This window comes from Eleutherodactylus coqui, chromosome 4 (genome assembly GCF_035609145.1).
Source record: "Eleutherodactylus coqui strain aEleCoq1 chromosome 4, aEleCoq1.hap1, whole genome shotgun sequence".
NCBI classification, from domain to species: Eukaryota; Metazoa; Chordata; class Amphibia; order Anura; family Eleutherodactylidae; genus Eleutherodactylus; species Eleutherodactylus coqui.
The window spans coordinates 216,973,264-217,040,189 of NC_089840.1; the positions used below are offsets into that span (position 1 = coordinate 216,973,264).

At 47.9% G+C, this 66,926-nt stretch overlaps 1 protein-coding gene across 3 annotated transcripts; it reads right to left on the reverse strand.

Moving 5' to 3' along the window:
* Positions 1–18,389: 18,389 nt before the first annotated feature.
* LOC136626043 (anaphase-promoting complex subunit 16-like) lies at positions 18,390–37,276 on the reverse strand. Of its 3 annotated transcripts, none has more exons than XR_010792614.1 (3): positions 34,849–35,194; positions 21,802–21,879; positions 18,390–18,811 (listed from the first exon to the last, which is right to left on the reverse strand). XR_010792614.1 is itself a non-coding variant. In XM_066600751.1 (3 exons), the coding sequence occupies exons 1-3, from the start codon at positions 36,918–36,920 to the stop codon at positions 18,744–18,746; spliced, it is 258 nt and encodes an 85-aa protein (XP_066456848.1). In that variant the 5' UTR covers positions 36,921–37,276; the 3' UTR covers positions 18,390–18,743. The 3 variants fall into 3 exon arrangements, 2 of the variants coding, with proteins under 2 accessions (XP_066456848.1, XP_066456849.1); XM_066600751.1 differs by lacking the exon at positions 34,849–35,194 and adding an exon at positions 36,824–37,276 and having other exon boundaries at positions 18,390–18,826; XM_066600752.1 differs by lacking the exon at positions 34,849–35,194 and adding an exon at positions 36,824–37,272.
* Positions 37,277–66,926: the final 29,650 nt, after the last annotated feature.

The following is a 66,926-nucleotide window of genomic DNA, read 5'->3' on the forward strand; positions in this document are numbered from 1 at the left end:
TCGTCCAAACTCATAGCAAACTAATTGTTCTGGGCTTCGCCTATACTCACAGCAAACCAATTTTTTAGGCCTTCGCCTATACCCTTAGTAAATAAATGTTTGAGGCGTTTGCCTATACTCTTGGTACATCAATTTTAGAGGGGTTCACCTATACTCTTGCTACACCAATTTTTCCGGGAGTCAGCTATACTCTTTGTACAGAAATGTTTCAGGGGCTCGCCTATACTCTTGGTACAGAAAGGTTTCAGGGGTTTGCCTTTAATCTTGCTACTGAAAGGTTTCAGGGGTTCACCTATACTCTTGGTACAGAAATGTTTCAGAGGGTCACCTATACTCTTGCTATGGAAATGTTTCAAGGGTTCGCCTATCCTCTTGCAACAGAAAGGTTGCAGTGGTACGCCTACACTCTTTCTACAGAAATGTTTCAGGGGTTCGCCTATACTCTTGCTTCAGAAGGGTTTCAGGGGTTTGCCAATACTCTTGCTACAGAAAAGTTTCAGGGGTTTGCCTATACTCTTGCTACAGAAAGGTTTCAGGGGTTCGCCTATGCTCTTGCTACAGAAAGGTTTCAGGGGTTTGCCTATACTCTTGCTACAGAAAGGTTTCAGGGGTTCGCCTATACTCTTGCTACAGAAATATTTCAGGGGTTTGCCTATACTCTTGCTACAGAAATATTTCAGGGGTTTGCCTATACTCTTGCTTCAGAAAGGTTCAGGGGTTCGCCTATACTCTTGCTACAGAAAGGTTTCAGGAGTTCGTCTATACTCTTGCTACAGAAATGTTTTAGGGGTTTGCCTATACTCTTGCTACAGAAAGGTTTCAGGGGTTCACCTATACTCTTGCTACAGAAAGGTTTCAGGGGTTCGCCTATACTCTTGCTACAGAAAGGTTTCAGGGGTTCGTCTATACTGTGGGTACACAAGGGTTTCCCATAGCAGTGTTCAACTATCTGACACATACACAGAATAAATTGTGTGGGTACACAAGGGTTTCCCATTGCTGTGTTCAGCTATCTGACACATACACAGAATGAATTGTGTGGGTGCACAAGGGTTTTCCACTGCAGTGTTCAGCTATCTGATGCACACACAGAGCGAATTGTGTGGGTACACAAGGGTTTCCCAGCGCGGTGTTCAGCTATCTGACACATACACAGAATTAATTGTGTGGGTACAGAAGGGTTTCCCATTGAGGTGTTCAGCTATCGGACACATACACAGAATGAATTGTGTGGGTACACACGGGTTTTCCATTACAGTGTTCAGCTATCTGACACATACACAGAATGAATTGTGTGCGTACACAAGGGTTTTCCATAGTGGTGTTCAGCTATCTGACACATACACAGAATGAATTGTGTGGGTACACAAGGGTTTCCTAGCGCGGTGTTCAGCTATCTGACACATACACAGAATTGTGTGGGTACACAAGGGTTTCCCATTGCGGTGTTCAGCTATCTGACACATACACAGAAGGAATTGTGTGGGTACACCAGAGTTTCACATTGCGGTGTTCAGCTATCTGACACATACACAGAATGAATTGTGTGGGTACACAAGGATTTCCCATAGCGGTGTTCAGCTATCTGACACATACACAGAATGAATTGCCCTGCTTTGTCCACGCCAACTTCTTCACGGTTCATACAGTCTTTGGAGCGATCAAAGGAACCCTAATTGATTTAATGAGACTTTTACAGGGTCACTGTATTGCTGTGGTGACAACTTTGGAATACCTCCTGCCTAAAAGAAATCTTCCATTTTCGAAAGGATTGCTGAATTTTGCTGATGCTTGGAAGTACTAGCATTCGAGTCAGCTTTATGCCCACGATTGTTGGAGATGTGGGCAGAGGCCGAGGTCCTGGGTGAGGTACAACTGTGCCAGGTGTGGCCAGTGGAATTTCTTTGTGGTTGATCCAGTCTTTGGAGCAATGAAAGGAACCGTAACTGATTTAATGAGACATTCACAGCAGTACTAGCATCCGAGTCTGCTTTATGCCCACGATTGTTGAGTATGTGGGCAGAGGCCGAGGTCCTGGGGCGGTGGGGGTGCAACTGTGCCAGGTTTGGCCAGTGGAATTTCTTGGTGGTTTATCCAGTCTTTGGAGCGATGAAAGGAACCGTAACTGACGGCACATTGGGTCAACCAGGTGGAGGCTGGGACCAAGTCTGACCCTGGGCCTGCTCACATGCTTCTCACACTGAGGATTGCGGGTCCTACCTCGGTCACAGTTTCTCGGGCTTATTATGCAACCTCCTCCTCCAGCTTGGGGTCTGGGGATTAGCGCTGGTCGACATGTATTTGCCCTCGTGTTACCACAGTTATCCGAGACACTGGTTTGGACCAATCAAAAGAAGCGTATCTGAATTAATGAGATGTTCACAGCAGTACTATCATCCGAGTTTGCTTCATGCCCACGCTTGTTGTGTCTAGTAGTGCGCACTAGGCTTTTGCAAGCATTCCGGCTGTTTAACAGGTCAACTCATTGTACATTGCCTGTCCCTGACAAGCCTGTTTTTGGGTGTCCGCTGACGTATAATGCCATGAGTTGTAAACTGCCGGATTGGTTTAGGTGTGATAAACGCACGCATCCCTAGGAGTCAGCATTGGTCGGCATGTATTATCTCTCGTGTTACAACTTACCACAGTTATCTGAGATACTGGATTGGAGCGTTCACAGGAAGCGTAACTGATTTAACCCTTTGCAATCCAATTTTGGATTCAGGGTTTCCTAGGGGGCTTTCTCTTTTTGCCATTATACAATGGCACCATCTGCTGGCTAAAGCCAGTACTGCGGTATGGGACATGCTGGAGAGGCCCCCGACAACAGAGTGGCCAGTAATATACAGTAAGAATACACTGCCGGATGTCTTTTGACATCGGAGCTGTACAGCCTTCAATCAGAATGTCTTCAGACATCAGACATTGGATTGGAAAGGGGTAATGAGACTTTCACAGGGTCACAGTATACCTGTGGTGGCTATTTTTGTGACACCTCCTGCTTCAAACCAATCTTTGGTCTTAGTATGCGCTGCTGCAGTGTGATGTGTAGAAGTACTGGCATCTGAGTCCCCTTTATGCCCACGTTTGCGGCTCCTGACAATTTTGTGATGGAGGTGGCACGGGATTGAAATTATGATTGTACGTTAATTTATTATCAGTTCTCATCAGCATTGTGGGCTATCGCCCACAATTTCAAAGAGGGTCGCTGCCAGGCACTGCCAACCCTCTGCAGTGTGTGTCTCTGGTTCCTCCTCATCCAAGACGCACTTATAAATAGACATGAGGGTAGTGTGGCTATCAAGCGAGCATGTGGCATGAGGCTGAGCCCTGGCTGTTGAAGGCAGGTGAGTATCATTTTTTTATTTTTTAAACTGTTCTTCATGGTTTTTCAGGGAAGGGCTTATATTTAAAACCCTTCACTGAAAAACCATCAACTGCCGGGGCTCAGCCACGTCTTAGCCGCGTTGACCCCGGCTCTGTAGCGCCGTTGATCTTTCAGCAGGTGGGGATTCAAAATCCCCGCCTGCTGATAGATCAGGACTACAGAGCTGGGGACAGGGTGGAGAAGATGTGGCTGAGCCCCAGCAGCTGAAGGGAGGTGAGTATCATTTAAAGCCCTTCCCTGAAATCCAATAACGGATGCAGGCAGCAGAATCCTCTACCGCAGCTGTCATGTGTGACAGCTGTGGTAGGGAATTGAAGAATTCATCTGCTGCATCTGTCACAGATGTGGCAGATATAGCAGCAGGGAATTGTTCTTACTAGCGGGGATGAAGGAAACATCTGATGCATGCGATAGATGTGTTCTTCATCCCAGCGGGGGAATCGGCGGCGGGTTAGTTTTTTAATTTTTTTTTCTCTTTTTACACTAAAACTATTGCTTTTCAGGGAAGGGCTTATATGAAAATCCCTTCCGTGAAAAACAATTTAGGGGTGCCAGCAGAGCATTGTTTTCAATGGAGCCACTGGCAGCAGCCGCGGCTCCATTGAAAACAATGCACGCTCCGCCCGGATCATCAGTCACCCTGAAAAGTGCTTGACTCTCTCATTGACTTCAATGGGGTTCGTTACTCGAAACGAGCTCTCGAGCATTACAAAAAGCTTGTCTCGAGTAACAAGCACCCGAGCATTTTGGTGCTCACTCATCTCTACGCAGGTGTAATAGCATCCAACACAGTAACTCAGTAGTAATAGTGACCCCCACAGTTTCCCCAGTAGTAATATTATCCCCCACAGTTGTCGCAGTACTAACAATGACCCCCTCATTAGACTCAATAGTAATAGTGTTCCTTCACAGTAGTATCAGTTGCAATAGTGACACCCACAGTGGCCCCAGTAGTAATAGTATCCCCTACAGTTGCATCAGTTGTAAGAATGACCCGCACATTGGCCTCAAAAGCAAAAGTGTCCCCCACAGTAGCCTCAGTAGCAATAATGACACCCACAGTGGCCCCAGTAGTAATAGTATCCCCCACAGTTGCATCCCTTGTAAGAATGACCCGCACAGTGGCCTCAAAAGCAAAAGTGTCCCCCACAGTAGCCTCAGTAGCAATAATGACACCCACAGTGGCCCCAGTAGTAATAGTATCCCCAACAGTTCCCTTAGTAGTAATAGTGACCCCCACAGTGGCCTCAAAAGCAATAGTAACTCCCACAGTGGCCCCAGTAGCAATAGTGACCCGAAAGTAGACACAGTAGCGAGTGTTGCCCACAGTGGCCCCAGTAGCAATCGTGTCCCCCACAGTAGCCTCAGTAGCAATAATGACACCCACAGTGGCCCCAGTAGTAATAGTATCCCCAACAGTTCCCTTAGTAGTAATAGTGACCCCCACAGTGGCCTCAAAAGCAATAGTAACTCCCACAGTGGCCTCAGTAGCAATAGTGACCCCAAAGTAGACACAGTAGCAAGTGTCCCCCACAGTGGCCCCAGTAGCAATTGTGACCCACACAGTAGACCCAGTAGTAATAGTATCCCCCAGAGTTGCCTCAATAGTAATAGTGACCCCCACAATAGCCTCAGTAGTAATAGTGACACCACATTTCAGCCCCAGTAGTAATAGTATCCCCTATATCAACCCCAGAAGTAATAGTGCCCATACAGTGGCCTCATTAGCAATAGTGTCCCCCACAGTGGCCTCAGTAGTAATAGTGACCCCCACAGTAGCCTAAATAGTAGTAGTGACCTCCTATAATGGCTCTAGTAATAATAGTGTCCCTTATATCGACTGCAGTAGTAATAGTGACTCCCCACAGTTGCCTCAGCAATAGTGACTCCCACAGTGGCCTCAGTAATATTAGTGACTCCATATATCGACCCCAGTAGTAACAGTGACCCCCAAAGTGGCCATAGTAGCAATAGTGTCCCCCACAGTTGCATCAGTAGTAATCGTGACCCCCCCATAGTAGCCTCAGCAATAGTGACTCCCACAGTGGCCCTCAGTAGTAATAGTGACCTCCACAGTGGCCTCAGTAGTAATAGTTACCTCCACAGTACCCTCAGTAGTAATAATGACCCCCTATACCGATCCCAGTAGTAATAGTGAGCCTCACAGTGGCTACAGAAGCAATAGTGGCTCCCACAGTGGCCCCAGTAGTATTAGGGACCCCCACAGTGGCCTCAGTAGAAATAGTGACACCCACAGTAGCCTCAGTAGTAATAGTGACCCCCTATATTGACCATAGTAGTAATAGTGCCCTCTATATTGACCATAGTAGTAATAGTGACCTCCATAGTGGCCTTAGTAAAAATAGTGAGTCTCACGGTGGCCCTAATAGTGACTCCAACAGTGGCTCCAGTAGTAATAGTGTCCTGCAGTAGCCCCAGTAGCAATAGTGACCCCCGCAGTGGACCTAGTAATAATAGTGTCCCCTACAGTGGCCTCAGTAGTAATAGTGACCCCAACAGTTGCCTCAGTGGTAATAGTGACCCCCCACACTGGCCTCAGATGTAAAAGGGACTCACACAGTGGCCCCAGTAGCAATAGTGAGCCTCACAGTAGACCCAGTAGTCATAGTGCCCCCACAGTGGCCCCAGTAGTAATAGCAACCCACACAGTAGCGTTTCAGTAATAATATCTGCCACAGTGGTCTCATTAGCAATTGTGACCCTCACAGTTGCCACAGTAGTAATATTATCCCCCACAGTTGTTGCAGTAGTAATAATGACCCTCATGATAGACCCCCCACAGTACACTCAGTAGCAAGTGTCCCCAACAGTGGCCCCAGTACTAATGGTGACCCCCACAGTAGACACAGTAGTAATAGTGACCCCCACAGTGGCCTCAAAAGCAATAGTGACTCTTACAGTGGACCCAGTAGTAATAGTGTCCCCCGAAGTGACCCTAGAAGCAATAGTGATGCCCACAGTAGACCAAGGTGTAGTAGAGTCCACTACAGTGGCCTCAGCAGCAATAGTGATCCCCACATTGGCCCCAGTAATAATAATATGCCCACAGTTGCCTCAGCCTTAATAGTGACCCCATATATTGGCCTCAGTAGTAATAGTGTCCACTATATCGATCCCAGAAGTAATCGTGACCCCCACAGTGGCGTCAGTAGCAATAGTGTCCCCCACAGTGGCCTCAGTAGTAATAGTGACCCCCACAGTAGCCACGGTAGTAATAGTGACCTCCTATATCAGCCCCAGTAGTAATAGTGTCCCCTATATCAACCTCAGTAATAATAGTGACCCCCACAGTGGCCTCAGCAATAGTGACTCCTACAGTGATCCCAGTAGTAATAGTGTCTCTTACAGTGGCTTAGTAGTAATAGTGATCCACACATTAGCCCTAGTAATAACCTCCTCAGTAGCAATATTAACCCGAAAGTAGCCACAGTTATAAAAATAACCCCCTAAGTAGTATTAACTCCACGTTAGCATCAGTAGTAATATGAACCCCTCGCAGTAGCCCCAGTCAGAGGCGTAACTTGAAGCTCCCGGGCCCCAATGCAAAACCTGTAACAGGGCCCCAACTATAATGGTTTAATAATAGTACTGGGCTCCCTATATAGAGAAGAGAGGCCCTTTGGGCCCCCTAAGGCTCCTGAGCCCGGGTGCAACCGCATCCCCTGCACCCCCTATAGTTACACCCCTGGCCCCAGTAATAGTAGTAACACCACAGTACATTGTTACGCCTGTCAGCTCATAGTTTATTTTGCCAGCACACCTCGTTCTGTCCAGACAAGCCAGGGTTAACATCTCCCGTGCCTCCCAGTCAGGTTAATTATCCTGCTATGTGTCTGAGGAGTGTGCTGGTGATTGACAGGTCTATTTACCTATCGGCTCCTCCCGCCTTCCTATAAGATCCAGCTCATGCTGCCTGGAAGTTGCCAATTATTGTTCTGTTGTTCTAATTTTCTTGTCTGTTGGACCTTGCTATTGTCTGCTTTACTTTCTGTTATCTGCCAGGCCTGTCTGCTAGACCTTGCTTTTATTTTCAGTTTTCAGTGTCTGCTGTGTAGTTCAGCTACTCTGACCTGCTGGTAATCTGGCCCTGGTACTTTGTGTCCTTCCCTCAGTCTGCTTGCTAGTCTGTCTCGTTTTGGTATCCTGCTTCCGTCACCTTGTCCGCTAGACCTCACTGTTATCAGCCACTGTTTTCCAGTCCACCTCTGTTTGTATCTTGCTTCTGTCAGTTTGTCTGCTAAGCCTCGCTGTTATCAGCCACACCTTACCATCTGCCTTTCCTGTCGGTGCTAGTGGGTAGTAGTCTCTTGCATAGGTACTGCGGTCCCTGTCTGTCCCCCCTAGTAAGCGTAGGGTTAGAGTTGGCGGCCTGGACGAGTTCACCATAAGGACTATCTCCAGGAAGGGACAGTGGCGTGGGTGTAGGTCAGGGAGCCCCGCGCCTTGCGTACCTAAGCACCCCACTAGTACCGTAACATACATTGAGTAATAGTAACCCCCTCAGCAACCCAAGTAATAATATTACCCCTTCCAGTAGCCCCAGTAATTAACTCCCTCAGTAGTAATATTATTTCCCACTGTAGCCCCAGTATTAATAGTACTCACCTAACCCATATACTTACCTCCTCCTTACAGTCAGCGCCGCTTCTTCTCTTCGAGAAGTAACAGCCGGCTCCCACTGTGGGATAGTGTTGGCTCAGCTTCTGAACCACGCCATGCACAGGACTTAATTTATGTCCTGTTCCGTTAAGTATATGACAGCTAGGACATAAACTTACGTACTCTAGAGTTAAGAGGTTAAAGGGCCATTCCAGTGATTTTTTTCCCATTCATTATATAGCTAACCCCCCAGTATATAAAAGTGAGCTAGTGTAAGTTGATCAGATTTTTCCAAGGGTCAAACCAGGACAAAGGGGTGTGGTCAGGGGGTGGGGCTTATCCGATGTATGATTCTCATCACAATTGTTACAAAACGTACAGGGCCCCCACAGTAGCCCCAGTAGTAATAGCGACCCCCACAGTGGCCTCAAAATCAATAGTGACTCCCAAAGTGGCCCCAGTAGATAAAGTGTCCCCCACTGGCCCCAGTAGTAATAGTGACCCCCACAGCAGACCCAGTAGTAATAGTGACGCCAAAATCAATAGTAACTCCCACAGTGGCCCCAGTGGATAAAGTGTCCCCCACTGGCCCCAGTAATAATAGTGACCCCACAGTAGACCCAGTAGTAATAGCGACTCCCACAATGGCCCCAGTAGTAATGGGGTCCCCTATATCGGCCCCAGTAGTAATAGCGACCCACACAGTAGCCGTAGCAGTAATAGTGTCCCCCACAGTGGCCTCAGTAGTAATAGTGACCCCCACAGTTGCCCCAGTAGTAATATTATCCCCACAGTTGTCATAGTAGTAATCGTGACCCCCACAGTATCCTCAGTAGCAATAGTGACACCCATAGTGGCCCCAATAGTAATAGTATCCCCCACAGTGGCCTCAAATGCAATAGTGTCCCCACAGTAGCCTCAGTAGTAACAGTGACACCCATAGTGGTGCCAATAGTAATAGTATCCCCACAGTTGCCTAAGTAGTAATAATGTGCCCCACAGTGGCCTCCAAAGCAGTAGTGACTCCCACAGTGGCCATAGTAGTAGTAGTGTCCCCCACAGTGGCCCTAGTAGCAAGTGACCCCCACAGTGGCCCAAGTAGTAATAGTGACCCCCACAGTAGAACCAGTGGTAATAGTGACCCCCACACTTGCCTCAGTAGTAATAGTGACCCCCTATACCGATCCCAGTAGTAATAGTGAGCCTCACAGTGGCCTCAGTAGCAATAGTGGCTCCCACGGTGGCCCCAGTAGTATTAGGGACCCCCACAGTGGCCCCAGTGGTAATAGCATCCCCCACACTTGCCTCAGTAGTAATAGTTACCTCCACGGTAGCCTCAGTAGTAATAATGACCCCCTATACCGATCCCAGTAGTAATAATGACCCCCACAGTGGCCTCAGTAGCAATAGTGGCTCTCACGGTCGCCCCAGTAGTATTAGGGACCCCCACAGTGGCCCCAGTGGTAATAGTGTCCCCCACAGTTGCCTCAGTAGAAATAGTGACACCCACAGTAGCCTCAGTAGTAATAGTGACCCCCTATATTGACCATAGTAGTAATAGTGCCCCCTATATTGACCATAGTAGTAATAGTGACCTCCACAGTGGCCTTAGTAAAAATAGTGAGTCTCACAGTGGCCTTAGTAGAAATAGTGTCCACCTTAGTATCATCAGTAGTAATAGTGTCCCCTATATCGGCCCCGGTAGTAATGTCTCTGATATTGGCCCTAATAGTAATAATGTCTCCCACAGTGGCCCTTATAGCAATAGTGATCCCCACAGTATACCCAGTAGTAATAATGACCCCCCCACAGTGGCCTCAAAAGCAATAGTGACTCCCACAGTGGCCCCACTAGTAATAGTGTCCCCCACAGTGACCTGAGTAGCAATAGTGATTCCCAGAGTAGACCCATGTGTAATAGAGTCCACCACAGTGACCTCAGAAGCAATATTAACCCCCACAGTGGCCCAAGTAGTAATAGTATCGCGCACAGTTGCCTAAGTAGTAATAGTTACCTCTACAGTAGCCTCAGTAGTAATAGCGAACCCCTATATCGGTCCCAGTAGTTATAGTCCCCCCAACGCATATACTTACCTCCTCCTTGCAGTCAGCGCAGCTCCTCCTCTTCTTGGCGCTGATCCCGGGTACACACTGACAGCAGTGCAAGTGCCCGGAACATTTTTTCCCTTGTCCTCTCCTGCGGAATGAAGGAGAGGACTTAGGGGAGGAGGATCCCGGATGCACACGTTTACATCAGAACATGCGCCATGATCAGTGCTGCCAGCGGCACAACTATGAAGGGCTCTGCATGCCACCTCTAGCACGCGTGACCTACCCACTGACCTAGGTGTGTGTGAAGACTTATAAGACGATCGATACTCTTTTGGAAATATGCAAAAAGGGAACATGGAACAATACCTCTGCAGCACCACCTATTGGAAGACAACATTCATGCAAGTCATTGTTATAAAGACTTACATAAAGAGTCAGACAATGCCTTGCAGGAATGCTGGTCTCCTCACTGACCTTCTAGGTTATAACTTATAACCTTAAGGAGAAACGATACACTCTCTGAGGGTGCCTTCCCACTTGCAAACGCGATATTGCTGCATTTTTTTAATGCGAATGTCAATGGGACTTTGTAATGTTAAAAATGCATCGCACAAAAATCCCAAGTTTATGCTTTGTGATTTTTGTGCAATGCCTTAACATTAGAAAGTCCCGTTGACATGCACGTTAAGAAAGCGCAGCGATATCGCGATCGCAAGTGTGAAGGCACCCTGACCGCCATTCCTATATAAAACACTGAGTGGGGAGTGTTTAAATCCACCGAGAAGTGAGCGAGCCAACGATGATTATTGTGCTGGCTGAAACTGAACAATGAACGATAGGTTAGTCGTTGGCTCGCATTTAAACTGAGCGATTTGTTCACTTTCATTAGGCTTAACAATTGTTTGAAGGATAATCGTTGCGTCTTAACGCACCTTTAAGCGTACAAGGAGAGCGGTGTGCAATGCATATTCTAACATTTCCTCCATTATGAAACAAAACTGCTAATATTCCTTGTTAATAGATTTTATTACTCTTTTGTATAGTTATAAAACACCTAGAAAAAAATTAAAGAAAGAAACCCCAATACATTTAGGTCAGTTTCACGCGACCAAGAAACTCACATGAGATTTGTGCGTTGCACACAAATCCCGCATGAATATGATCCCTATTCTTTGGAGTCATACGCATAAGCAATGTAAAACGCGCTGCATGTTCTATCTTTTCACGTTCCTTGGAACGCATTGCCATTGTTTCCAGTTGGACAGTAAACCACAGTGCACTTGTCGATCCTCCGACACGGCTGAAAGCTGCGCCGGAGGATCGCTTCTTTACTGAAGTGATTTGAGGCATTTTTGCCGTGGATATCGCGTTCGCCCCTGTGTATAGGTAGCCTCACTGATTAGCTATAAAATTAATTAAAATGAAAAGTCCACTGGAGCTCTGTTTAATAAATCTATCTATTTCACCACAGAGGGCTCTGTTACTTCCTAGTACATCCTACGGACCTCACCAGTCCACACACCTACACATGTCCATCCCTAGGCAGTCACATTTGGCACTATACGGGTCACCCTGAGCGCAGGAGTCATCCTCTTTTTCTCTTTACTTAACCCCTTAGTGACCAAGCCTGTTTGCGTCTTAATGACCAGGCCAAATTTTGCAAATCTGACATGTGTCACTTTAACATGGAAAAACACCAGAAAGGTTTTGCATATCCAAGCGATTCTGACATTGCTTTTTCGCCACATGTTGTACTTCATTTAGGCGGAAAAAAAAGACCCCCTTAGTGACCAAGCCTGTTTGCGTCTTAATGACCAGGCCAAATTTTGCAAATCTGACATGTGTCACTTTAACATGGAAAAACACCAGAAAGGTTTTGCATATCCAAGCGATTCTGACATTGCTTTTTCGCCACATGTTGTACTTCATTTAGGCGGAAAAAAAAGACCGATAGAATTTGTGTTTATTTATTAAAAGCGCCAAAATTGGGAAAATTTTGAAAAAATCATCATTTTTTCAGATTTCCAACTGCAATATCTCAAATAATCTGCAAACATTATCCAGAAATTTTTGCTGAGATATATATTTCCACCCGTTTACTTTATTTTGAGCGCACATTGGAAAAACTTTTGTTTTTTTAACCATTTAGGAGACGTATAAATTTAACATTACTTTTCAGCATTTTGAGGAACACAAAGCCAAGATTGGAAAGGCTCATAGGAGTCAAAATGATAGATACCCCCACAAGTGACCCCATTTTAAAAACAACACCCCTTAACGTATTCACTGAGGGGTGTCATGAGTATTTTAACCCCACAGTTTTTTCTCACGAGTCAATGCAATTTAGAAGAGAAAAACTAAAATTTTTTATATTTTTGCAAATATGTTATTTTAAAGACAGGACTAAGGATGAGCGAGTATACTCGCTAAGGCACTACTCGTCCGAGTAATGTGCCTTAGACGAGTATCTCCCTGCTCGTCCATAAAGATTCGGGGACCACTGCGGCTGACAGGTGAGTCGCGGCGGGGAGCAGGGGAGAGCGGGCGGGAGAGAGAGATCTCCCCTTCGTTCCTCCCCGCTCTCCCCCGCAGCTCCCCGCTCCGCGGCGGCCCCCGAATCTTTAAGGACGAGCAGGGAGATACTCGTCTAAGGCACATTACTCGGACGAGTAGTGCCTTAGCGAGTATACTCGCTCATCCTTAGACAGGACGTTTTTCTATAGTACACATGAAAATGAGGATTTGCACCCCAGAATGGATACCCCTGTTTGTCCCGTGCTCAGAAACATACCCATTGTGGCCCTAGTATTACGTCTGTATGCACAATAAGGCCCAAAATGAAAGGAGCAACCAGTGGCTTTCGGAACAGAAATTTTGCTTGAAGGAGATTTAGTCCCCATTGCACACTTGTAGAGCCCTTGAGTGACCAAAACGTTGGAGAACCCGCACAAGTGACCCCATTTTGAAAAGTAGACCCCTTAACGAATTTATCTAGGGGTACGATGATTTTTTTGACTTCACAGTTTTTGAATGAATCTAAGCCAAGCAGAAGGAAAAAATTATGATTTTCATTTTTTTGGCAATTGTGTCAATTTAAAAACAGGTTTTTTTTGTACAGTGTACATAGGAATGAAGACGTTCACCCCAAAAATGGATACCCCTGTTTGTCCCGTGTTCAGAAATATACCCATTGTGGCCCTAATCTACTTAAAGGAAACATAGCTAGGCCTATAATGGAAGGAGCACCTGTTGGATTTCAGGGTACAACTGAATAAATTCCAGGCCCCATTGCCCACTTGTAGAGACATTGAGCGGCCAAAACATTAGAGAACCCCCACAAATGACCCCATTTTGAAAACTAGACCCCTTAACGAATTTATCTAGGGGTGTACTGCGTATTTTGACCCCACGGTATTTGAATGAATTTAAGCAAAGCAGAAGGAAAAAATTACAATTTTCATTTTTTTGGCAATTTTGTCAATTTAAAAATGGGGTTTTTTTGTACAGTGTACATAGGAATGAAGACGGTCACCCCAAAATGGATACCCCCATTTGTCCCGTGTTCAGAAACATACCCATTGTGGCCCTAATCTACTTACAGGACACATGGCTAGGCCCATAATGGAGGGAATGCCCGCTGGATTTCAGGGTACAACTGAATAAATTCAAGGCTCCATTGCCCACTTATACGGAAAAAAAATTGACTTCCTAAAAATAATCCCCCCCGCCATCGCCATTTTTTTGGCATTCCCTAAATATTAGATAAAAGTAATAATATAAACTGCGTTTTATGTCCAAAGACAGGGGTAATTACGGTGGCTGGTTGGGATGGGCACATGGGGCAAGAAAACCGGGTATCCCCCCTTCTCTCTCGGGGGTATTTCGTGACCTCAGCGGCAGGGATAGGGGTGTAAAAAGTGGCGCTCTGTGAAGCTTCGTAAGCTTGCTGCGGTGCGGCGGTCTCACACAGAAGGTGCTCAATAAGCTGCTCCTGGAACTGCAGGTAGGCGAGCGTTCCCGGGGCTTCTTGTAAATTACGGATTACAGGTAGCGATCTGAATAACGCCGGGCTCTCACGGCCATATGCAGAATCCGCTTGCGGAGGCCCGCAGCGGATCCCAGCTGTGCGCCCGGACGTGACCCTGCGTATGGCTGCGTAATGTACTGCGCATAACTGCCTACTCACACAGGCGGTCATGCGCAGTACACCGTTTTTTGTTTATATTTTCCGTGCTGTTGCTTAGAGATGACCCGGGTACCCGCAGCCCGTACACAATGTATTTGCACATGGGCTGCGATTATATCCGCGGTCATAGAGCACAATGGGCTCTAGGTCACGGATATCCACGGTAAAATATAGCATGCAGTGTTCTGTTTCTGCGAGTGGATTACGTAATTCCGACCCGCTAATTGGGGGGAATTGTGTAGTCCAATGCATGTGATTCCTCTCCAGTCATGCGTGACCGGCCTGTTATATCGCTAATTTATCACGTGACCGGGGACCGCTCAACGAGGCCTCCGATCACTGCTGCAAGCACTCAGCGACCAACGCAAGGAGATTTAAAATTTCCTGGGCTCCCCGGCTCCTGTGAATGTGTCCGGCATTTTGCCGGCGGGTGCATACCCAGTAGCCGGCAGGATCCATGGAGGATAATCGCATCTGGATTCAAATGCGGAAGCCTCCGAGAAGATGTTTCATCTCCTCTCACCGATCGCATTGGTGAGGGAAGATGAAACTTCCACTTTAAGAACTTTTACGTGATCGCCATTATGCATTGGATAACGGCGATCACGTGATCAGTAACCGCATACCGCAGCTCCCCGTGACATCTCCAGGCTCTTGGCTACGTTTGGTAGCCAGGAGCAGGGAGATTTTAAATTTCTGGGGCAATCTTTCACTTTTGCGCATGCATCCGCCATCATGCTGACGGGCGCATGCGCCGAAGCTGGGGTAAGGTCCGCGGATCAACATCCCACCAGGGAACAAATCCGGGGATCTTGGGTACGTAATTTCATCCCCCCTTACAGATATGATCCGTAAGCGGAGATGAAACTTTAACTTTATAAACTTTTAACTTTTTTTAAAAAACTTTTTAACGTTATATGATCACCGTTATACGATTGATAACGGTGATCATATGACTAGAAACCGCACACAGCGGTCCCCAGTCATATCTCCCTGCACTCGGCTATCTGTGACAGCCGGGTGCAGGGAGATTTTGAATTTGACGGGCTCACCGGCCTTCTGCGCATGCGCGCCACATCGGCGCGTGCGCAGAAGCCAGCGGAGGGTCCCGAGACTGACCGGAGGACATGGAGAAAGCAGGGTGAGTATTTTCACCTTCCCTCATGGATCCGATCCATGAGGGGAGGTGAAGCTTTTCTTTTTTTTACATCTTACTTCACTTTTCCGCGATCGCCGTTATCCATTGGATAATGGCGATCGCGGTACCGGGGACCGCTCACCGCGGTCCCCGCTGACATCTCCTGCCTCCCGACGACCTACAAGAGCCGGGAGCCAGGAGATTTTAAATTTCCCGGGCCGCCGGGGCATGCGGCTGACATAAAGCCGCCTGGCGCGCATGCGCAGAAGGCCGGCTTCAGGGCCCGGAGGACCAGGAGAGCGGGGAGCAGTGCGGCGGACTCAGGTGAGTAATTTCAGCTGCCCTAATAGATCCGATCCATCAGGGCAGCTGAATCTTTAACTTTTTTTAAACTTTTTTTTAACTTTAATGCCGATCGCATTGCCGGGGGGGAGGGGGGTCCCTGCAGCCCGGGATGACAGCTCCATGCTGTCGGCTACCTGCGGACACCGACAGCATGGAGCTGTCACGTCCAGAGCCCGAGGGGCTTTATTCTCTGCAGGACACATGTTTTTACGTCCTCAGAGAATAAAGCCCACTTGGGCAGGACGTAAAAACACTATGGGCTGGTCGTTAAGGGGTTAAAATTAAAACCTGTCACACGTGAAGTGTGACGTGAAAAACATTTTCTTGTTATAATCTCACCTGTCAAGGGGTGGGATATATTAGCCCCTTAAGGACATGACCTATTTGGGGTTTAGAGACGCAACGATTTTCTGGGGATTTTCGTTTCTGCTTTTCAAGAGACATAACTTTTTTTTATTTTTCCATCGACACGGCCAAATAAGGGCTTGTTTTTTGCATGGCGAACTGTAGTTTTTATTGGTATCTTTTTGGGTGCATATAATATATTGTAAAACTTTTATAATGTTTTTTGAGAGCAGGGAGAGAAAACATCAATTCTGCCATTCTTTTTTAATTCTCATCAAACAGCATAAATGACACAATATATATTTTTTGCGAAACAGTACGATTACAACAATACCGAAAACATAATTTTTTAATGTTTTCCACTTTTGCATAATAAAACCCTTTTTTGGAATTGATGATTATTTTTGCATAATTGCATTCAAAGTCGCATAACTTTTTTATTTTTCCATGGACGGAGCTCTGTGAGGGCTTGTTTTTTGCGTCACAAGCTGTAGTGTTTTATATACCATTTTGGGTACATATCGCTTTTTTGGAGGTAAAGGCCGCCTGCAGACAGGCGGAAATTCTGCGGCGGGATTTCTGCCGCTGGAAGCCTGCATAGGATTGCGTTAACAAACGCAATCCTATGCAGACGGCCGCAGTTAGGCTTTGTGAAATCTCGCGAGGCAAACAAACAGCGGCATGTTCTATTTCTGTGAGCCCCGCACAGAAACGTCACTCACCCGCTGCTGGCTCCGGTCTGCGCATGCGCCAGCTGCCGGTACATGAAAGATCCGGAGCTGCGGGGCATGGGTGAGTATGCGCTGCTCTCTGCAGGCGCTCGGGTCGGGTCCCGCGGCGAGAATTCTCGCTGCCGGATCTGATCCAGCCAAAATAAATAAAATAAGCATTTTGCCTCCATTTTTTTTACCATTTTTTGCTGTGCAGGATAATTAGTGTGCTCAAATTGGTGCTCAAACAGGTCATTAAAGACACGAGGATACCACATTTGCGTTTTTTTTTCTATAGAAATAGGGAAAAATGAGCAAGAAAGGGTTTTCTTTCTTTCTGTATTTTTTTACACCATGTCTTTTGTTTTTTACACTGTTTATGTCCCTGAAGGGGACCTCATTCATAACAGCTATGATAGGGCATTGCAGGACTGCTATGGCTTTTCGCTGGTTTTAGCGAACATAGGCAATGGCAAAGCAGGATGCCTGTATCTGGCGTCCTGTTGCCACGACAACCCGACGGTCCTCGCAATTACATTGCGTGGGTCCAGTAATGTCCAGAGGCAGCGCACTCCCTCTGTGAACCCTTTAAACGCAGCGATCTACATAGATTGCAGCATGTAAAGGGTTAACAGCGGGGATCACTGTCCCAATGCACCCCCGCTGTTGCAGGCTATCAGTATAAGCCAGCTCCTGCTGCCAGATGGCGCAGGATTGTTTTAGATCCCGCGAGATCCACATGACGTAAGGTTATGTAATGTTGCCTTAAGTACCACCCTGCCATGACATAACTCTATGTCCTATGGCGGGAAGGGGTTAAAGGTGTTGTACCAGGATATAAAGTTATTCCCCTATCCACAATATATGATTGGTTAGGGTCCTAGTGGTTGGACCCTGACCAATCGCAAAAATGGGGGTCCCAATGGTCTCCACGTGAATGGAGCAAAGGACACACGAGCATGCCACAGCTACGTTTATTTCAATGACAGTGCCTGAAATTGTCGAGTATGAGCGCCAGAGATTGCTGAGCGCTGTCACTGAAGTTAATGGAGCTGCAGCACGCATCACACTCATCCTCACATCCAGCCATGAGGGGTCCATCGGAACACCCATTATTGTAATCGGTGGTCGGATCATAATGTTATTCCCTATCCTGTAGGCAGGGGAATAACTTTATATCTTGGTACAACCCTTTAAGCATCAAGTGAAGAGTCAGCTCTTGGTGTGTTGGAAGCAGGTAAAATGGGCAAGTGTAGGAAACTGAGTAACTTTGGCGAAATAGTAATGACTAGACGACTGGAACAGAGCCCTCCAGAATACCAGGGAGGGCGGTTCCCAAGATGCAATGGTTAGTACCTACCAAAAGCGGTTCGAAGAAGGACAACTGGTGACAGGGTCATGGGCACCATAGGCTCATGTATGCATGTTGAGAGAGACTTTTGTTAAATGTAAATGAGCAAATTAAAGAAGTATAGGGATCATCGCACTGTAAGAGGTCATTAGATACCTCTACACCCTGGACAGTGGATTTCTAAATTACACTTTAGTTTTTTCTTGCTGGCACAACATTACATCTTTCCTCACAATTAAAACACTAATAAAAATGTAACTACAAAACTCATCTTTATTTTAGAAAATAAAAACATTTAGCAAAAATGTAACATTATACACAAGTTTTCACTGTATACAAATCTGAAAACAATCGTCCCTGTTCATTCCCAGTGAAGGTACAATGGTAAACGGCTTTATGGGTCGGGATAGTCACAAATGGTAGAAGACTTCAACGTGTAGCGATTTGTAGACTCATTCTATGGAGCGGCAACGACTGCAGTATAAGATGCTGGTTTTAGAAGAACAACTGAAGACATGGTAGAGGATGTTGAGCCCTGGTAGTACCTTCTCATGCTTGCACATAACAGTTTAATCGTTTAGTATGGTCCGGCTCAGGGGTGGAAGTGGGCTAGGGGTCATCTGCTTCCAACTCTTCCACTAATCCGGCCAACTTCTCCATCCGGGATACTTGTTGATCTGAAAAGATTAGACCTAAACAAATGTTACTGCAATTAGAACAGGATTCTCTCCAGTCTCTCCAGGTTGCTCCATGATGTCGGGTAATCACTGAGAAGGATCATAAGAAATCACTGCTTTTGACAGGAACATAGTCTTATCACAGTGTACATTGACACTTACAAGGTGCTCTCAAGCTGGTGACAGACTGTCTGAGCAGTTAGAAGACTTAGAAGGTTCTTTAGGGATGCTTCTTTACCCAATTAGTGTAGGCACAGGTTAGACTGTTCATATCTGTGCAAGCGTCTTCGGCACACAGCTGACATAGATTCCCGAGCAGCCTGGCGGAAGCCCGGAGGACACCATGCTAGTCAACTGGGTCCTATGGACATCATTCATGTCAGTTAAGCATGGGGTCCAGCACTTCCAATGTTTAGCTCCTATGATGGAGCCAAACAATGGAAATAATAGTGCAAATGTGAATCCAGCCTAGTTTTTGGCTGTGGATGGAGGGTTTATTATACTATCAGGATCAAATATGGCTGGATATTCAGAGGAAGTGGATAGTTTGATTGAGAAAAGAGGTCCATCCAAGTGTAAAATACCCCATTTTTAATTTTGCATAAAATGCCTTTATCAAAAATACAAATAGTGGGTGCCTTACTTGACTTATGGTCAGTAAATTACGGTGTAGCATAAGCAGAGGCAGTGAACGATAGCACAGTACAACTCAAATGGTGCATTTCCTTGAAAGCCAACAAAATCTTGGAGATTTTCTACAGTATAATTGGCTGTGAAAATCAAGACTTCTAGACCAGCTTTTCTCAACTCCAGTCCTCAGAGACCCCCGACAGGTCATATAGGGGGGTCCCTGAGGACTAGAGTTGAGAAACACTGTTCTAGACCAGTCAACGCTTTGATGGGCTGCGCCAGCTGTCTTGGCAATGCTGATTGGAGGACCGTCTCTGACTGATGCATATCCCAAGATATGGTGCATATTTCAAAATGTTGGTGCAGAAAATGAACATGGCATGGGGTGGAGGGGGAAGGGGAAGGAAATATCATACTGCAAATGTGCTGATAATGTAAGCCTTTAAAAAGCTAAGTTGATATTTCTGTTGCCAAATTTTGTGCCTTCTGAAGTGTCTCTCGTTTTGATTGGAAAAATAGCTCTGCATACAACGCTGTTTTTCTAGTCAGAATTAGTGATGAAGGCTCCAAATGTAGCCCAACCTTTGCAGAAGTCCTTACCACCTCATGACATTAGCACAGTCTAGTCTTATAGTTTTCTTAAATCATAAGTCATAGGAGTACAAAAGTAACCAGTCATTTGTAGTAACTCATACCTCTTGTTATAGTTGTATATCTCAAGATCTGTAAGTTATAGCATTAACCTCTTCAGTGGCACGCCCGGAAATTTTCCAGGACTAGCTGCGCTGCCCATAGTGACATAGCCCAGAAGATTTCCTGGCTATGTTTCACTATAGGACCATGCAGAACACAATGCCATAAGCTGTGGCATTGTGCTCTGCCTGCATAGTCCCACAAAGAACCAGTGCAGGACTTTAAAAAAAGAAGCGGGACGATATAACCGATCTACCGGCAACTTTCCGATTCTTCCCTGCACTGTTTACATCTGGCCACGGAAACCATCGGCTTTTCAGACGCCGGCTGATGGTCCGCGTGCAGGGAGAGCTGGTGACCAACTGTCAGATGATAGCCGGGCACCAGCTCTTACAGCAGAGAACAAAGAAAACCTCCAATCTCCGCTGTTTAACCCTTTACATACCGCAATCTCTGTGACCGCAGCATGTAAAGTGCTGACAGCTGAGAACGGAGAAAACCTCTGATCTCCGCTGTTTAACCCTTTAACATGTTGTGGTCTGTGCGACTGCAGCATGTAAAGGGCTGACAGAAGCAGAGGGCTCCCTCTGTCACCATTGGACAGCTCTCCCTGCCACGTGGACCATCGGCTCGTCAGAAGCCGGCCAATGGTCTCCATGGCAGGGAGAGCTGGTGATCGGCTGTCAAATGAAAGCCGTGTCACCATCAGAACCCTCGCAATGTGATCAGGCGGTTCTGAAGGGTCTCAGTTGCATCCGGAGGCTTGAATATAGCCTCCGGGTTTGCCAGCTAAATTAGGCTATGGCGCTAAGACTCTGAGCTTCATAGCCTGTCTAATACCCTACTATGCCTCAGCATTCCAGAGTATTAGAAGAATAAAAAAAAGGATTATGCAAGTTCCCTAAAAAAGACAAAAATGTAAAAAAAATGAAAAAGTTAAAAAATTATAAAAAAAAACAACAATAAAAATGCCAAAACCCCACCATTCTCCCTTTAGGGCTTATTTAGACGGGCATATATCGGTCAGGTTTTCACGCCCGGCTGATATACGCTGCCCCTTTCTGCAAGGGGAGGAGCTAGTGCATTGAACTCCCGCCCCCTCTCTGCCTCTTGCTACTGTTTGCAATGGAGGGTTGGGTCAGGGGCGGAGCTATGTTCCATCCTGTTATGCCCCCTCCATTGCAAGCAATGGCGAGGGTCAGAGAGGGGACGGGATCTCAGTTCACCAGCTCCCCGTCCCATCTCACCTGTTTCTGGGCTGGTGCACTGAGCTGATTTCTGCAGGAAGCAGACAGCTCCATAATCACTGCAGTGGCAGGGCTCGGTATTGCATCAAATTTTCCATTCATTTCAATGACTGCAATGCCAGGGCTGGCCACCGCACTGAGAAGGAAGCTGTCTGCTTCCTGCAGATTTAAACTTAGTGCATTGGCCCTACAAACAGCTGATCGGTGGGGTTCCTGGTAACGGACTTCCACCAAGCTACTATTGATGATCTATCTTCAGGATAGGTCACCAATAGTTTACAAACTCTTTAATTCACTTCCCTCAGCCATAAAACAGGCATGCATTACTTAATACAGTTTGATAGAAGAGAAATCTGTAGGATGAGTTTCTGTTTGCTGGTGTAGACTGGATTATGGTCATGATTTGCACTCGTTACTTACCATGTTTCACCTGCTTCAGCGCTGATGCGACTTGATAACTGAACACGGATTCACAAATGAAAAATCCCTCTGAGCCATCTGCAAACAGAAGGATAGAAAAACGCATGAGCAACGTTCTTGACCAGACTGCACTATTGTATGTCCTGCCTACAAGTTGTAGAACATCTACTGACACTGGCCAGGATTCCAATCATTTCCACCTACTTTTACTGACATGTGCATGTTATGGCCCCCCGTGCACGCTTATGGACTACTAGCGCCAAACACATGTCTAGGTTAAATGGCCGTTGATGAAACTGTCCCGCATCTGCAGGCGCGTGTAGTGTGTGTTTGCGATAGAAACATTACATTGTGAGCGTTACCGGCGACCATGACAGATATTAGGGACGACAATCTCTGTACATTGCTGCAGAATATGTTGGAGCTATAGAGGTAACAAGAAAATGAAGACCAGCACAAGTAACCATTTCTCCGCATTCACATGGGCGCTTGCGTATTTCGGTCTGTAAATACGCTGTTGCCTTGCGCTTTGCGGCGTATTGGTATTCTTTTACTTCACATAAATATGCAGCGTATTTCCGCATGTAATAGAAACGTGCGAAATCTTCTTGATTTTGTGGGTAAATACGTAGCGATTACGCAGGTTTCCTGTGTATTTTGTGTGCATTTGCGCATGCACATTGATTTCAATAGGCTTCTACAGTGCGTAATAGACGCTAAGATACCGTGCTTCCTTAAAAAGAAGACCCTGTCTTATATTAACCCCTTAAGGACACGGCCTATTTTGGGCTTAAGGATGCAGCTATTTTTGGCAGGGTTTTATATCCATTTTTCAAAAGCCACTTTTTGTCGCCACGGCCATATAAGGGCTTATTTTTTGCATGGCGAACTATAGTTTTTATCGGTGCCATTTTTTTTTACTCTAAATCATCACTGTTATCTATTGGATAACAGTGATCACGTCCCCGGTGACATCTCTCTGCACATGTTACCCAGGAGCAGAGGGATTTAAAATTTCCCGGGGCACGAGCCCCTCTGCGCAGAAGGATACTTCAGGTCCCAGAAGATTGGGACATCGCGGAGGACCCGAGTGAGTATTTTCACCTCTCCTTATGGATCCGATCCATGAGAGGAGATGGAACAAACTTCTTTCCAACCTTTTAAAACTTTTTCGTGATCGCCGCTTTCCATTGAATAGTGGCAATCACGTGCACAGGGGACCGGTCACCTCGGTCTCCAGTGACATCTCCTGGTTCCCGGCTACCTTCAGGAGTCGGCATCCAGGAGACTTTAAATTTGCCGGGGCTCCTGGCCTTCTGCGCATGCGCATGACGTCATACATCTGGCACACATATGCAGAAGAGCGGTGACGGGTCCCAGAGAACCAATTCCCCGTGGGAGACCACGGACAAGGCGGGTGAGTAATCTCAGCTGCCCTGATGGATCGGATCCATCAGGGCAGCTGAATCTTAATCTTTTTTTAACTATTTATTCATTTAATTGCGATCGGCGCTATACACCGGATCACATTGCCGGGGGGGGGGGGGGGGGGGGCAATAGGGCTTTAATTCTAAGAGGATGCATGTTTTTATGTCCTCCAGGATTAAAGCCCGCTTAGCTAGGACGTAAAAAGGCAATGGGGCCGTCACTAAGAGGTTAAAGTTGAAAGTGTAAATTGTTACAGATGCCCATAATCCCACTGACAGATGATGTCACAGGAAATCAGGTGACCGCTGCAGCCAATGAGAAGCTGCAGTGTCACCATCCATTCTCCTGGCATCGGCGCTCAGACCCTGATAGCCGCGATGCCAGGAGTTCAAGAACATGATGCTGCATTTATCATTGGCTACAGAGGTCATGTGACTTCCTATGCCCCTCCCCCTGAGTCTGCAGCAGGCTGCAGTGCTGAGTCCTGGGGTACGCGTGTATCTCTGTATATTATTTTCACACAGGGCGTCCTACTGAAAAGGGGTTGTCCGGTAACCGGAGAGTCCTTAAACATAGACATATACCTTATATTTACCATCTACAATGCAGTAACAATAAAGCAATATGACCGTTGTTCTCAAACAGCTGAGCGATCTCTCCGAATATAAGTGCGAGATTTACTAAACTGAATAAGGCAAAATTCTGGCTCAATCTTAGGCTGAAGCGGTGCGCCCCCTGTGTACGTATGATGTAACTACACGCTATGCCTCACACTCACTCATCATCACCATAGCATCTGCAGGGTGGTCCACGGAAAAGAAGGACGGCAGCCCACACTGTCTATAAGAAAGTCTATCAATGTTGTCCATAGCAACCAATCACAGCGCAGCTTTCATTTCTTATACTGCTGAGGTAAATGAAAGCTGCGCTGTGATTGGTTGCTATGGCAACAAAGATTTTCTTTTAGACAGCTTTGATGAGAGTGTGGTGACGGGCTAATATTCCGTGGCCCATCCTGTACAAGAAGCTTCATTAGAATATTGCTTACTGGGAAATATTGTAATTAGATGCGCCAAGAATATAACAAAAGTCTGGAAGCTGCTGAACAGTTCCGCCCGTGGCTACAGAAATATGGCGGAGGGGGCATGCAGAGGGACCTCCATGTTGGTTCACCCCGAGTACTTTGTGGATTAGGAACAGAGGACGCCTTTACATTATAACTATTATTCCTAAGGGCTCGTGTCCTCGGGTGGTCTTTCACCGCCTATTACACATGCGTTGCACGGCCACGTAAAGCGTGCTGAATGGAGCTAATGAGAGTAAATGGACCTTCATTAGTCCTTGCACATGAGCGTATAGACACTGCATGTAGATACCAGCGAGAACTAGATCGCAGCATGCTCTATTCTCCGGCGTACCACGCAGAGTGAGCCGTATACGTTTGTATAAGCAGCGTATGCAAACCTGTCCATACACAATACATTATGTACGGGCGGCGATTCATACGCAACGCAGATACGACACAGCGGGGGATTAAAAAAAAGACAGCCACACTGCGCATGATCGCGGCCGTGAGATACGCAGATATGCGCAGTACACTCGCTGCCCGTACGCGGTATCACAAACACTGGTAAAACGCTGCGAGGGCACCTGTGGACATGAGCCCTAAGGCCGCTGAGTAATTCTCCTGAGCATGGAGATATGTATATAGATTGCAGTCGCCGTCGGGACGGGCTTCCCAATAATACACCATATCCCTGCAGCACATCATATATTCTGTCACACAAGTACCACGTCCGCTGCCGGATATCCATACTAATAGTATACATGCTAAAGTAAGGCCCAATGTCCACAGGCGGATTCGGTTTGTGGAACCAGCGCTGGAGAACCGCAAATCAAGCCGTCCATAGGGATGCATGGATGTCCGCAAAGCAATGACAAGCATGCAGATGTGATTTTTCCCACACACCGCATACAGGGCTCAGGCAGGCAGATCAGCCGGAAGGTCAGTTTCTTACTTTGATATCTGATGTTCAAAGCAGCTTTCAAAGATGGCGCCGTTGTGCTGACTTCCCACAATGCCCTGCGCTCTCCCCCCTCTGTGTGCGAGCTCCCAATGACTGGCCTCGCTCAGCTCCCGTCCTGGCCACGCCCACCTCTAGTGAACTCATCTAAGTCTCTTCCTGCCCAGGCCCCGCCCCCTCTAAGTCCCTCCACAGGACAGCATGTTCTCCTGCTGTACAGTGTACTTAGAGGGGGCGGGGTCAGGAGAGACTGTCTATACTCACAAGATAAAATCCTGAACGACGAGAGTTCAGTGTAAACAGCAGCCGTTCAGTACTGAACGTCCGCTGTGCAAAGTGAATGGAGAGGGGCGGGGAGAGAAATCTCCTGCAGCCGCCCCACTGTGAAACAAGGATACCTGCTTCACAGGCACCTCCCCCCCCCGACCGTGACAAGTTACGGTGACAGCCCCCTCCCACCGTGCAACAAGTTATAGCAATAGCCCCTTCCCCCCTGCGACAAGTTATGGTGAGAACACCCCTCCGCCTCTCCCAGTGCGACAAGTTATAGCGACAGCTCCCCTCCTCCCGACAAGTTATGGTGACAGCCCCCCTCCCGTGCGACAAGTTACGGAGACAGTCCTCCCGCGCGACAAGTACACTGACAGCCCCCTTTCCCCCCACATGACAAGTAACACTGACAGCCCCCCCTCTTCCCCGCGGCGACAAGTTGTCAGCACCCCAACTCCCGCGGCGACTAGTTGTCAGCACCCGAACCCCCGCGGCGACAAGATGTCAGCACCCAAACCCCGCGGCGACAAGATGTCAGCACCCAAACCCCATGGCGACAAGTTGTCAGCACCCCAACCCCTGCGGCAACTAGTTGTCAGCACCCCAACCCTCGAGGCAACTAGTTGTCAGCATCCCAACCCCCGCGGCGACAAGTTATCAGCACCCCAACCCCCGCGGCGACTGGTTGTCAGCCCTCCAACTCCCGCGGCGACTAGTTGTCAGCACCCCAACCCCCGCGGCAACAAGATGTCAGCACCCAAACCCCCATGGCGATAAGTTTTCAGCACCCCAAACCCCACAGCGACTAGTTGTCAGCACCCCAACCCCCGCGTCGACAAGTTGTCAGCCTCCCAACTCCCGCGGCGACTAGTTGTCAGCACCCCAACCCCCGCGGCAACAAGATGTCAGCACCCAAACCCCCACGGTGACTAGTTGTCAGCACCCCAACCCCCGAGGCAACTAGTTGTCAGCATCCCAACCCCCGCGGCAACTAGTTGTCAGCACCCCAACCCCCACGTCGACAAGTTGTCAGCCCCCCAACTCCGGCGGCGACAAGATGTCAGCACCCAAACCCCATGGCGACAAGTTGTCAGCACCCCAACCCCTGCGGCGACTAGTTGTCAGCACCCAAACCCCTGAGGCAACTAGTTGTCAGCACCCCAACCCCCGCGGCGACTAGTTGTCAGCACCCTAACTCCTGCGGCGACTAGTTGTCAGCTTTTAACCCGCGCGGGGACTAGTTGTCACCCCCCAACTCCTGCGTCCACTATTTGTCACCACCCCAACTCCTGTGTCGAAAAGTTGTCAGCACCTGAACCCCCGCGGCGACAAGTTGTCAGCACCCCAACTCTTGCGGCAACTAGTTGTCAGCACCCCAACCCCCGCGTCGACAAGTTGTCAGCACCCTAACCCACACAGCAACTAGTTGTCCGCACCTCAACCATTCAAAATAGTCATGGCTCTCCTCCCTGCACAAACAGGATTACACTGAGATGAGACACATCTGTATAGATAACACAGGACCACTATTCACAATACTCACAGCTCACCTCCTCTCCTCCCTGCACATACAGGATTACAGTGAGAGGTGACACCTATTTGTAGAGAACACAGGACCCACCATTACCAATAGTCACAGCTCACCTCTCCTCTCCTCCCTGCACAGACAGGATTACACTGAGAGGTGGCACCTATATATAGATAACACAGGACCACCATTCACAATAGTCACAGCTCACCTCCTCTCCTCCCTGCACAGACAGGATTATACTGAGAGGTGACACCTATATATAGATAACACAGGACCACCATTCACAATAGTCACAGCTCACCTCTCCTCTCCCTGCACAGACAGGATTATACTGAGAGGTGACACCTATATATAGATAACACAGGACCACCATTCACAATAGTCACAGCTCACCTCTCCTCTCCCTGCACAGACAGGATTACACTGAGAGGTGGCACCTACATATAGATAACACAGGACCACCATTCACAATAGTCACAGCTCACCTCCTCTCCTCCCTGCACAGGCAGGATTATAGTGGGTGGGTTGGTGGCTCGCTGGGCAGGTCGGTGGCAGGGGCAGTTATACAACCCACTCCCCTCCCCCCCTGCAATAAGTTATGGCAGCCCCCTCCCCCACTCCCATGAGAGAAGTTATGACAGCCCCCGCTCCCAGTAGTAATACTTACCCTTCAGCTGATGACCGGTGGACACTCCTGTCCGTCTCTAGTACGGACTGCGCATGCGCGAATAATCTGACGCGTGTTCCTGAGCCGGCAGGCGCTGCTGCGCATGCGCAAAAAAACAGGCGCGCACCCCTGGCCCGAGGACGTGTGTTTACGGCCCGACAAGAGGAGAAGACTGAAGATAGGGAGCACTCCTGTAGGTAAGTATATATCTTCTGTATGGCTGATTTACAAAGCACAAAGTATATTACAAAGTGCTTTGTAATGGCCATACAGAAGTGCATACATACATTTGTCAGGGCCAGACAACGCCATAAAGTGCGGTGGAGCGGAGTGCACATCATAAGCTAGGCCTCCACAAACGGGCAGACACCTGAGGGCAGACGTCGTTGCCGCACGTATGTGATTATTAGGCTAGCAGGGGTACCAGCGTTGCCCCGGATTAAGGGTGGGTTCACACAGGGCGGATTCCCGTCGGATATCTCGCGGTTTGGCCACAGCAAAAACTGCGAGATTTCCGCCGGGAGAACCGCCGCGGTTTAAGCTGCGGCGGCTTTGAAGCAGCTCGGCGGCATGCTTTTCCGTTGCAGCTGGTGCTCCCATAGAGGAGAGCGCGGCCGCGGTTTCAACCGGATTTACTGCAGCGGATTAGCCGTCCCGTGTGGACGAGGTTTCTGAGAAATCTCATCCACATGGCTGGCTAATCCCGAGATTAGCGGCCGCGGGCGGATCTGCTGCAGCAAATCCGCCCTGTGTGAACCCAGCCTAAAACTTGAATGAATGCCACATTAACATGGATTGAGATTTTAAAGAAAATCTGGGTTTCCCATAGCAACCAATCACAGCGCAGCTTTTATTTTACCTCAGTAGTATAAGAAATACCAACCAATCACAGCGCAGCTTTTATTTTACCTCAGTAGTATAATATATACCAACCAATCACAGCACAGCTTTTACTTTACGTCAGTAGTATAATACATACCAACCAATCACAGCACAGCTTTTACTTTACGTCAGTAGTATAATACATACCAACCAATCACAGCACAGCTTTTACTTTACGTCAGTAGTATAATACATACCAACCAATCACAGCATAGCTTTTACTTTACGTCAGTAGTATAATACATACCAACCAATCACAGCACAGCTTTTATTTTACCCTAGCTGTGTAAGAAATGATTTTGACAATTGTATTTCCCATCCATTTTTTGCTCTTCCTGTAATTCGCCTCACAAGGACAAGTCAATCACAGAACATGGCCGTTACTTACTGAGTGAGGAGTGCATATAGACAAGTCAGCTCTAGCGCATCTGATGACCAGAGCATTTGTAATGACCATCAATAAGGCTCAAGGGCAAACACTGAGGCCCAATGTCCCCAACCGAAAGATACACAAAGGGAAACATGGCCGTCCGCAATGAAATAAAGCATGTGGATTTGATTTGCGGACCTTTCGGTCTAGAAACAAGTTGCAGCATGCTCCATTTCAGTGCGGATCCCTCATGGACGACTTCCATTGCAGTCAATGGAAGCAGTCTGACCCGCGGCCCACGCGTATCTAACTGTGCCGCCGGGCAGCGGATCCCGCGGGAAAGCAGGAGACTTGAAAAAAATCCTCCACTGCGCATGTACGGCGGCACGCCAGCCGGCACTGCCGCACACATACGTAGTGAAGAAAATAGAAGACCCGGACGGGTAAGCAGTGTCCTCGGCCACGGACAGAGTGGGAATCCACTGCGGGCTACTGCCACGGAATCCGACCCGCCCGTGGACATGAGACCTTATGGTAGGTGGTGTACATTTTCTCATGGGCACCTATGCGCCGCGCTCACATGTATACAGGCCACAAAACCTTTATATCCTAGCAAAAGATGACAAGACCAGAAACGTACAGAACTGCGCTGACAGCAGATCGCGGCTACATTCCTTTCACTATTTCATAAAAAACACAAATTCCACGCAGATGGAAATATGCTATAGCCCCCCCTTGGCTCATGTGCTGGGATAGCGCTGCCGCCGCACACGGCTGGGGTCAGGGGTTGGCCACGGCAGTCATGTGTGTATATGAAAATGTCACCCCAGCAGCATGTCAACAAAAGCCAGCGAAGAAGCCTGGAGCAGTGGAGAAGACTAACCACTTTACCCCTTATCCGCTCCATCCATGGCAGGGCGGCTGTCTCTGACAGCTGACACCCGCCTGTAACAGCCGCCATCAGCGTTCACATTGATCGCAGCTGTTAATCCTTTAAATCGATCTGACAGCGGCATTTAAATGCCCCAATCGGCATTTAGTGGTCCAAAACAGCCCCCTCGCGATGAGATTGCAAGGTGCGGTTTGGTTGTCATGACACCCTGGGCCTCCTGAAGATTCCCAAGGCTACCATGAAGAGACTGACTGTCAGCATACAGCATAATGCAATACTATGGTACTGCATTACACAGTATGGCCTCATGCCCATGGCCGGGTCCATTTCCACCTGTGAAATATCGCAGCAGAATCAGACCTGGCGTCCCCCAGACACCCTATAGCAGTGATGACGAACCTTTTAGAGACCGAGTGCCCAAACTGAAACCCAAAACCCACTTATTTATCGCCCCAGCGGTAATAGTGACTGCGCACAGCGACCTCAGTGTTCATAGTGACATCCCACAGCGGATTTATTTAGCTTCACAATACATTATATGGTGCATTAAAGAGAACCATAAAAAACTACAATTCGCCCCACAAGAAGCAACAAGCCCTCAGACAGCTGCGTTATCGGAAAAATAAAACGGTTCGGATTTTCTGAATGTGGGGAAGAGAAACGAATCTTATATAAAACCGCCTGCAGGCTTTTCTTGCACCGCACTTTGACCCCTTTGTGTGACCTTGGGTGGATGATTTTGGTGTCATTAGATTTGTGACATCGTCACCACCGCCGTAAAATCATGAAATTAGAGTTTGATGCATTGAGTGACTCTCAGGCCGGGTCAAAGGTCTTATGTTAAGTCTAGCGGCGCTGTTGTGCTTCACCCATTGATTATGAGCGCTATAACCAGCGATAAGGTATTGCTGTACAGAAGTCATGCAATGCCTTACCATAGCAATCACTGCTGCTATGGAGCAGGTCCGCTTCAGGGCTTATTCACGCCTGTCCGATATACGGTGTCCCTTTCTGCAGGTGGAGGAGGTGGGCTGGTCCAGGAGCAGTGCACTGAGCTCCCGCCCCATCTCTGCCCCTCGCCACTATATGCAAGCGGAGGGGGCAGGATGAGGCGGAACTTATCTCTGCCATCCCCACCCTCCTGCCCCTCCCATTGTAAACAGTGGTGAAGGGCGTAGAGGGGGCAGGAGCTCAGTGCACTGCTCCCGGCCCGCCTCCTCCCCCTGCAGAAAGGGACACCGTATATTGGGCGGGTGTAAAAACCAGGACAATATACGGACGTCTGAATAAGCCCTCAGGGAAATAAACAGTGTAAATAAACTAAAGAAATAATGTAAAGAAATAAAATAAAATACCTTGGTTTTTTACTTGTTTACCGCTATTTGCAAGAAAAAAAATTACTAATTTCAGAAAAACCTCACATATGTGGTATCATTGTGTCCGTAATGAGCACACGAATTATCCTGCGCAGCAAATATCTCCTAAAAAGAGCAATAAAGGCAATCCAAAGAGCCATATGTACCCCGAAATGGTACAAATAAAAACTACAGTTCGTGACGCAAAAAACAAGCCCTGACAAAGCTCTGTCCATGAAAAAATCAAAAACGTTATGTGACTTTGAATGTGATGAAGTGGAAAAACCTAAAAAAAATTATGTTTTTGGCATTGTTGTAAACGTATCGAACCGCAGAAAAAATGAATTGCGTCATTTATACTGTTAGGCCTCATGTCCACGCGCTTAGAATCCGCAGCGTTTCTCCCGCACGCGGATCCGCGCCTCATAGGGATGCATTGCCCACCCGCAGGTAGTTAAATACCTTTGGATGTCATTTCCCGCGTCAGGCGCGGATCCGCGTGCGGGAAACAAAATGGACATGCTCCATTTTCGTGCGGGTCTCCCGCGGGGACGGCTCCCGCAGGCTTCTATTGAGGCCTATCGAAGCTGTCCGGATCGGCAGGAGACCCGTACCAGAATTAAACTCACCTGCTCCGGACGATGCGGTTCTTCCCTTCTTCGCGGCCGGATCTTCTTTCTTTGGCCTGGCAGATGTGCCCGGCACGCCGCCGGCGTGTCGAGCACATCCGCCGGGTCGGAGAATGAAGATCCGTCCGCGAAGGAAGGAAGATCCGCATCCTCCGGAGCAGGTGAGTTTATTCTGATTTTTAGGCATCATGTCCGCGAGGCAGGAGGGACCCGCTGCGGGATTCTACATGAAGAATCCGCGGCGGGCCTGATTTTCCCCGTGGACATGAGGCCTTAGATTGTCGCTGTAAAAAAAAAAAAAATTAAAAACAATGGCAGAGTTAATTAATAAAAACTATAGTTGACCACGCAAAACATAAGACCTTATACGACTGTCGACTGGAAAATTAAAAGTTGTGGCTCTTGAAAACTGTAAATGAAAATCCCTCAGAAATCGTTGCGTTCTTAAGCCCAAAATAGGCCATGTCCATAAGGAGTTAACCGCTTAACATCACAGGACCACAGATCGCGGTATGATGTAATGCTATACATTAGATCATACTGTAGGAGCGATCAACGCATCACAAGTTGTTGTCCCCTCTGGGGACTAACAAAAAAGGTAAAATTGCATTTTTACTGATTATTAAATTAAAAAAGCTAATAAAAGTAAAACAAAACCCTTTTGCCATATTTATAATAAAGGGATCTAAATAGTAATACAAAAATACATATTTAGTATCGCAGCGTCCGTAAAAGTCTGATCTATCAAAGTAATGCATTATTTACCCTGCATGGCGAACATCATCAGAACTAGAGATGAGCGAGCCTACTCGGCCAAGCCCCTTTTTGCCTGAGTACCGCGATTTTCGAGTACTTCCGTACTCGGGCGAAAAGATACGGGGGGCGCCGTGGGTGAGTGGGGGGTTGCAGCGGGGAGTGGGGGGGAGAGGGAGAGAGAGAGGGCTCCCCCCTGTTCCCCGCTGCTACCCCCGCTCCGCCACGCCGCCCCCCCCGAATCTTTTCACCCGAGTACAGAAGTACTCGAAAATCGCGGTGCTCGATTGAGTAATTACTCGAAACGAGTAGGTTCGCTCATCTCAGAACATAAAAATAAAGAACACCAGAATTGTGCTTTTTTGGTCACCCCTATATCCAAGAAAAAATGTAATAAAAAATGATCAAAAAGCCGTATGTACGCCAGAATGGTAGCAATGGAAACAATGGGGCGTCCCGCACAAAATGAGATGTCGTACAACTATGTCGAAAAAATGAAAAAGTTATAGTCGTCAGACGATGGAAGCAGGAAATAATTTTTAAAAATTACATATCTTCGAAAAACAAAAAAAAGGAGTACAGCCCAAAAAAAACCTATATAACTTTGGTATTATAAGTATTCGTACTGACCCATAGAATAAAGTGATCAGGTCATTCTTGTTGCAGTCTGTACGCCGTAAAAACAAGACACACCCAAGATGGTGGAATTTAGTTTTTTTCCCATTTCACTCCACTGAGAAGTTTTTCCTTACATTATATAGTACATTATATAGTACCACTGAAAAACACAACTCGGCCCGCAAAATACAAGCCCTCATAGAGCGACGTCGATGAATAAATGAAGGAGTTATGATTTTTTTAAAAGGGGAGAGGAAAAAGCGAAAATGGAAAAACAAGGGCCGTGTCATTAAGGGGTTAAAACACATATATACCGAGCAAAAAATATATAACCATCACTTGCATCATATATACACTTCTGTACATCCCATATGCCCCCTGTATATACAGATAACGACAGTTATCACACATTTTATATATAATGTGAGCCCTCACTGACCGACTCTGAGGCTGACTTCACACTGCGCTCGTCAACGTGCGATTTCACCGCGGATGCGAGGCGTCTTTTGTATTAAAAACATCTGGCATCACTTCGGAGAAGTAGCGATCCTCCGCCGCGGCTGATCACGGAGTTTCTCCCATTGTTCTCATTGGTGAGACGCCTCATTGCATCGCGTGCATCTAGCACATGGAGCGATGCTGCCGCCGGCCCCACTGACAACAATGGCCGCTGCGATGTGAAGGCGCGCCCAAAGACGGTACGTGTCGCGATTCTTTTCCTGTATCGCTTTGTGGTGCAATGTGGGTAAACAATCGCTCATGCGTATGACCCCGTTCAAAAGAATGGGGATCATATTCACATCCCGCAAGGCACAAGACTCGTGGGAGAATCTTGCCCGTGTGAAGCCGGCCTGACTCATCACTAATTCCCTAAGGCCGCTCTCACGCACGCATTAGCACATCATGGCGTTTTACTGCGATTTCGCGCGGCCTTTTCTAAGGCATTCCACTATTTGTCAGCGTTTTTTGAAGCGCCCCACTATGGGTGATGAGGTGCGTTAAAAAGTGCTAAAATGCACGAAAATAGAGCAGACAGCGCTTGAAAATCACAGCGTTAGACATGCTGCGTCCGAGCGCTAGTCGGCAGAACATCACTGAAATCAATGGAGGCGCTGTGCCGCGATTAAGCATCGCAGTAAATAGCGGGCTGTGTGAGAGCGGCCTTACTCCCCATGGAGGACAAACATGACATTTGGCGCAAATGTTCCTTAGATCCTAAGTAGGAAAAGTAACGGGGTCACAACTGGATTATACAATTCTAACCAAGGAAGCACGCGGTCACCTCCACGCGGTGTTTCCTGGGTAACGTGAAGAACCAGGCAAAGTGGGGAACATACTATAATCCTCGGTTCCTGTTCTCTGTACCAAACTAACTGGGGCGAAGCCGAGTATATCAGCCAGTATATATATATATATATATATACACACAACACCCGTATGCGCATAGCGCTCACACCATACATACAGCACCATCATCAACCGGCCATACACGCCTTCTACACAGGAATATGGGGTCGGACACATATACTCTATCATATATATATATACAGAACAGAGATCAGAAGGCAGCGCCCCAGAGTGGGGGATTTATATTTACCAATTTAATAAATATAATATTTTTATCTCACCCTGCGGTAACCGGGTTTCCCTGGGGAGCGCCGGTGGGTCAAAGATCCAGGCCGGCAGGAAGAACCAGATAATCGGGTGGTTGAGGTGATAGATATGCTGGTCGCCGGTCCTTACGACATCACATCATGGAGAGCATCGGAGGGAAATTAGAATATATAAGTATAAACCGGAGAGAGATAGACAATAGCAGAAACTAAATAAAAATCCCCAGCGAGCGGTCCGGACCATGCGGAAGGGGCGGGCCCAGGGGATTATACAACGCTTCTTTAGATGAGGGGTGCACTCGGTGTGAGGCACCCTGTGAAGTAGGTCCGGCACATTTATATGTCTGTTGGAGTCCGTTCACTGCAGCCCTGGGAATATTTATATAGAACACACATATACAAACGTTATACAACATCCAGAGCATCATATACAGACAGTATGCACACAAGGTATAATGTGCATTCACAGCATGCACACGGTGTATTATTTAGGCCGCCTGCAGACGGCTGGGTCGGAGAATTCTCGCAGCAGGATCCGACCCGCGCCCCGGCAGTGAGCAGTGCGGCTCACCTTCTTCCGCGTCTTCTCCTCTCTGTGATGTGCAGGCTGCCACCCAGCGGGCACATGCGCAGAGCGGAGGCGGCGTGCCAGGGGTGACATCTCTGTGTGGGCCTCTGTGAGACCCGCACAGAAATAGAACATGTCATGATTTGTTTACCGCGTGTGATTTCACACGGACAAATCACGGCCGTCTGCATAGGATTGCGTTTTGCAAAGCAATCCTATGCAGGCGGGCACGGGCGGAAATTCTGCGAGAAATCCCGCCGTGGAATTTCCGCCCGTGTGCAGGGGACCATAGTCATATACAATGTATACCAACTATACAGTGTAGTATACAGGCATATCTCTATACAGTGTACTACATATAGAATATACACACTATGCCCACAGTGTATTATACTACCATATACACACACTGCACACTGTAGTATACAGCCATATATACACACTATACATACCGGTAGTATACAGCCATATAGACACACTATACATAGCATACAGCCATATACACACACATACATAGTATACAGCATATATACACACACTACACATAGCATACAGCCATATATACATACATACATAGTATACAGCCATATATACACACTATACATAGTATACAGCATATATACACGCACTATACATAGTATACAGGCATATCTATATACAGTGTACTACATATAGAATATACACACTATGCCCACAGTGTATTATACTACCATATACACACACTGCACACTGTAGTATACAGCCATATATACACACTATACATACCGGTAGTATACAGCCATATAGACACACTATACATAGCATACAGCCATATACACACACATACATAGTATACAGCATATATACACACACTACACATAGCATACAGCCATATATACATACATACATAGTATACAGCCATATATACACACTATACATAGTATACAGCATATATACACGCACTATACATAGTATACAGGCATATCTATATACAGTGTACTACATATAGAATATACACACTATGCCCACAGTGTATTATACTACCATATATACACACACTGCACACTGTAGTATACAGCCATATATACACACTATACATACCGGTAGTATATAGTCATATACACACACACATACATAGTATACAGCCATATACACACATACAGACTATACAGCCATATATACACACTATACATACCAGTAGTATACAGCCATATACACACACACATACATAGTATACAGCATATATACACACACTATACATACTATACATAGTATACAGCATATATACACACTATACATACCAGTAGTATACAGCCATATACACACACATACATAGTATACAGCATATATACACACACACTATACATACTATACATAGTATACAGCATATTAACACATACATAGTATACAGCAAATATACACACATATGAGCAGACTACATACACCAGACGTGCAGCAGAGTGAAGCTTCTCTCCTTCGGCAGTAGGAGCTCCGAGGCTCCGCAGAGCCGCTCACCATGATGTAATCCTGCGGAGGGCATATTAACTTTTTCTTCCCCAGTTCTGCCTAAACTCAGCAATTCAAGCAACCTTAGGGTTAGGGTTTAGGATTGGGCTTAGTTGCCGACCCTCCTACGGCCGTGCTGCTGCTTGTTTAACTACCCGGCCACACGTGCACATCTCCAAAGGGGGTGTGTCTCCAACAACCAATCAGGTCGCTGGAATCGCTCACTGCTACTGAACTGCGGCTGAAATCCCAAATATGCCTCCCGGCTACTCTGTGTTGCAGTTCTGCAGGAAGAAGAGACAGGAGTCACGTGAGCTGTCAAACCCCGCTCGAGCTCCGCGGGTCACGTGTCCTCCCGCGCGCACCTGATGTCACAACAGACTGCACACGGCTCAACTGACAGTTGAGAGTCGCGCTCAACCCGTATGGACGACGTGATGGACGCAGCCAAGAAGAGGATCCAGCGCCTGCTGCACGAGGCCTCAGCCTACAGGGACTTGTCATCCGCCCTGGACCTTCGGGACAGCCCTGCTCTGTCAGGTAACTCCCCTGCTGATTACCCTCTGCAGGCCCCTCATCTGCTCGGTGTCGCCCCCACACTCCCGGTGGTCAGCGCTGTGCACACAGTGCCGCTTCCCCCGGAGATGTTAGATTATTTTAACCCTATGAAGAACACTCATTGCATGATGGGAGTGTTCCCTGAGATCAGCCAGGCTTGGCTGGCCATTAGCAGTGACCTCTTCCTGTGGGACTTCCGCACCGGCCGGAATGTCACTCGCTTTGGTGGCCTCAGGGACACAATAGTGTGTGCTGGACTGGTCAGACCTCAAGAAGGTGTCGTCCAGCCACAGACATCCCATCTGCTGATCATTGCCACTCCGGTCACACTTGTTGTATTAGGAGTGAGCTGTCTGCAGCCTGAAGATCCCCATGACAAACCTTCTGGGCAGATCCAGCTGCTAGAAGAGCCCTTGTATTCAGCCGCTGCAGAAGATACCTACGTATCTGTCGCCGGCACACACAATGGGCGCATCTTTCTGTCTGGTACATCCGGCTGCTTGTATGAAGTGGTCTACCGGGCTGAAGCCGGCTGGCTTAGCCCCAAGTGGCAGATTATTAACTGTACGCGGAGCGCGGCCGGCGTGCTGCTCGCCTCCTGGCTTCTAAGCAGCCATGACCCCGTCGTTCAGATCGCTGTGGATGACAGCCGAAACATCTTGTATACCCGCTCTGAGAGCGGCGTACTACAGGTCTATGACTTGGGTCCAGATGGCAGCGGAATAACCAAAAAGGCGTCAGTATTCCAGGACGCCATCGTATCCGCTGCTGTAGGGATCGCCAAGACAGCCGACCCGTCACTCTTCAGGCCCATCATTCAGATTGCTGTCATTGAAGATTCAGAATCTGTGAATTGTGACTTGGTGGCTATTACTGGCGCCGGCGTCCGCCTTTACTTTACATCCGCCCCGTCAAAGCGGCCCGCAGCTCAGCCCTGGCGATTGGATTTAGTCCATATTCGCCTACCGCCCGGATTTATAGACTCTGCCACCGTGGACAAGCCATCAAACGTCCATCAAGTGCTTTATAGCGATGGCGTTTTCCTTATGGCAGCTGCTGAAAACGCCGTCTATGACCAACTATAGTGCATCAACCATAACTGCGTCCCATTTCAGAACCAATTAATGGAAACACATGCCGTAAAACATCTGCGGGGTCATTCCTGTGTAATTGCGTCTGTCAAGGACTCTTCCATCCAACAACATATGGTTCCAGCCAAGACGTTTGTTGTGCTCTCCGCACATGGAAGCCATATCTTCTCTCTGGTCAGACCGGTGGAGCAGCTTCAGGATCCTCTCATCGACGCTTATGAAGATGAAGATGAGCAGAAGACTGAACAACTTTTTAAGGTGTATCACCCGGACCAGGCCTGTGCAGCTAGTTTACACCTTGCGTGTTCTACTGCTGCCTCCGATCAGAAGCTGTCTACCTGGGCTACTGAGGTATTTTTCAGATATGGAGGAATAGCGCAGGTGAAGAATAACTCTTCACTTCCCGCACCCAATAACACCAGGGCAAATAACACCATATCTGTTTGGTCACCCTTACCCACATGTAGCCAGATACCAAATAAACGCTTCCAGGGTTCAACTCAACAACATTTTTCTGGAGGACACAATGGGATTTACATCTATTTTACCAGCATTATTCACCTCATCTGGGATAAAGACCTCATAGTCGAAAGAACATGCAAGAATGACAACGGTGACTTCATAAAAATGGATAGTGGCATCTCCGGAGAACTTCTGCAATCAGCTCTACGAGACCTCAGAGACTTACAAGGATTTCTGGAGAGAAATTTTAATTTTGGAACGGGCACCCTCAGAGATCTAAAGTCTAAATATGAGAGCACGATCCCTCGTGGCAACAGGGCGACCACCGGCACAAGGCAGAAGCTGAAGAACAGTTCTGGAAAAGCCTTCAGTTTCCTAAAGCGTGATACCAACACCTGCCATCACCAAGAGGTACATGACGAGTGTCACACTGAGGCCCCGCTAACGGAGAAGACCTCCCTTCAAGGAATTCACCAGTTGGTGAAGAAGACCTGCCAAACCTTAGCGGTGTGGAACCAGTTCTGTGAGCCCCACTTTCACCAGGTAGTGTCTGGGCTTCGCAAGGAGTTGCAGAAGCAGCTGAAAAACATGACCTTTAAAGATCTAGTCATCCGGGGGAAGAAGCTGACCAAGACTCTCATCGCATCATTGATCGACTGCCATATCCGTCACAATGTAAATACGGATGAGGTGATCTCTTACCTGCAGTACATGTGCCCGATATTTTACAGCAGTGAAGATGCCATATTGTCCAAGGCTTATGTACTTATACAACGATCCCTTCAAGTCAACAACAAGTATGATAAAGAACAATTGCTGCGCGCGTCACTGCAGGAGTACCAGAAAGTATGTCACCTTCTTGACTTGGCTAGTGTTTGTGGCAAGTACAGACAGCAGTGTTTTTATGAGGGTGTAGTACAGCTGTGCCTTACATATGCTGGAAACAAGGATCCGCAAGGCCTTGGTTTGCGCTATCTGAAGAACGGTGAGCCCGAAGGCGATGAGTTGGGCTTACAAGCATTTGAAACCAAGATGCACAGCTACAAAATCATCATTGATTTACTGCAAGAGCTGGTCAACCAAAGGAAATCTGCTCCCCGAAGAGTAACCACAAAGCACGGCCCCTCTGGACTTCTTTTTCACCAGATACTGGAATTGCTTCCGCGCTCTGCAGATGAATTCTTCCATATTGTGTTATTCAACTGGCTCATCAAGGTTGATCTCACAGACGTCCTGCTGGAGCTGAAGTCACCTTTTCTGGAGTCTCATTTGGTGCGCATGTCCAACCATGAGGACAACGAAGTGCGCTACATGAATTTATTGTTCTGTTACTACCAGAAGAAGGGAAGTCCCATCAAAGCTGCCAGGGTGATGGCCAAACTAGCGGACTACGAGAGCCCCAACATCTCTCTGAAAGGAAGGATTGAATACTTATCTAGAGCCATCTTGTGTGCCAGAACCACCAATGGCCAGTATGGACGTGCTGAAGATTCAGAACTCATACATGAGCTGGAAGACTTAATGGATGTCGCTAAAGTACAGCTTGAAATCCAGAAAGTGCTACTCAGGAAATACTCCCAACATCCTCCAGCACAGACTTCTGCGGCGCAGCTTGATTCACAGGTAATGGACCTTACAGTTCTGTATGAGAAATTTGCAGACCCATTCCAGCTTTCAGAGTGCAAGCTTGCAATCCTTAGATGTGCTTCTTTTTCTAATGCTTTCTTGGTGCAGCAGATATGGAAGGAAATCATACAAACAGAGTTGAAGGACAGCGTAGAGATGGATGCTGCCGACAGGATGCAACTGCTGAACCTGAAGTTGGTCTCACTGGGCAAGATCTATGCCAGCACTCCCATGTATCTTCCTCTTCAGTTTTTGGCTCAGTACCTGGAACAACAAGTCTGCTCCTTGGATTGGCCGGCAGACTTTGGGTTAAAGACAATATTGGAGATGAATGTGCCGTTTCCCACGTGATTTCAGAATTGGAAATCCCTTCTGGACGGAGGTGAAGAAGCCTTTCCTTCTGCCGCAATGTATTCACGGGCTGCTCCCCGCATATGGAAATGACCATAATATCGTCCAGAGCCTTGACAGACAGCAATTTAACACAACCTGTGTTCCAATGCATCAGATCACACGGGCGTATTTCCAAGCCAATATAGCTCCGGGCGTTTTTACATTGGGCCCAAAAGATAGTCCAAGAACATCGGCCGCTGCATGGGCTCCTATGCTTAGCTCCGCCCCTTCCATTGCACAGTATCAGCGGGGAGGAACAAGAGGTAAGCCTGCGATTGGAAGGGAGGGGAATGGAGAAGTTGAGAAAACATCAATCTATTTTACCACCTTTTCTCAACAACCACTCATTCCACATTCCCCATTGGCTTATCAGTTCCGCCGACATTCTCCATGCTCCACATCTTACTCTACTGCTAGAAATATTGGGCATCTTGTCTTGCTGCATAGATAACATCGATCTGCCGTACCAACTTTCAAAATGTTGATCCAGGGATTATTCTGACTGCCATTATGGAGTCAGGAAGGAATTTTTTCCCCCAATGGGCTAAATTGGCTTCTGCCTCATTGGGGGTTTTTTGCCTTCCTCTGGATTAACAAGATAAGGTGGTACAGCAGAATGATGGTATTCATGCATCAGGACAACATGTGCCACATTTAGAGCAGTAGAGAAAGATTTTAATCATGGGGACTGTGGACTTAAACGACAAGCCGAGGGAAATTGTGTAGAAGTGGAAAAAACATCAATCTATTTTACCACCTTTTGTCCACTTCCACTAATTCCACATTCCCCATTGGCTTATCAGTTCAGCCGCCATGATCCATGCTCCACATCTTACTCTACTGCTTGAAATATTAGGCATCTTGTCCTCCTGCATAGATAACATCAATCTGCTATACCAACTTTCAAAATGTTGATCCAGCGATTATTCTGACTGCCATTATGGAGTCGGGAAGGAATTTTTCCCCCCAATGGGCTAAATTGGCTTCTGCCTCATTGGGGTTTTTTTGCCTTCCTCTGGATTAACAAGATACGGTGGTACAGCAGAATGATGGTATTCATGCATCAGGACATGTGCCTCATTTAGAGCAGTAGAGAAAGATTTTAATCATGGGGACTGTGGACTTAAATGAGAAGTAAAGGAAAATTGTGTAGAAGTTGAGAAAACATCAATCTAATTTACTACCTTTTCTCAACAACCACTCATTCCACATTCCCCATTGGCTTATCAGTTCCGCCGACATTCTCCATGCTCCACATCTTACTCTACTGCTAGAAATATTGGGCATCTTGTCTTGCTGCATAGATAACATCGATCTGCCGTACCAACTTTCAAAATGTTGATCCAGGGATTTTTCTGACTGCCATTATGGAGTCAGGAAGGAATTTTTTCCCCCAATGGGCTAAATTGGCTTCTGCCTCATTGGGGGTTTTTTGCCTTCCTCTGGATCAACAAGATAAGGTGGTACAGCAGAATGATGGTATTTATGCATCAGGACAACATGTGCCACATTTAGAGCAGTAGAGAAAGATTTTAATCATGGGGACTGTGGACTTAAATGATAAGCCAAGGGAGAATGTGTAGAAGTTGGGAAAACATCAATCTATTTTACCACCTTTTCTCCACTTACACTAATTCCACATTCTACATCGGCTTATCAGTTCAGCTGACATTCTCCATGCTCCACATCTTACTCTACTGCTAGAAATATTGGGCATCTTGTCCTCCTGCATAGATAACATCGATCTGCTATACCAACTTTCAAAATGTTGATCCAGGGATTATTCTGACTGCCATTATGGAGTCAGGAAGGAATTTTCCCCCCCAATGGGCTAAATTGGCTTCTGCCTCATTGGGGTTTTTTTGCCTTCCTCTGGATTAACATGATAAGGTGGTACAGCAGAATGATGGTATTTATGCATCAGGACAACATGTGCCACATTTAGAGCAGTAGAGAATGATTTTGAGCATATAGAACATGGACTTAAATGACAAGCCGAGGGAGAATGTAGAATGTGTGGAAAGTGACAAAAGGTGGTTCAGCACATTGATGTTTTCTATACAGCAGGAGAAGATGCCCCATGTTGGGAGCAGAAGGGAAAGATATTGACCGTGGAGAATGTGGGCCTAATTGATAAGTCGATGGAGAATGTGTAGAAGTTGAGAAAACATCAATCTAATTTACTACCTTTTCTCAACAACCACTCATTCCACATTCCCCATTGGCTTATCAGTTCAGCTGACATTCTCCATGCTTCAACTCTTACTCTACTGCTAGAAATATTGGGCATCTTGTCTTGCTGCATAGATAACATCGATCTGCTGTACCAACTTTCAAACTGTTGATCCAGGGATTATTCTGACTGTCATTATGGAGTCGGGAAGGAATTTTTTCCTCCAATGGGCTAAATTGGCTTCTGCTTCATTGGGGGTTTTTTGCCTTCCTCTGGATCAACAGGGGGGGGGGGGAACAGGCTGAACTAGATGGACATTGTCTCTCTTCAGCCTGTGTTATTATGTATTTGTGGGCAGCATGGTGTCTTAGAGATTATCACTGCTGCCTTGTAGGGCCATAATTAAAAGGGGTTGTCCATTTGCAAATGATTGATAGCCTATCTTTAGAATAGGCCATCGCTAGCATATCCGCCAGGGTGTATTCACAGACATAGGTTAATGTAGTCAAGCACTCAGCTGATTTCTGCAGAAAGAAGACAGCTCTATTCCCAGGGCAGTTTTCAAAGGGAATTTGGACTGCACCACAAAGCAAGGCCGCTACAATGCGAAAGGAGCTATATGCTTCCTACAGAAATCAGCTCAGTGTACAATCACCCTGGCCTGGTAAACAGCTAATTGGTGAGGGTATTGTGTGATGGATCCACATCACTCTACTATTGATGACCTAAACTGATGATAGGCCACCAAAAGTTTACAACTAAACAACCCCTAGAAATTTGGCTATGGCAACATCTGCTGTGCATGGAGCTTGTTTTCCGTGTGTTTGCCTGGTTTTTTTTTGTTGTTTTTTTTTAGGATAGGGAACTCGCAAGGTAATGAGGACCCTTGACGTGGGTTGCGAGCTTACATATCTTGGCCAAAAGCGGTGGAAACGAACACCTCTGTATTGCATTCTACTTTGTCCATACACTTTGATTTTATATTGGCATAGCGTGGTGTTAGTACGTTTGGTGCACTTGGGGTGTTGGAGTATCTGCCAGGTCATATATTCATGCCACTGCATTGTCAGTACATGACTTTGTTTTACTGGCAGACCATACCCAGTGCATATATAAACACACTGAGCAGTCCCTGGCATCTCCTCAATATATTATTTATTGTTCATTTGGATCCACACAATGAAGAATAAGTTTTCAGTGATGAAAAAACGTGCACAAACACGGCCATGTGAAGAAGCCCTAAGACCTGGATAAGTTAACACAATGGTGGAACTTGACATGTTTGCGTATTTTGGCCAAGATATAAACCAATACCTCATGTTATTTAATGAAGGAAGATAGAACAATTACGAGATTGATATTTTCTTTATTTAAATGAGTAAAAAGGTTATGAGTTCATGGGTAAAATGAAAAGAGGAGCTTCTACATGAAGGTATTGTGAGGTGCAGATGGGTTCACATGGCAGCCCAGAATCAAGGGAAGGTTCCTGGGTCTGCCATGTATTGCAGTCTATTAAGCTCTGTCACAGTCAGCTCTCAATAAAGCATCGTTAATAATACTATATGCTACTGTAGAAGTGACCAAACTGTTGCAAGGTCAAATCACCAATGGGGACCAAAAAAATTAAGATTATTAATTTTTAAAAAAAATATTTCAAAAATAAAATCTATTTAAATAAAAAAAAAAACCTTAAAGGGGTTGTCTGGCCAAGACAAGTGTATGTATGCACTTCTGTATGGCAATTACAAAGCACTTTGTAATATACATTGTGCATTGTTAATGAGCCATACAGAAGATATATACTTACAGGAGTGCCCCCTTCTTGTGTTGACGGTCCTGTTGTCCCTGGTTCCGACAAATTTCTTTCTTCTGTCTTCTCCTCTAGTCGAACTGTGGACTCGCGTCCCGTTTGTTTGCACATGCGCAGTAGCGCTCCTTGGGCTGTGAGTGCGTGCCTGTGTCTTCGCGCATGCGCAGTAGCGCTTGCTGTCTCGGGTACGCGCGGCAGTTCGCAGTGAGGGTCCGCCGGTCTCAGCTGGAGGGTAAGTATTATTACTAGGGGCGGGGGCTGTGTCGGTGTGGGGTCTGTCACCATAACTTGTCACACAGGGGGGTGGGCTGTCACCATAACTTGTCGCACGGGGGAAAGTGGGTGGTGGGATGGGGGGCTGTCACAATTACTTGTTGCACAGGGGGTGTGTAGGGGGAGGTGGGCTGTCACCATTACTTGTCGTTTCGGGGGTGGGGGTGTCACCATTACCCGTCGCACGGGGGTTGGGTGGGGGAAAGGGGTCTGTCACCATTACTTGTTACATGGGGGGGATGTCACCATTTCTTGTCGCATGGGGCGTGGGTGAGTGTGGGGAGGGGGGCTGTCACTATTACTTGTCACACGGGGGAGGGGGGCCTGTTACCCTAACTTGTCGCACGGGGTGTGGGGAGGGAGGGCTGTTACTATTACTTGTCGCACAGGGGGTGGGGGGACTTTCACATAAACTTGTCGCACGGGGGAGGGGGGCCTGTTACCCTAACTTGTCGCACGGGGTGTGGGTAGGGAGGGCTGTTACCATTACATGTTGCACAGGGGCGGGTTGGTGGCCGTAGGGGGGGCTGTTGCTATAACTTGTTGTGCCGAGGGCGGGGTGGTCGCTGTCGGGCTGTCACTGTTCGGTTCGGGTGCGGTACTGGGACAGGTTTGTAATTGCCCAAGCAGTGATAGTAATCCCCAATAATTGCTACAGCAGTGATGATCACTTGGTGTCATTATCACTGCTGGGTAATTACTGTGTGTCACAATTACTGCTGGAGCAATTATTAAGGGGTAACTGTCCCAGCAGTGATAGTGATCCCCAATGATTGCCCCAGCAGTGATAGTGAAGCCCCATATTATTACTGCTGGGGCAATTATTGGGGGTCACTATCACTTCTGGGGCAATTATTGGGGGTCACTATTATTGCTAGGGCAGTTGCCCCAGCAAAAATAGTGACTCCCCTAGCAGTGATAGTGACCCCCAATAATTGCCCCAGCAGTGAGTGACCCCTCAATAATTGTCCCAGCAGTGCTAATTACTGGGGGTCACTATCACTTCTGCAATTATTGGGGGGCACTGTTACCGCTGGGGCAATTATTGGGGGGCACTATTAGTGCTGAGGTAATTGCTGGGGGTCACTATTAGTGCTGGAGCAACTATTGGGGGTCACTATTACCGCTGGGGCAATTATTGAGGGTTACTATTACTGCTGGAGCAACTATTGGGGAAGCACTGATGCTGCTGCGGCTGCTATTGTCGGGGCAGTGATGTTGCTGAGGCTAATATGGAGGGAGCGCTGATGCTGCTGTGGCTATTATGGAGTGTTTCACTATGCTATGTGGGGGCACTATGTTAGTTGGGGGCACACTGCACGATCACCATGTTGGGGCACTGTGGGGGGGGGCGGCACTGGTAGCACCATGTGGGGGCACTATGTGGGAGCACTATGGGGGCTCTATGTTATGTGGAGGCACTAGGTGAAGTCACTGTGGTAGCACCATGTGGAAGCACAATAAGAGTTGTGAGGGGTAGTATTACTGGCGCTGCCAATGACTGACCCAGCCAGCCTCCCATCCAGTGTAATCCTGCCTGTGCAGGGATGGGAGGAGGTGAGCAGTGACTATTGTGAATGTTGGGTGCTGTGTTATCTATATATAGGTGTCTCCTCTCAGTGTAATCCTGCCTGTGCAGGGAGGCGAGCACTGTGGGGATACTATGTTATGTGGGAGCGCACTGTGCGAACAGCATGGGGGCACCGTGTTGTGCACCATATGGGGGCACCATGTAGGGGCACTTTGTAGGAGAACTGAAGGGAACACTATGCATGTGCACCATGTGGGGGCACCATATAGGGGCACTGTGTGGGGGCACTATAAAGGTGCACCTTGTAGGGGCACTGTGTGTGCACCATGTGGGGGCACTGTGCAGGTGCACCTTATGGGGCCACTATCTAAGTGCACCATGGGGGGCACTAACTAGGTGCACCATGTGGTGGCACTGTGGGTACACCTTGTAGGAGCACTGTGGGGGCACTATGTAGGTGCATCGTGGGGGCCACTGTGTGTTTGTGTGGGCCACTGTGGGAATATTCTCACTTTTAAATAGTTTCAATGGGAGAGCATTGCGATCTCCTGCTCCTGCTGGTGACAACTGTAGCAGGAGATTCCTTCATCTCCCCAGCATGTCTCCATATCACTGGACACTGTGACAATGATGTGACAATGATGTGATAATGATGTGACAATGATGTCACAGTGTTCAGTGATGAGGGGACATGCCGGGGAGTTGAAGGAATCTCCTGTCAGAGCTATCACCAGCAGTGGTAAGTGATCGCAATGCTCTCCCATTGAGGGCGGACACCCACTGGTGACATTTTCTATCTTGCGCTGCGAGAGCAAGTGAAAACGCTTGCCTCACAGCGCAAGAAAGAAGCCGCAATGAAACTGGGATATCGCCAGTCTTTTCAATGGGGCAAGCGGCAGCTACGCTAGCCTCATTAAAAAGATAAGGAGAATACCGTGGACTTCTGCCACAGCTGTGGCAGAAGTGCAGCATGCTATCCCATTGCTTTCAAGGGGATCGGCGCTGCTGCCGGTCCAATTGAAAGCAGTGGTTTTTGGCAAACCCTGCAGCATGATTTTCGGGGAAGGGCTTGAAATATAAGCCCTTCCTTCCCTGAAAATCATCAATAAGTGGTAAAAAAATGTAAAAAAAAAAAAAAGTACTCACCTATCCGCCGCTCACACGCGTCCTCTGGCTGGCTCCCCAACACTGCTATCCAGCACTTTCAGCAGGCGGGGATTTAAAAATCCCTGCCTCCTGAAAGGGCTGTGCTGCTTGGCTGAGCGATTAGCCAATAGCAGCTAGTGCTTAGCTATTGGCTGAGCGCTCAGCCAATTACAAATAGTGCTTAGCTATTCATTCATGAATAGCACTATCCTAGCTATTCATGAATGAATAGCTAAGAACTATCTGTAATTGGCTGAGCGCTCAGCCAATAGCAGTGTCGGGGAGCCAGCTGGAGGACGCGTGTGAGCAGCGGATAGGTGAGTACTTTTAAAAAAAAAAAATTTACCACTTATTGATGATTTTCAGGGAAGGGCTTATATTTCAAGCCCTTCCCCGAAAATCATGCTGCAGGGTTTTCCAAAAACCACTGCTTTTAATGGGATCGGCAGCAACGCCGATCCCATTCAAAGCAATGGGATAGCATGCTGCACTTCTGCCACAGCTGTCACAGCTGTGGCAGAGGATTCCTTCATCCCCGCCGTACCCGGGGCTGCCGCTGGCCGCATTGAAAAGACAGGCGATGTCCCGCGCGGCTGCCGGCCCCGTTGAAAGCAGTAAAGGGATTCCCCGCAGGGGTACGTGGCTGTTTTCACATGAAACACCGTGCATCCAGGAGACTCACATGGATGGAGAGAGCGATATCAGGCCGTCACTCACAGCTTGATATTGCTTTTCCCATCACAGCACGCGCCTCTCTTAATGACGCCAGTCTTTCAGTCATGTGACCGGCGTCGTCAGGAGCGCGCACGCTCAAGGGGAGAGAGAGCAGCGCATCATGGGAAGTACCCTGGTGGCGCCATCTTTAGGTCAGCTTTACAAGGAGAAGATAAGGAATAAAAAGGTTAGCAGAATATCGTTTTTATGTGTAATGCTGCATAGTATGATCCTTTTAATCTACAGGGCATTAACCTCTTGAGTGGCGGGTTTCCTACCACCCTGTCGTGCCCACCAGGGCAGGTTTTTTAAAATGCTCTAATCATTGAATTTCAACTAATTTTGTAGCTGCGTCTCAAGAGCCATAACTTTTTCATTTTTCCATTGACATGGCCATATAAGGGCTTGTTTTTTGCGGGACAAGTTGTGATTTTTTAAACAGGGGGGAGGAAAAAAAGAAAAAAAGGGGCCATGTCATTAAGGGGTTAAATAATGTATTAACTTCCTTCTCTGGGTCATTATGACGCATGGATACCACATGTGTGATTGTATTTTTGATTTTTTACAAAGTAAAGGGAGACAAGTGCTTTTATAATTTTTTAAATAATTTTTAACCTTTTTTATTTTTATTTTTTTTAATTTTTTTTTTTTTTGTCCCTTTAGGGGACTTCCACAGGGACCCATCAGGACCCCTGATCACATTCTGGGGGGCCGATGGTAATAGCCCTTTACATGATGCAGTGACAGCCCTTTACATGCTGCAGTCACATAGACTGCAGCATGTAAAGGGTTAACACAGCAGAGATCGGAGGTTTTCTATGATCTCTGCTGTAAGAGCTAGTACCTAGCTGTCCTCTCACAGCCAAGCGCTAGCTCTCCCTGCCACAGAGACCATCGGCTTGCTTCTGACAAGCCGATGGTCTCTATGGCAACCTGTAAACAAAGCAGGAGATTGTTGACAGGACTGTCACAGTGTTCAGTGATGAGGGGGCTGCAGCTGGGACGAAAGAATCCTGTCACTGCTATCCCATTACTTTCAATGGGGCCAGCGCTGCTGCCACCCCGTTGAAAGCAATGGGATGAAGGCAACCCCTGCAGTGATGATGTTCAGAAGGGGTGCTAGACATATAAGCCCTACCCTGAAAATCATCCCTAGCTGTGAAAAAAGAAAAAAAAATGTTCCCCCCCTTCCTGAACCGCTATTCGGCTCTTCTCCCCATCCCTATCAGTCTGCATCTGTATCTGGGGGTCGGGGATTGAAAAGTCCTTGCCTCCTGAAAGCGCAGCCTCTGATTAGCTGAGCGCTGTGTCCAATCAGAGTGAGCGATCAGCTATTCATTGAATGACAGCTGAGCGCTGCCTCTGATTGGTCAGAGAACTCAGCCAATCAGAGGCAGTAGTCAGCCATTCATTAAATTCGTCTGAATGAGCCCCAGACCATGTGATTTGTAGCAGTGCTGCCGTGCGCTACCGACTGCTGGCAACGTGCTCACACTTCTTAATTGAGAGGTAGAGGTGGCGGAGGAGAAGGAGGGGGGGGTTTTGGAGGAGGTGGGATAATACGCCGCAGATACCAGCACCAAGGTAGGACCCGCTATTCTTGGTGTGAGTAGCACGTGAGGGGTCCCATGCTCTGACTCTGTCCCAGCCTCCACCAAATTCAACCAATGTGCCGACAGGGAGATATTGTGTCTCTGCCCGCCAGTACTTGTCCACGTGTCCATTGTTAAGTGGATCTTTCCAGTAACTGCGTTGGTGAGGGCACGATTAATGTTGCGGGAGACGTGCTGGTGTGGGGCGGGGAAAAATAGTGGCGACTGGGGACCGAGTAGAGCGGGACTGCCGCCGCCATCATGTTTTTGAAAGCCTCCGTTTCCACAAGCCTGCACAGCAGCATCTCCAGGCTAATTAATTTGGCAATCTGCACGTTTAAAGGGGTTGTCTCGCGAAATCAAGTGGGGTTATACACTTCTGTATGGCCATATTAATGCAGTTTGTAATATACATCGTGCATTAATTATGAGCCATACAGAAGTTATTCACTTACCTGCTCCGTTGCTAGCGTACTCATCTCCATGGTTCCGTCTAAATTCGCTGGCGGCTTGCTTTTTTAGACGCGCTTGCGCAGTCCGGTCTTCTCCTTTCAGCACGAGCCGCTTCAGTGTGCTCCCCGCTACAGCTCTTCTGCGCATGCGCAGACGAGCTGTCACTGCTCGGGAGCGCGCTGGAGCGGCCATTCTGTACCATCCTCTGTTAGAGGAAGGTGCAGAGCCACCCAGCCGAGAAGCCCAGCAGCCCAGCCGAGAAGCCGCCCAGGTAAGTGATGGGCCGGGGGAACTGTCGCTGGGCCGGGGGGGAGCTGTTGCTGGGTCGGGGGGGGCTGTCGCTGGGCCGGGGGGAACTGTCGCTGGGGCGGGGGAACTGTCGCTGGGCCGGGGGGGCTGCCGCTCAGCCGGGGGGGGCTGCGCCGGTTACCTGCTGCCTGGCGGTGGGTGACTGTGTGCCGTGGTCGGCCGCGTTGAATCCAGGGGTCCGGTCGGCGGCTGCATGGCGTCTGGTTGTCAGGGAGACACAGCTGGTAGCGTCTCGGGAGCGCGCACGTCGGGCTACAGCAAGCGAAGGGAAAAGAGCCGGCGGCCATCTTGGGAAAATTTTTATAAGTTGCTGAAACGCTGGAACTGTAAGTGGAAACCAGCTAGAAAAGTCATTTACAGGGGGGCTTAGTAATGTATGCTTAATTAGGGGGACTGGGCAAAAAAAAAATTCACTGCTTCCTCGAGACATCTCCTTTAAAGCTTGTGCATGCGGGTGGGTGGCGGCGTATTTCCGCTTTCACTCCAACGCTTGTGTTAGCGACAGCTGAACGCTGCACTGAGAGACATTGCTGAATGGAGTGAAGGACTGTGAAGGTGAGGGTGTGGGTGCAGGCCAGGAAGCGCTCGTGCCTGCATCCTGGGAGGTGAATTGGATCAGTGTGGCAGGTTGTGGCATAGGGGAAGAGGCAGTGGTGTGACCCAGAGGCGGTGAATGGCCTTCGTCCCAACTTGTGGGATTTTTGGCCATCATATGCCTGCGCATGCTGGTGGTGGTTAGGCTGGTAGTGGTGGCTCCCCGGCTGATTTTGGTACGGAACAGGTTGCACACCACTGTTCGTTAGTCGTCCGCGCTCTTACTTAAAAACATCCACACATTTGAACACCTAGCCGTCTGCATGGAGGCTTGCCGCGAGAGGGTGCTGTGGGAAACAGTTGGCGGATTCTTGGCTCTGGGCCTGCTTCTCCCCCTGGCCACCCCACTGCCTCTTCCAACCTGTCCTGCTGCTGCACAAATTACCCCACCGTACAGCGCTGAGAACTGGGGCTAATTCACCGCGCACAGAGACTTGTAGATACCGGAGGCTCTATGCTGTGACTGGGAAAAATTAGACCGCTATCTTGCGCTGATACCTAGGGATCATTGACCACTCACAGAGACTTGTAGAGAAGAGAGGCTCTATGGAGTGGGAGAAAACTAGAAAGCCAGTGGATAGTGCTGGTAACTGAGGCTACCTCAACCCCCCCCCAAGAAAAGGGTTTTGTGAGATGCTCTTCACAGGGGCAGAAAGCTATAAAGCCAGTGGATAGTGCGAATAACTGCGGCTACTTCACCACACCCAAGGAAAGGGTATTGTGAGACACTCTGCACAGGGGCAGAAAGCTATATAGCCAGTGGATAGTGCTGCTAACTGCGGCTACTTCACCACACCCAAGGAAAGGGTATTGTGAGACACTCTGCACAGGGGCAGAAAGCTATATAGCCAGTGGATAGTGCTGCTAACTGCGGCTACTTCACCACACCCAAGGAAAGGGTATTGGGAGATGCTCTGCACAGGGGCAGAAAACTATACAGCCAGTGGATAGTGCTGCTAACTGCGGCTACTTCCCTGCACCCAAGGAAAGGGTATTTTGAGATGCTCTGCACAGGGGCAGAAAGCTATACAGCCAGTGGATAGTGCTGCTAACTGCGGCTACTTCACCGCACCCAAGAAAAACGTATTGCGAGACGCTCTGCACAGGGGCAGAAAACTCTAAAGCCAGTGGATAGTGCGAATAACTGCGGCTACTTCCCCGCACCCAAGGAAAGGGTATTGGGAGATGCTCTGCACAGGGGCAGAAAACTATACAGCCAGTGGATAGTGCTGCTAACTGCGGCTACTTCCCTGCACCCAAGGAAAGGGTATTTTGAGATGCTCTGCACAGGGGCAGAAAGCTATACAGCCAGTGGATAGTGCTGCTAACTGCGGCTACTTCACTGAACCCAAGAAAAGCGTATTGCGAGACGCTCTGCACAGGGGCAGAAAACTCTAAAGCCAGTGGATAGTGCGAATAACTGCTGCTACTTCACCGCACCCAAGGAAAGAGTATTGTGAGATGCTCTGCACAGGGGCAGAAAGCTTTACAGCCAGTGGATAGTGCTGCGAACTGCGGCTACTTCACCACACCCAAGGAAAGGGTATTTTGAGATGCTCTGCACAGGGGCAGAAAGCTATAGAGCCAGTGGATAGTGCTGCTAACTGCGGCTACTTCCCCGCACCCAAGGAAAGGGTATTTTGAGATGCTCTGCACAGGGGCAGAAAGCTATACAGCCAGTGGATAGTGCTGCTAACTGCGGCTACTTCACCGCATCCAAGAAAAACATATTGCGAGACGCTCTGCACAGGGGCAGAAAACTCTAAAGCCAGTGGATAGTGCAAATAACTGCGGCTACTTCACTGCACCCAAGGAAAGGGTATTGTGAGATGCTCTTCACAGGGGCAGAAAGCTATACAGCCAGTGGATAGTGCTGCTAACTGGGGCTACTTCACCACACCCAAGAAAAAGTTATTGTGACACGCTCTGCACAGGGTCAGAAAGCTATACAGCCAGCGGAAAGTGTGAATAACCGTGGCTACTTCACCCAACACAGAGAATAGTATCTGTGAAATGCTGTTCTGCAGTGGCCCAGGAAATATTTGCATACTATTCAGCGATGACAATGAGACCTCTGCCTAAGGCACTGCACACATAGTATGGTATGGCTGCAATGATCTACAGTGCCCCATGAAATATTTGCGTACTATTTAGCGATGAGAGTGAGACCTCTGCCTAGGGCATTGCACACATAGAATGGTATAGCTGCAATGATCTGCAGTGGCCCAGGAAATATTTGCGTACTATTTAGCGATGAGACTTCTGCCTAAGGCACTGCACACATATATAACGGTATAGCTAAAATGATCTGCAGTGGCACAGGAAATATTTGCTTACTATTTAGCGATGAGAGTGAGACCTCTGCCTAAGGCACTGCACACATGGAACGGTATAGCTGAAATGATCTGCAGTGGTCCAGGAAATGTTTGCGTACTATTTAGCGATGAGACCTCTGCCCAATGCACAGCACACACACTACAGTATAGCTGTAATGGCCTAGATGCTTAAAGAAAAAAATCGGTGCGCTACTGCTCCCCGCCGGCCCCAACAGTAATGCACACAATGAGGAGTAGCCCTAAGAAGCACCGTTGGGGTTCTTGAAGAGAGGATCCTACTCTAACACTTTCCCTATATTAGCATCAGCTCTTTCCCTAACCTCTGCCAGCATGCGTCTGAGGCGAGCTGCGGGCGGGACCAGTTTAAGTACTCAGCGGTCACCTGATCCCGCCAGCCACTCATTGCTGTTGGCGGGTAGAGGGCTGGTACATCACAGCAGGAAGTGGTAATGCCGTCCCCGCATGTTTATTGGCTAGAAAATGGCACTAAACATGCGGGGAAGGGAGATGAAATTGACTTGAATACCCCGTGGTGTTCGTCTTGAGTAACGAGCATCTCGAGCACCCTAATACTCTAATGAGTATCAAGCTCGGATGAGTGTCTTCGCTCATCTCTAATAGAAGCCTGTCCGGTGTCTGCACAGTATGATGTAATGCCATAGCATTACATTATGCTGTGCAGGACAGATAGTTCTTATCTTACAAAGTTCGTAACTCGAACGTTTGCAAGTAGAAGACTATCTGTACGTTTTTTTTCCCAGTGGAATTACGCAGTGTTTCATGCATCTCCTTGTGTATTGCGCATGCATTTGCAGACACCCCATGTTTTTTTGAGCAACCAAAATGTATGCGCAAAATACAGAAATATGAATGATGCAATTGAAATCAATAGGTTCTATTCTCTGCATATTGTGCGCGCAAATAGGCCCCTGTGAAGCCAGCCTTAGGGCTTATTCACACGAACATATGCATAAATACGTTCGCTCGTACGGAATGTATTAACACATGAATGAATTACAAAGCTCATCTCTTGATCTTAATTGGCGTATTTAAAGCCACTCAAACCGTGCGCTGCAGCGCATATGTAAAAAAACACGCTGAACCATCGCAAGCAACGACCGGAAAGAAAGGCTTGGAATGGAAATTAAATGCCTAATCATGGCGAGTTGTCTTATTTTTCCTATGTTGTACGCATGTTAAATTCCTCCCCCTCCCTTTTTTTCAGCTGCCATAGAGGTCTATAGCAGCTTTCTGCATAATCCGGACAAAGACAGGGCAAGACGTACCTTTTCACGGCCCGTATAAAAGATGCATCCTACAAAGATAGAGCAGGTCCTATCTTTGCTCGCACAAATATTTTCCTTGGAAGAAAAGGTAAGTCTGAATGACGCCATTGAAAGCAAAGGCATTGCTTGGTCGCGTTATACTGGCGAATTGTTCACGTGCGGAAAAGCCTCCGCAATTATGTTTGTGTGAAATTAGCCTTATACTTCCCTGTTGTTCCCTCGGTGTCAGTGCTCAGACAAGCTGCTGCAGTACATTGAGCACCTCACTAAGTAGTCCTCCCAATCTAATGTTACTACTCAATGCACTGGCGAACGGCGGAGAAAGTGAGCTTAAAACTTACATTCCTGGACTCAGAGGGGAACTACTGTGAGGCCATAAGATTAGTTTACGGGGCTAAAAGGTGCCCACAGATTCCCTTTAATATTTTTTATATTTTTTTTAAATGAAGAACAATTCCTCAGAAGTCCCATTGTTTATTACATAAGAGCCAAAATATAGATTACGTGGCTAAGTGGGCAGCGCAGTTCCAGTACCAATATAATAGTGTAAGATGGTAGCGTTCTGCTTAACCCCTTGAGGACAGGGCCTATTTTGGCCCAAAGGACGACAGCGATTTTCTGGTATTTTCATCTCCACTTTTCAAAAGCCATAGCTTTCTAATTTTTCCGTCAACATGGCCGTATGTGCGCTTGTTTTTTGAGTGGTGAACTGTAGTTTTCGTTGGTACCGTTTTGGGTGCAAAAATTGTATTTATTTTTTAGAAAGCAAGGAGAGAAAGGTTTTTTAGGTTTTTCTACACAATAATAAAAAACATTTTTTGACAATTATTAATTTTTCTATATCATTGCATTCGAGGTCCCATAACTTTTTTACTTTTCAATGGACAAAGCTCTTTGAGGGCTTGTTTTTTGAATGATGGGCTTTTGTTTTTATTTGTACCATTTTGGTACAACTCATGGCGAGTTGGCTTTTTCAATGTTTTTTGTGTTTTTTTGGGAGGCAAAATGAACAAAGTAAACATTTTGCCAAAATTTTTAAGGGTTTTTATCACAGTTTTTTTGTGCAGTTCAATTTATTGTACAGGTCGTGACTCGTTACAAATACGATGATACCAAATATTTGAAATTTTTTTAACATTTTTCATTTTTTTACAAGTACGGGAAAATGCACAAAAAAAGTAGTTTTTTTAATTTTGTTTGATATTTTTCATGTCCTTGTACGTGAATTGAACCATGACAGCTGGGCTCACTATGATTATGCATTGCAGTACTTCTGTACTGCAATACCTCATTGCTTACAATAGCGATCATAGGCAATGGCAAGCTGGGAAACAAGTATCTTGCTTCCTCTTGGCCCAGTGATGCTCCCTCTGTGAACCCTTTATCTGCCACAATGTACATAGATCGTGGCACGTAGGGATTAGCAACAGGGATCACCGTTATTACCTGTTATTGCAGCGGGAGGCCAGCTATCAGTCATAGCTGGCTTCTGCTGCGGGATGGCGTGGGTTCAGCTTCTGAACCTGTGCCATCCACAGGACGCAATTTATGTCCTGCTCCATTAAGTATACCACCACTAGGACATAAACTTATGTCCAGTAGAGTTAAGGGGTTATAGGGCCATTGCAGTGATTTTTTAAGTTTATTATGTAGCTCTCCTTCCAGTATATATAAGTGAGCTAGTGTAAGGTGACCAGATTTTCCAAAGGTCAAAGCAGTACAAATGGGTGTGGTCAGGGGGAAGGGCTTATCACAATGTATGATTTTTACTCTGGGCTTAGTAGCAATACTGTGACCTCAAAAGTAATAGTGACTCCCACAGTGGCCCCAGGAGCAATAGTGACTCTCACAGTGGTCTCAGTAGTAATAGTGACTCCCACAGTGGCATCAATAGCAATATTGACCCCCTATATCAACCCTTGTAGTAATAGTGTCCCCTATATTGGCCTCAGTAGTAATAGTGACCACCACAGTGGCCCCAGTAATAATAGTGTCACCCACAATGGCCTCAGTAGTAATAGTGAACCCACACTAGTCTCTGTAGTAATAGTGACCCCCACAGTGGCCTCACTAGCAATAGTGTCCCCTATATCAGCCCCAGTCATAATATTGTCTCTGTATATTGCCCCTAATAGTAATAGTGACCCCCACATTAGCCCCAGTAGTACCAGTGATCCCCACAGTAGCCTGAAAAGCAATAGTGTCCCCCACAGTAGCCTCAGTAGCAATAATGACACCCACAGTGGCCTCAGAAATAATAGTAGCCCCCATAGTGGCCCCAGTAGAAACTGCCGAGATGGGGATGCAACATTCCTATCACAGTTACTGATGATGATTAGAGGTGCCTGACACATAGTTATAACAAAGGAGATCACACCCATCCTCCTCACTGTATAATTCAGGACTGTAGCTTATTTAGCTGAATATAGAATAAGGCCTAGTGCCCAGGGCCGTGACGGGCTCCGCAAGCGGAATTACGCCCCCCTCCCCAGAGACCCCATACTCACCTTCGGATCCGCTGCCCAACGTCCCGCAACCCGTGCAGTGCAGCGCATGACACACCGGACGCATCATATGATGCGGGCGTCGGTGGGCGGAGAAGCGTTTTCACGCTATCTTCTGCTGTGCTACAGCGGAAGATACCGTGACAGACGGCTTCCATTGACTGCAATGGAAGCCATCCGCGCGTACGCCCGCGGCATGTACGTGTACTTTCAAGGGGCGGAATTCCACGGTGGAATTCCGCACCGCGAGCTCTGCACTATTAGGTTCAATAGAACCTAATAGTTGCGGGGTAACGCCGCGGATTTCCGCCGTGTCATACGCGGCAGAAATCCGCCCGTGAGAATTAGGCCTAAAGATGTAATGGTAGTGTTGGAGAGCTTGTATAGGCTGTATCTGATTATGTAATGCTATGTTGATGCATCATGGTATTGCTGTGAAAGGGAAAGCAACATTAACATGGAGCCTGCACTGCATGGAAGCAGAGGCGTAACTTGAAGTTCCTGGGCCCCAATGCAAAACCTGGAACGGGACCCCCAACTATAATGCTTTATTCATTGTACTGGGCTCCCTATATGGAGAAGAAAGGCCTCATGGGTCCCCCAAGGCTCCTGGGCCCGGGTGCAACCGCATCCCCTGCATCCTCTATAGTTACACCCCTGCATGGAAGTCATTACAATATACATAGAAAATGACCAGAGTGTGACAAGCAATCTGGTGATGGGAGCAGAGATGGAAAAATATGCTTTAGCCAGAATGGCCCTTTAATTGTAGTAGATAATTGTTATGTAGCAGAAGTGGATCCTTTGTGCCTTAGAACTTATTTGACTTACGGCTCGATTCAGAGGCCACAGCTGGGGATTCCTGGTTTTCATCCATTCACCCCACCAATCGGGATTTGGCCTTCGATGTGTGGAACCCCAGACCGTTACTTTAGAACAGGGGTGTCAAACTGATTTGCACCGAGGGCCACATCAGGCTTATGGTGACCTTCAGGACTCAGTCACACGGGGCATCCAGGCGCCGATGAGTTTGTCGTCCTGCATGAAGAAGACGGCCACACTGCAGGTGCGGACGACTCACCGCAGTGCTGGAAGAAAGAACACATGACCGGCAATGGAGTCGGCCATGTGTTCTTTCTCCGAACCTGTGGTGTGGCCATCTTATCCTGCAGGAAGACGGGCGCATCAGCGCCCTAATGCGCCCGTGTGACTGAGCCCTTAAAGGGCTGATTGTAAGTCAGTATAGTAATGGCCTGTTCACACAAGCGTATTTGCGCACATAATATGCAGTAAATAGAAGCCATTGATTTCAATGAGTTAATTCACATGAATGTATCTTTCACACAGCATGACCTATTTTGTTGCATACTAAGCACCCCAAATGGGCTATTGAAGTGAATGGGACGCACAAATATGCAGTGATTGTGCGGGAAACCTATGTATTCACTGCATATTTGCGCACTATTTCAGTGAGCCCATCTGCGTTCTTTTTTTGCGTGCTAAAATATGCAGGCATAAGCGATTTTCAATTACACAGCGTATTTGTGTGACCGAAATACGATTACGCCTGTGTGAACGAGCCCTAATAGTGACCTCTATAGTGGTTGCAGTACTAATAGTGACCCCTATAGTGGTCGCAGTAGTAATAGTGACTCTCAAAGTGGCCCCAGTAAAAAATAGTGATTCTCATAGTAGACCCAGTAAAAATAGTGACTCTCATAGTGGCTCCAGTAATAATAGTGACCCTCATAGTTGCCTCAGTAATAATATGGACACCCATAGTGGGCCAATTAGTAATAGCGACCCCCACAGTGGCCCAATTAGCAATAGCGACCCCCACAGTGGCCAAATTAGTAATAGTGACCCCCACAGTGGCCCCAGTAGTAATAACGACCCCCACAGTGGCCCCCGTAGTAATAGCGACCCCAAGAGTAATAATAATAACCCCCTCAGTAGTAATAAACCCATATTAATATTAACCCCCCTCAGTAATAGTATTATCCCCGTCAGTAATATTAACCCCATAGCAATATTAACCCCCCTCGGTAATATTAACCCCCCTCAGTAATAATATTACCTCTGTCAGTAATAATAACCCCATAGCATTAGTAACCCCCCTCGGTAATATTAACCTCCACAGTATTATTAACCCCCCTGAGTAATATTAACCCCACTCAGTAATATTAACCCCCTCTCAGTAATAATAGTTCCCCTCCAACCCATATACTTACCCCCTCCTTGCTGTCAGCGCTGCTCCCCCTCTGCTCGTGCTGAGCCCGGATGCACTCTGACGTCAGAGTGTGCACCCCGCACGCTTCTTCCCTGAGTCCTCTCCTGCGGCGCTGAGGAGCAGGGACCTCAGGGGAGGAGGATCCTGGCTGCACACTGACATCAAAGTGTGTGTCGGGATCAGCGTTGCCAGCGTGATTACCAGTGAGGAGCTGCAGCAGCCCAGCTGGTAATCGCTACAGTGGTGGGCGTTGTCGGCACGCCACGGGCCACATAAAATGAGGCAGCAGGCCTGCGGGCCTTGTGTTTGACACCTGTGCTTTAGAAATAGTCTGAGTCAAGGGCATAACTAAAGGCTCAGGGGCCCGGGTGCAAAAGTACACCTCGCCCCCCCCCCCCCCTCCACTCCTGTACAGGTGCTCATACCTAAATTGTGCTGCATACAGCTGCAAAATGAATTTACATACATAATCTAACCTCTTGGCACAAGCTTTCCAAACATGGCTCATTTCCTGGACCACATGAAAATTTGCTTGTAGCCCCTTAGGCTACGTTCATGCTTTTTGTTGTATTTTTGAACCACGATTAAAAAACACATTAAAAACTGCATACGATATTCAAAAACCACATTTGTTTATAAGAAACTGCATAAACTACTGACAAAAAAAACCCACATGTTTTTGATACGTTTTTTAATTGTTTGCATTTATATACAAGAGATACCCAGGTTATACCAGCATACTCCATATCACTATGTACAGGGAGATGTATAACTTATATCAACTGTATTTATATAATTATATAAGGAGATACCCAGGTTATACCTTCCAGTAAGGTCTCTATAATTATATACAGGGAGATGTATAACTTTTACCAGCTGTATATTGTGAGGGCTTAGTGTTAGGATAGGTAGCAATCTGGGCGTTAACAGTCAGAGACAGTGACACTCTGGATAAAGTTCGTAGTCCAGGCTTCGCCTGGGTTTATTTCAGCACAGAACAAAGAAAAACAGGCCTTACCACCAGGCCAACATGAAGTAACTCCTGCTCGTCTGAGCACTTACTAGACATAGACCGACCCTGACTACTCACTTGCAAAAACAAACACTTGCTGCGCACAGCTAGCCTGGCTCTCAGAGCTGCAGAGGTCTCAGCACACCTCTCAAAGGACCGGCAGGTCCAGGCTTTATAAGGCCTGGTACTAGCCTCACCTGGTACATGGGAGTGGCCATCCCACCCTTCACTTTGACCACTCCAGGAAAAGCCAGCCCGGATTATGCGGCTTGGAGCCACTTACCAACTACAACGTGTCAGTAACTTAATGCTACTGACACACAACTGCCGGCTTCCTCCACTGAGCCCAGGCTGCTCGGTGGCACGTATCTGCCCACGTGCTTGCTAAAACCTCATAGGAGAGCATCCTAGGCGAAATATATCTGCCCTCCAGTACTTTGCTCGTCACTGTCTCACATACCCTCCCCCTCTGTTCGAGCCTGTGGGGTCGGACACCTTTAGCAGCCATACAAGGCGTCCTAGACAAGGCATCTGCATTGCCCTGTAGCTTTCCTGCCCTGTGTTCGACAGAGAAACTGAAGTTTTGAAGCGTCAGGAACCACCTAGTGACTCTGGCGTTTCTCTCTTTTGCCTGTGACATCCAGGTTAAAAGAAAGCGGTCTGTGATCAGCCTGAAGTGCCGACCTAGAAGGTAGTATTTTAGGAATTCAAGGGCCCACTTGATGGCTAGGCACTCCTGCTCAATAATACTGTAATTTTTTTCGGGTGGCGTGAGCTTCCTGCTCAGATAAATTACGGGATGTTCTTCTCCCTCTACTTCTTGGGACAGAACTGCTCCCAGTCCCACATCGGACACATGTGTTTGAACCATAAATTCCCTTTTAAAGTTGGGTGTGACCAACACAGGACGTCTACAGAGTGCCCGTTTTAACTCCTGAAACACCTTTTCTGCGTCAGGGTTCCACTTGACCATGACTGACTTATTGTTCTTGGTCAAGTCTGTTAGGGGCGCTGCTACGCTAGCAAAGTTTTGCACGAACCCCCGATAGTACCCTACAATGCCTAAAAAGGCTCTCACCTGCCTTTTAGTTGTGGGTTGTGGCCAGTCCTGAACTGCTTCAATTTTATTAACCTGGGGTTTTATAATACCCCTGCCTATTATATACCCCAGGTATCGTGCTTTTTCGAGGCCTATGGCGCACTTCTTTGGGTTTGCTGTGAGCCCCACTTTTGTAAGGGAGTTGAGTACTGCCTGTACCTTAGGTAGATGGCTGTCCCAGTCCTCGCTAAAGATCATGATATCATCTAAATACGCTGATGCATACTGACGATGGGGTTTGAGTATGACATCCATCAATCTTTGGAAGGTTGCTGGAGCTCCATGCAAACCAAAGGGTAAGCAGATGTACTGAAACAGCCCGTCGGGTGTGGCAAACGCTGTCTTTTCTTTCGCCCCTTTCTGTAAGGGGAACCTGCCAGTAACCTTTAGTAAGGTTGAGAGTGGAAAAGTATCTGGCATGACCCAGTCTCTCAATTAACTCGTCCACTCTTGGCATTGGGTATGCATCAAATTTTGATACGTCATTTAACTTCTGGAAGTCATTACAGAAGTGCAGAGAGCCATCAGTTTTTGGTATCAGCACGATCGGGCTGGACCATTCACTTTTCGACTCTTCAATTACCCCGAGGTCTAGCATTTTCTTGACCTCCTCAGAAATGGCTCGTCTGTGGGCTTCTGGAATCCTGTACGGTTTCAAATGCACCTTTACCTCTGGCTCAGTTACAATGTTGAGTTTTATGACGCGAGTACGCCCTGGTATATCGCAGAACACGTCCGAATTATGTTGGATCAATTCCCTAGGCTCTTGCTGTTGAGATTTAGACAGGGACCCTGATACACACACCTCTGGGACCCCGCCATGGGGGGCGCTCACTGCAGTCAGGGTTTCTCTGTCCTTCCATGGCTTAATTAGATTTGCATGGTACAACTGTTCTGGCTTCCACCTGCCCGGCTGGTACACCTTATAGTTTACCTCTCCGACTTTCTCGATTATTTCATAGGGCCCTTGCCATTTCACTAGGAATTTACTTTCTAGGGTGAGCACCAACACTAGTACCCGATCCCCAGGGTTGAAGCTTCTCACCTTGGCGGACCTGTTATATACCCCGCTTTGGGCTTCTTGAGCCTGCTGTAAATGTAACAATGGGCATGACCGCCACAATTCGATGTTGCATGAGTGAGATGTGTTCAATAACACTCCAGTATGGAGTGGATTCGTGCTCCAAGGTCTCCTTGGCTATATCAAGGAGCCCCCGTGGATGTCTACCATAAACTAACTCAAAGGGAGAGAACCCAGTGGAGGATTGTGGGACTTCCCGGATTGAAAACATTAAATATGGTAGCAGACAGTCCCAATCCTTCCCATCCCTATTGACTACCCTTTTTAGCATGCTTTTTAGGGTCTTATTGAATCTCTCAACAAGACCATCTGTCTGTGGGTGGTACACAGATGTCCGTAAGTGCTTAATATTCAGCAGCTTACACAGTTCCTTCATGACCTTTGACATAAAGGGGGTTCCTTGGTCCGTCAGGATCTCTTTTGGTATACCCGTGCGGGAGAACATATGAAGTAGTTCCTTTGCAATACCCTTTGATGAAGTATTGCGCAAAGGAACTGCTTCGGGGTAGCGGGTGGCATAATCTACAACCACTAACATATGTTGGTGACCCCGGGTAGACCTCACCAAGGGACCGACTAGGTCCATAGAGATCTGCTCAGACGGCACCTTTATAATGGGCAGGGGCACTAAGGGACTCTGGTAATGGGGCATAGGAGCTGTTATTTGACACTCCTGGCATGACTCGCAGTTTCATTTTACATCCCCATCTACCCCGGGCCAGTAAAACCGCTGAAGGACGCGTTCCCTAGTTTTTTCGCTCCCGAGATGACCTCCTAGCACATGCTTGTGCGCCAGGTCTAAGACCATCCTACGATAAGACTGAGGTACCACCAGCTGTTCTACCATCTCCCCACGGACCTTGTCAACCTGATACAACAAGTCTTGATTGACTGCAACGTGTGGGAACTCTGCCTCAGCCCCTGGGAATTGAGGCTCCCCATTGATCACTTTAACACTTTCCCTGGCTTTTACTAAGGTGGGGTCTCGGAGCTGCTCCGTTCCGAAATTGGCACGTGAGACCTCTAAGTCAGGCATGGCAACCACTTCGTCCTGCACCTCCGTCTCACCTGCCAGTACCGTTAAGGGAAAGTTATCCCCATTCTCTTGGGTTACCGCGACTGCCGGAACCGTACCCTCAGGGTCAAATGGTTCGGGACATACATCATACATATTTGCATCATCATGAACCTTACTTGTAGACGACCCTTGGCTTTGCCACAAGTCCCAAAATAGGGGAAAGTCTCTCCCGAGGATCACGGTGTGCATTAAGGACCTTACGACGCCCACCTCATGAGTGGCAAGTCCACACGGAATCTCAAGTCTTACAGGGGCAATAGGATACTCCTTGGTGTCCCAATGCACACACACAATGCCCATGCGATGGCCGGTGACGGTTGTGGGATCGACCAAGCTGGAGTGCACCAGCGTAACCAAGCTCCCCGAGTCTAGTAGAGTTGTTCACCTTTAAGTGGCATAAGGGGCGATCAATCTCTGACACCGTTCCTGCAGAGCATACTGGCCGTGCGAACATCGACCTCCGCCGGGCAGAGTCACAGTCCATTGGCTCCACGGTGAGTGGACAGTTGGCGGCAATATGCCCGGGCTCATGACAGCGCCAACACAGTATGGGGGCTCGGTCACCTTGGGGTTCTATCCGGGACCAGACTGTCCATTTGGGACTCCTCTTTTGTCCCAAACGATCCCCCCTCTGAGCCGCCTCCCCTGCGACACTTTTGACACCCTTTACATAGGGAACAGTCTTACCAGGTGCTCCGGTCGACTTGCTGTTCCCAGGGTTGGAGCTTCCAGGAGGCACGGCTTGCAATAAGTCCTCTGTGGCTTTATACCTCTCGATGAGGCTCACAAGTTGTTCCACGTCCTGGGGGCCCCCTTGTCCCACCCAGCGCTGAATGGCGGGGGGCAACGAGCGGATAAATTTGTCCAGAACCACTTTTTGCATGATCTCTGCCGGGGTCGACTCCTCCGGTTGCAGCCACTTTCTCACCAGGTGGAACAGGTTGTACATCTGGGAGCGAACTGGCAGGTTGTCAGCGAAAGTCCAGGCGTGTACGCGTCGGGCCCGCTCATTGGTGTCCACGCCCAAGCGTGCCAGGATCTCACCCTTGAGCTTAGTATAGTCCTTGGCATCCTGCTCACCGAGGTCAAAATAGGCCTTTTGGGGTTCCCCCGTCAGGAAAGGCGCTACTACCTCAGCCCACTGATGCGCCGGTAACTTCTCCCTTTCTGCCACTCTTTCAAGGACAGGCCTCAATGTCATCGGTGGGCGTCATCTTTTGTAAGGACGCCTGTACCGCGGTACGGGTGGTGGAGAGTGAACCAGACGACCTCTGCACACTTTGTGCCACCGCCAGGACTTGCTCTTACAGCTGCTGGTTAACCCGCTGTTGCTCCTGCAAGGCTAAATGATTGGCTTCCGCCAGGAGAGCATTAGTTTCGGCCTGAGCTCTCATGGCCTCCTCATGGACCTTTTGCTGGGTCGCCGTCATCAGCGTCAACTGTTTCATTAGGTCCTCCATCTTGGCCGTATCTGCTTGCTGCACCATGCAGCTTTCACCCAGGACATGGGGGGTTACAGCACTCTCCAGTAAATCCCTTGGGCAGTTGCCCTTAGCAACGGTTCTCCAGCTGCTGCAGCATAACGTCCATTAATAGGTGTATGTCTCTTTAGGACCGTTTGTCCGCATCCAAACACCATATGTGAGGGCTTAGAATTAGGATAGGTAGCGATCTGGGCGTTGACAGTCAGAGACAGTGACACTCTGGATAAAGTTCGTAGTCCAGGCTTCGCCTGGGTTTATTTCAGCACAAAACAAAGAAAAACAGGCCTTACCACCAGGCCAACATAAAGTAACTCCTGCTCGTCTGAGCACTTACTAGACATAGACCGACCCTGACTACTCACTTGCAAAAACAAACGCTTGCTGCCCACAGCCAGCCTGGCTCTCAGAGCTGCAGAGGTCTCAGCACACCTCTCCTAGGACCGGCAGGTCCAGGCTTTATAAGGCCTGGTACTAGCCTCACCTGGTACATGGGAGTGGCCATCCCACCCTTCACTTTGACCACTCCAGGAAAAGCCGGCCAGGATTATGCGGCTTGGAGCCACTTACCAACTACAACGTGTCAGTAACTTAAAGGGGTTGTCCCGCGCCGAAACGGGTTTTTTTTTCTTCAACCCCCCCCCCCCCCCCGTTCGGCGCGAGACAACCCCGATGCAGGGGTTAAAAAAGAACACCGCACACGCTTACCTGAATCCCCGCGCTCCGGTGACTTCTTACTTACCTGCTGAAGATGGCCGCCGGGATCTTCTCCCTTGGTGGACCGCAGGGCTTCTGTGCGGTCCATTGCCGATTCCAGCCTCCTGATTGGCTGGAATCCGCACGTGACGGGGCGGAGCTACACGGAGCCGGCATCCTGCACGAGCGGCCCCATTGAGAAAAGAAGAAGACCCGGACTGCGCAAGCGCGTCTAATTTGGCCATTAGACGCCGAAAATTAGTCGGCTCCATGGAAACGAGGACGCTAGCAATGGAGCAGGTAAGTGAAAAACTTCTTATAACTTCTGTATGGCTCATAATTAATGCACAATGTACATTACAAAGTGCATTAATATGGCCATACAGAAGTGTATAGACCCACTTGCTGCCGCGGGACAACCCCTTTAATGCTACTGACACACAACTGCCGGCTTCCTACACTGAGCCCAGCCTGCTCGGTGGCACGTATCTGCCCACGTGCTCCCTAAAACC

Bases quoted from the DNA above. Each gene is read 5' to 3' on its own strand.
- LOC136626043 (XM_066600751.1), bottom strand. From the start codon at position 36,920: ATGCCCTCCGCAGGATTACATCATGGTGAGCGGCTCTGCGGAGCCTCG. The intron at 21,880-36,823 runs GTATGTAGTCTG...TTCTGTTTGCAG, and splicing joins CACTCTGCTGCACGTCTGGT to ATGGCTCAGAGGGATTTTTC. The intron at 18,827-21,801 runs GTAAGTAACGAG...ACATTTGTTTAG, and splicing joins GCTGAAGCAGGTGAAACATG to GTCTAATCTTTTCAGATCAA.